The sequence below is a fragment of the Mya arenaria genome, chromosome 6 (genome assembly GCF_026914265.1).
Source record: "Mya arenaria isolate MELC-2E11 chromosome 6, ASM2691426v1".
Lineage (NCBI taxonomy): Eukaryota > Metazoa > Mollusca > Bivalvia > Myida > Myidae > Mya > Mya arenaria.
Window position 1 is genome coordinate 77,238,284 of NC_069127.1, and position 72,089 is coordinate 77,310,372.

Genomic DNA, 72,089 nt, shown 5'->3' on the forward strand with positions numbered 1-72,089 from the left:
ATGTCGATCTCGTAAAGGGACTAGATACCAGATAGTCCAAAAATTGGCAAATACAGTATTTCCTCAAAACAGGCTTAGAATTGTCAGTGCGAGCTAGTAGGAGGCCGATAAAACATCATCTGATAGGATTAAAATAATTAACACAACAATCATGTTGCTGTCTCATCTGAGTTTCCCCATTTAAACATAGCTCATAATGGTTTCACGGTTTAAATCATATCTGTTTTTGAGTACAGATAAACATAACGACGCTATTTCAATGTATTTTAAACTCACTAGGATTTAGACAATCCCAGTATTAAAATTTCGTGTTGGAAAAATGCGCAAAAACACCGAAAGGTACGGAATGCCGTTTGGGCCATCGCCTATGAATGTGTTGATCTGAAATGCGACAGTACGATGATGAAAACACGACAGTACGATGATGAAAACACGACAGTACGATAGTACGATGATGAAAACGCGAAATCACGATATTACGATGGTGAAAACTCGAAAGTACGATGGTGAAAACACGATAGTTTATCGCATTATCATCATCGTACTGTCGTATTGTCGCGTTTTCGTTATCGTTCTGTCGCGTTTTCATCATCGTACTGTCGCGTTTTCACCATCATAGTTTCATGATTTCGCGATTTCACCATCGTACTATCGAGTATCGCGCTTCAGATCAACACATTTATAGGCGATGACCCTAACGGCATTCCGTAGAAAGGTGCATGTGTCGTAAGCGATGCGTTACACCATTAGGTGAGATTCATTGCGTTGTACACAACGATATTAATGTTATGAAAGTTTTGACAATTTTTTCCCTTGCAATTGTATCTTTTCAAGAGCTGTCTTTTCTCTAAGGTGAATACAAAACAAGGAACACGTCAGGTTCCGGTGACCCGACCGAGCGTACAGTTTAGAGGCCGACCCTATTTATTGATTAGACTTAAAGCCAAGGGGTACATTAATCTGACAGTCGTTTAATAGTTACTTAATACAAGAAGTGTCAAATGAAAAGCTAATGCATAGAGGAAGCAAGGACGCATAAATGGATGCTTTCTACTTGTAATCTACTAAAACATACATATCCATCTACCTACACTATTTTTCCGTACATGGCACAGGATATTATAAAAATATTTCGACCGTATTTATTGGATAATTGATATTTTTTACAGTATCTAAGTTTGCATACCCAAAATGTAATTCGATGCTATTAAAACAGTCTGTAAATCCGCAAAAGGTAGATAACCACGTACAGCGACTATTATGGAGGAGTAAAGAGTTACAGTCAATAGCTTGCTTGGGTATATATTGTCTAGTCTTGTGGTCAAACAAAAACACGAACGTTAAGAAGCATTTTATTACGTAAATAAAACCGGAATGATCTTCACAAGTTGTTGAATTATGAAACAATAAATGAATAAATAAATAAATAAATGAGTGATTGACTAAATACATGTTTAGTAAAGCGAGAGTGATGCATTATGGTCAAAATCATTGAACAGATCTGTCCGTCATTAAAATCACAACCGTAACATCACGAACACTATGTGCAATGACCTGAAATACTAGTACATGTACACTGAACCATTTGCTGGAACATACCCTTTTAAGTCATCCAACGGACGATACTTTATTTTACACATGATTTAGTCAAGCACCACAAGGTACTAACCCGTCTTAAATTATAAAATGGCATTAAAGGGTTTTCATTAAGTGCACCATCATGAAACCAGCCAGCAAAAATATGTAGTTGAACCATTGTTTCCAGAGATAAAAAACGCAAAATATGTTTTTTTTAAAAGTCAAACAATACAAAAAAAACATCAAAAATTATAAATATATATTTTGATGATGTATTTTTTTATTTTGAAACATCAATAAAAAATTGTATAAATATTTAACATTTTGTTTTCTCGTGCAAGTGAGCTGAACATACTCGGCACGTTTCTCCGATTATAAATAATGAAGGCAAGTTCTGATTTAATCACCAGTTCTTAAATGTGCCCATGACACTGGATCAACGGACTTACATCGGCTTTATCTTTATTTTTATATGTATATCTTAATACCAATCATAAATCCACACGAATAACATATCGCAAAATACATCGATAATGTCCATATCCAATTTCAGAAGTATCATTGCGCGATGTTAAAATGACGCCATGAAACAAAACAGTGCGTCATTCAAGCGACATTTATAATGAAATGTGTCTTTTAAGTTATGTAAATGATAAAAGGGTTATCAGTCATGCGCTTTGATCCGTTATGTCGTATTCGACTCTCGTGGATCAAAGCGCAGAACTGATAACCCTATTATTAACGCTCTTTTAATAAGATTTTTGGACGGCTTATTAACACCGTGCAAGACACGACGGACGAACGGACGGACGGACGGACGGACCCCGCTGTTGATTCATAACCCAAATCTAAGGATATTTCACAACTGAACAGGCAAATGTGTGATGTGAACATCTGGCATTTAATCACACCACGACACTCTAAATGTAAATCAGTCATCGTTTAGCGCAAATCTTCACTCATCACAGCCAGATTCTGGTTTCCCGGACGAGCGAGACAAGAGTGCCCTGTACGGCATCTGTTTTGTGTTGCTGGGTGACCGCTCCTGACTAGAATATCCCTCGTCCGTGTGCTCTGGGGATCGTTCGGAGATTTTGAACAATTTGGGTTGTGAATTACTATTTATCTTAGATGATCTCGCGCTTTCTCTATCATTGTCCGGCAACGTTAGACTTATCGCCTCTTCTTGCAACCCTTGCGTAGGGAATTTCGGTAAAAACACATCAACATAAACCTTTTTCTTCTTCGCACCTTCGTTCACATCATAAAATGTCTTTCCGGACTCCACGAACACCGCGCCTTCGTTAGTTTTCGGATTTTTCGGTATTCTCCGTTCAGTTGCCGGAGAAAGTTCCGGTGACGTGGGAGGCGCTTTCCTTCCAATGACGTCATTTTTGACATCATACTTGTGTCTACGGCAGTGATCGGTTAATGTACAATCTTCCTTGCATTTATCACAGAAATATGAACGGTCACTATGAACAGCCGGTGGTTCTATTCGACTGAACAGGTTTTCGGGAATTTTAATAGAACACTTATCACTGTCACTGTTGTGCCCAGGCTTCCCGCGTTGAGCCTGTCTCCCCACCAACCAAGCGTCCTTGTGACTTTTCACATGCGCAACAAAGTTAGTTTTCGTATCACCTCGATTTTTACAAATTCCTGCTATGATTTCTCGTTCCCCTTTTGTCAAATTCGCTTTATCGCGTATGAACATTCTTCCCGGATTTAGATGAATGCCGTCCGCGCACCAAGCCTTGTTTGCTTTATTCATCTTGCCTTTATGATTCACCGCGATCTTCTGATAGAAGGTAGGCATGGTCGAATCTTCGAATTCCTCGGTTGACCAATCGTAGAAGCCAGCCATACTGACCTGCGTCCGTGGGGTCGCTGTCATGGCGACGCGGGACTGGGCGGAGTGGATCCTTGGAGCCGGCGAGAACGCTTGGCGGCTGACGAACGAGGTCGCCGGGCGCCGGGTGATTAAAGGGGAGTAACTGTAACGACAAAATGCAGAGTTATTAATTAAGTGAAGTGAAAATTCATTGCCCAGCGTGTTGTAACAAAAACGTACGAACATATCTGGCATGATTTTACACAGACATTGTATTGCAACATATATTTCACTACAGCTTATAGCTCATTGTAGACAATTTCAATATTTTTTCTCTCTCTTTTCACACCATTATTGGATGTTCTATAATATAACCTTCATTTTCCTTAATAAGTATAAAACTGATGGTCTGTTTTTAATAAACTCATCTATGTCTATGAATTAACCATTTTTATGACAAAATTAATAAAGTGCATAGTGCAGTTTATCAATGAAAAAGTATCTGATCTTTAATCTCTAAGATTTTTATATATCACATTTAGATACGTTTTTCAATTTATTGCTTTTAACGAAGATTTAAGATTAAGACGTGGCTTTAGAATTTGATACAATAGTTTGAAGATGAAACGAACCACCCCGCGTGATTATTCATCATAGAGATTATAAGAAATCTTCTTAGATTTCAAAAATAATTTTAAGATTTCATTGTTTTGAAAATTCGTACCAATGGATTGTTATTACGAGACATTGAAGATTACCTTAATCTTGAACCAATTCTAAAGGCCATAATGTTATGACAAAATAATAAGTTGGTCAAATTTCATTTAGTGGATAGTTTTCGCTTTAATTACTGTTTGATGTGAAACAGGTATTTTTTAAAATGTGTACAATGCCAGTCTATACCCATACATAAAGTGTGTTTTACAATCTAGCAAACATGCAGAGAAATGAAATAATGCCGAAACAGAGAACGATTTCAGCCATTTTTTTAAAACTTAAACTCAATAACTCGATATGTTTTCCCTGAAAATATCCAGCTTGGATCAATATTGTTTATGTGAATGTCTTTTTAATAAACATAATATTTAAAAGAAAAAAGTACTTTAAAATATTCACAGTATCATTCCCAATGGATTTCGTGCTTTATTTTATTAAAGTATGTACCATTATGTGTATGAATAACATATTCTTAAAGGGGAAGAAGTTGAATTTGGTTGCTTCATATGGATAAATAAATTAATTTGAAATCCCCTTGAATATAAGATTGCCGAGAGCATGGTGTTACTTTAAAGAGACACGCCTTTCTGCATGCATACTGAGTACCTTGGTTATACATACATTTACACTCGTGTCTTATCCCATTTACTATTCATAGTTGGCTAAAAATCACTTGATATTATTTTTCTGTTTAATAAAATATAGCTATATAATTATACAATATAGGAAATTATGACTTCTAGTTCATACGTTATTAAATATAATAAGACAATATATTTAAGACAATATGATATTTTGTAAAAAATAGTATCAAGTAAAATACGTCTTACACTGAAAGCTGTGCTACGTATCAACAAGAAAGCTGAAGTAGCTAAACAAGCAGTCAAACAAGTAGTCAAACAAGTAGTCAAACAAGTAGTCAAACAAGTAGTCAGACAAGTAGTCAGACAAGTAGTCAGACAAGTAGTCAGAAAGTAGTCAGACAAGTAGTCAAACAAGTAGTCAAACAAGTAGTCAAACAAGTAGTCAAACAAGTAGTCAAACAAGTAGTCAAACAAGTAGCTAAACAAGTAGTCAAACAAGTAGTCAAACAAGTAGTCAAACAAGTAGTCAAACATATCCATTGCAGTGTCATACCCCTTAAGTTACGTCGCACTTTCAAATATTAAAGTAATTTGTGTTAGTTTCTTTAAATATTCTGTAACGATTTCAGTTGAAATTGACTTATTAGCATTGTATCAGTATTGCTAGTTTTACAAAACTATGTACCCTTAGGAAGGCATGTTAGCAGAAGCCCTAGGTGAACTTCAGCAAAAGTTGAGAAACATAAATATATAACTCTAAAACATAAAACACGAGAGTCGGTCATTACTCTGTAAAATAGCATGTGAATATAAAAGAGGAACACTAGCATCCCAGGGTATCTTTATTTCTGGGTAAAATTAACAGTAACCAGCCCTTATAGCCACCACTCGTGTGTGGTCGGGCATGGTACGAGCTGTATCTTTCAAACTTTCCGTCAAATACCATAAACATGAGTACATATGACCGGACATGGTATGGTAACTGTTGTACAACATCGTTAACCTACTTCCCCTGTATGTTCACTCACCCACCCACCCGCTCTCTTTTTATACCCCTGTGTTCTCTCTAAATCACACCCTTCACCCTCATCCGACAGAAACTTTTGTAATTATTGTTTTCGTTCTCCTTCGTCCATTTCACCTACCTCGCATCCATTTAACTCATTCTTACTTCCCTGTCTGCCAGCTACCTCGCATCCATTTAACTCGTTCTTACTTCCCTGTCTGTCAGCTACTTCACATCCATTTAACTCATTCTTTCTTCCCTGTCTGCCAGCTACCTCGCATTCATTTAACTCATTCTTACTTCCCTGTCCGCCAGTTACCTCGCATCAATTTAACTGATTCTTACTTCCCTGGCTGCCAGCTACCTCGCATCCATTTTACTCATTCTTACTTCCCTGTCTGCCAGTTACCTCGCATTTATTTAGATTAAGCATACATACTTCCCTGTCTGCCAGCTGCCTCGCATCCATTTTATTTACGCATACATACTTCCCTGTCTGCTAGCTACCTCGCATCCATTTTTTTACGCATACATACTTCCCTGGCTGCCAGCTACCTCGCATCCATTCAATTTACGCATACATACTTCCCTGTCTGCCAGCTACCTCGCATCCATTTAATTTACGCATACATACTTCCCTGGCTGCCAGCTGCCTCGCATCCATTTTATTTACGCATACATACTTCCCTGGCTGCCAGCTGCCTCGCATTCATTTAATTTACGCATACATAATTCCATGTCTGCCAGCTACCTCGCATCCATTTAATTTACGCATACATACTTCCCTGGCTGCCAGCTACCTCGCATCTATTTAAAATACGCATACATACTTCCCTGTCTGCCAGCTACCTCGCATTCATTTAATTTACGCTTACATAATTCCATGTCTGCCAGCTACCTCGCATTCATTTAATTTACGCATACATAATTCCATGTCTGCCAGCTACCTCGCATCCATTTAGATTACGCATACATACTTCCCTGTCTGCCAGCTACCTCGCATCCATTTAATTTACGCATACATACTTCCCTGTGTGTCTTTCTAGTCATATGAACACTAAACTGTCTCCTGACTCTCAAGAAAACTAAAGAACTAAAATGGCAAAAAGGTCTGACGATTTCATTGATGGTAATAAAGTGTAAACACTGCTGGCGTACGTTATAAGATGATATTGATGGTAATAAAGTGTAAACACTGCTGGCGTACGTTATAAGATGATATTGATGGTAATAAAGTGTAAACACTGCTGGCGTACGTTATAAGATGATATTGATGGTAATAAAGTGTAAACACTGTTGGCGTACGTTATAAGATGATATTGATGGTAATAAAGTGTAAACACTGCTGGCGTACGTTATAAGATGATATTGATGGTAATAAAGTGTAAACACTGCTGGCGTACGTTATAAGATGATATTGATGGTAATAAAGTGTAAACACTGCTGGCGTACGTTATAAGATGAATGATGCCAAATTGTATTTATATACCTTTTATGTATCGTAATATTCCATCATAAATATTATTTCCATGATATATAAATTATGTTGGCTTGTATAAACACAGTTAACACTTTTGAAATCCTTTTAATATTTGTTTTGTCTCTTACTTCCAACGGACCTTAACCACTTCTTAACAACCAGTTGCAAGTTGAAAGTTAGTTCCCAAATACGCACTAGAAAACCCTTCAACTGACGAAACTTGCTACAATTCGGTATAGGTTTCACACTACTTCTTCCTAAATCATATCGTATTATGTATGTATTAAAAGACGAAGCGTAACAATGCGCATTAAATGATCATTTCAATTGTTTGCCACTTCTTTACATTGACACCCATTGTCATGAAGATAAGTCAGACAAGAGGAACTCTGGTAATCCTATCCTCGCCTTATTGTCTCACGACACGAGCGTAATTAAGTATTGTATTTCTACAAAACAGTTGAAGGGTTCAATGTTGATCAATTCCAGGTTTGGGCTCAGGTCAGAGGTTTGACAAATACTGTCGTGCCAATGGATTGTAAATACAAATGTTTACCGTATAGTAATTACATTGGCGTTTCGAAGATATCCCAGGTTCGTAAAACATCTTATTATAAATGACCCAGGATGTGAGAGGTCCAGAGTATTCCAGTAGGTAGGACGTTTGATTACTGGCATGCAGATCTTTGATACCAGTTAATGCAGATTTTGTTATGAGGTGGAACAAATAAACAAAATGTTTGTGCCAAGTATGATTGGCACGTGGATCAGATGTGTGAGATAATTAAGTACTGAGTGTTCGACCATAACACCAATGTTAGTTAGCTAGAAGTCAATTTCATTGAAGTTTTCATTTAGGAGTTTTATACCCTTCAAGACGCTCTCCTATAAGTGCGTTCAATGCACCTTCCATTGCCCTAACAATCATCCGGAGTAAGTAGTCAGTAAGATCGTGTGTTTAAAGTGTTTTGTTTTTATTTATTTTAAAACAATTGAGTTCTGCAATTAAACATTGAACTCCAATAGAATAAAACACCATGGTCAAGTGAAATTCGACGTATTTTAGAATAAAAATGCTTATTTTACGCCGAAAAATGCTCCACAACCTCCCTAGACATTTACACATACTACTTGGCAAAGACATCATATCATTGGGTCTTATTTCCTGAAAATAAAGGCATTTTTTGTCTTGAACTTATTTAGATAATACATACATAATGTTTGAAACGTCAAAAGATCATATACACATGATGATGATGATGATGATGATGATGATGACGGAAAGCCACCAATAAGCAATGAGAAAAGTTATATCTACTATCTGTGTATTATAAACAATGCGTCCATTAGTAACAAAGACAACCAAAGTTTCCGAGCACAAAATTTAAAGGATCAATTATTACCTTTATGGCCAAATAAAATTATACCCCCGAAACATCAATTCCGTCAATTGCATAACACACCTTTGAATATTTTTTTTTCTTTTATTACTATATTATTTTCGTTTATTTACATATTTTTAAGACTTTGTAAAGCGTTCAAACGGGTACTTACTTAGCATGAATATTAATCCAATAATTCCTATCTTAGTAACTCTAGCTATCCATTGATAATGGCTTGATTGTCCATACCGAGTCCGATACCTTAAATGCCCTCTGCTCCATTTAAGAAAACTATGCTAATAAGAAAATGGAACATTATCATTTAATTTAGGGCTAATGTCGCTCGTATAGATAGATATCAGACATTGTTGATAGATAGATATCCAAAGTTTGATCGAATATTGATTACGCTCTGTTAAAACAAACAAATATTTCTTCTCTTGAGGTTATAAGCCTATGATTGGAAGAGACTTTGTCAACAGAAGCCAGCAGGATATATGCATATATACATTTTTAATGACCTACCCGATCTATAATGGAATGACTTCTCACACCCGCCCCGTATTAAGACGTTGAACGTATAGAATAATTATGTGTATTTTGAGTTAATCACTTTTGTGTTTTCCAATCCCTGGGAATTTGTTCATATAGTTCACAATTGTGGAACTAACGATAATTTGGTATAGAATTATACATCAATACACATGAGACTTTTTAAATCACATTTAACACTTCTTTTTATTTATTTTATTAATATGGTCACTTACTTCTGATAAATGTATCTCTTGGTCCAACATACCTTAAGCGTTACTTTGAATCCGATTTCAAGAATAGCCATAGAAAGGACACGAATCATCAAAACTACCACCGTGATTGAATTTTCAAATTTCAACTATTAACACAACTCTAACAAACATATCTTTTGAGACATGCAGAACAAAGGAACACGTAACACGATGAAATTGAAATCTATTAAATTGAAAGCGATTTTCCCTTTGTAGTTTTCGTGTATATTTGTCTTTTTCGTTTGGTCGAATTTATATCATGTGTTCAGTGCATTTGAATTTATCACTGATAAAATACATCTAAATGAGTATTAAGGAAACACATTAGGTGGCATTGTTAAGAGCTTGAGAACCAATATTAATATGTCTCTACGAGCTCCGAGTCTATTAGCCTTTAGATTTATGACGATTTACATATGTAATTAAACATTTCATTCCTATAACTTCTTTATCATGGATTCGCTCTCTGCATCTGTAAATTGCCACAGACTTACCTACTTAATGCAATCATTAAAACGAAAAAGACATTAGGGTCACTTGAAGAAGCTAGATAATGAATCGTAAAAGCTTGTAAATGTATTGAAATGTTCAATAAAAACCGGGTTGCATTCGATTTTCGATGGATTTATTAATACAGATTGATAGCTGTATAGAACATTATGCAAATATAAATGCATTTTGAACGACAGAAGGAGTTTCGGCCTTTATTATTACCATTGTCATATTGTCGCTTATTAAGCACGCACTAGATTACATTAACTGTCTTATGTAGAATGAAAAATATGTACGAAAATGGCCATCTATAGATCTCCATGACAAGGCCACACTTAATGAATATTTTGTTTGGCGTTACTCGCCGCCCACGTAGTGTTTCTGTTAGTCATATTGTTTTCGTTTTTCATTATCAAGGTAGGAAATTAAGAGGTTAAGGAGTAAAACAATAAACAACATCTGTACAGTGTTTACATACATTTTACATCATCATAATCATCATCATCATCATCATCATCATCATCATCATCATCATCATCAACACCACCACCACCACCACCACCACCACCAGATTAATACTACAGTCGTCATTAAAGACACGATCAACACAATAAACGGCAACAAAATATTCGCGTTAAATTAAAACTCCAGTACCACATTCTGTAGATTTATCTTTAAAAACAAATCACTTCAAGTTTTGACATTATGATGAGCTTATGGTCAATGTCTCAGCAATCTAGTACTCTGAGTGTGTTTGTACATTCTGTTTGAGCGGGATATAAGATATCTTTGAATTTAGGTGAATAGTTTAAAAGTCCAAATTTTGAGATTATCTTAGATCAATACAGTAATTTTACAATAATCACAAAGTGGATCACATGTCAAAGACAAACTTTAATAAGAAATTATAATGAATAGGACGTGAGACGACAATGAGGGTGACATCTTTCTCAGTGAGTTATACCACGTGACGAATTGCCTCATACAGGCTACGTCAGAAGGCAACATTTTGCTTTGAATGAAGACTTAAAACAAAGATAACTTCATTATTTCTTCGCCATTTTAAATTAACCATAGCGCAGTCTACGCCTCTTACAGATCCCCGCCATCAGTATTTTACCAGAGTTTGATTGAGAGTTTAGTTTCCTAAAACACTTCGACAAAACTTTTCACAATACGGCCGTCTGACGGAGCACTGTCAAAACATTATTTTGGAAACAGGTTTGTTGAAGTGTTTGATGAAACTAATCACCTTTTAAAACTCCGATAATAAAAGAAAGGCGGGGCTCTTTAAGCGGCATAGACTGCCCTTTGTTTTAATTAAAATGGAGTAGTAAATGAAAAGTTATCTTTGGATGATAATATGAAAGGGTATGCTACAAACAATGAGCTAAATAATTACGAAAATAATGACGAAGATCAAGAAGAAGAAGAAAACCCAAATAAATTTAAACAAACCGCTTATGTATCCTATAACTGTCGACCATCAACTACCTCACAACGTATATAATTCCATCGCAATAAATGATTACATGAAATGATAAAAGGAACTACTTGTTAATACCTCAATTGTTGCGCGCGACATGCACGGTAGTGATTAGCGGACATATCAGCAGGCTGCGTAGTAAGCATGGTAATAATGGAATCAAACATGCAGGGCGTTGACTGCCTGTCAACATGGGCCTGACGCGAACAGGGAAAATGTCCATAACACATCGAGCAGCCAATTGTATAAAAGTTGGAAATGTTGTCCACAGGTTATTTTAGGCTAGTTTGCTCATTTAAATGAATTGATTGGTTAATATTAATTTTGGGATACATTTTGACCAACCCATAAATATTATAAACTTTACCAGTTTTATGGAGATGTATACCCAATCCCGAATAAAAGTGCATTCGTCTGCTGGTTTAGGGGTATGGTGATACTAAATCACTCATAGTGTTGATGTGTGCTTGGCTTCATTTTGTATCATAAAGGGCAATGACTCTCTGTTTAGCTCTTACTTGGCAGTACACGAGTATGTGTTCATGCTGGGTAGCGAGTGGTAATTTAAAGATGTTCTACCATGTTCATCGCCATGTAATTCATTATTAAAACATTTACAGACATTAATACGGTTCATTTTTATTCCTTACAGAAAACAAACTCGTGAAAGTCATTCTTTTCTAGTCGTGGCCCAGACTCAGATATCAATATCCGAAACAATTAATTACGCCGGCCGCTGCCAGCGCCGTCCCGTCCGTTCCGGTAAAGCGGGAAAACACCACGGTCTCATAAATGTTGTATGGAAGTTCCGCTGTGTTGTTTTCAGTTGGTCGTATAATATCATGACAAACAATAGTGTCAAAATTGCCTTATGAAAATTTTATTAAGATGAATTGTTTTTGACGTACGCTTGGGTGTACGGGTATGTTTTGTTGGTAATACATACAAATATAAACAATGTAGATAGACTACCAATTACGAATTTAAATTAGTTTATTGAACTTCTATATTGTACACGTTCCCTTAGGTATAAGAGCTGTCTAGTTTCTCTTCACGATAAAGATAATATAATCTATTGACATATCATGGTTTGACTTAAATAAATAATCGTGTGGTAAATCGGAAAAGCATTGTGTATGATATGGTAAGCGTCCCTTTTCCCAACATTAACTTCACGGGACATGAGAAGCAAACGGATTGTACTTCAGTTGCACTTGGAATGTGTTATCATTATTATTATTATTATTGCACTGTAACGCCGTATGTTGGCATCATCATCATCATCATCATCATCATCATCATCATCACCACCACCACCACCACCACCACCACCACCATGAATTATCATCATCATTACTACCACCACCACTATCATCATCATCATCATCATCATCATCATCATCATCATCATCATCATCATCATCATCATCATCATCATCATCATCACCACCACCACCACCACCACCACCACCACCACCACTACCACATCATCATCATCATCACCACCACCACCACCACCACCACCACAACCACCACCACCACAACCACCATCAACAACAACAACAACAACAACAACAACACCATCACCATCATCTTCATCATCATCGAACGCCTTCTGAGAATAAAACACGGCATTCGAATTTCATGTTTCTTTGATGAGGCGATGAACTTTTTAGGCGATATCTTTAACAAAACGGACATTCTTACGATGTTTATATTGAAACTTCCATTCAAGACATGATACACACTGTCAATATGACCATGTTTGACTCATACACGAACATCTTAAATTAACTAGTTCCTATCTTGTAACCAAATATTTAGACACAATGAAATGCCGTTGGATATTTGGTATGGTTAAGACATAGTATTTCAAAGATAAACAGTTATCATTAGTGTGAAGCTAGAATTAAGGTGAGTTAGGTCAATGGTCACAATGATTTTTAAACTGAGTAATTTTGGAGTCGCAGTCCTTGCTCACACAGGTCAGAAAGAATGTGAGAATGTTATCCGGGCCGATTAGCTCCGTTGGTATACAGACTGCTTTGCACGCAAAGTGTCCAGGGTTCGATCTTCGATCTCATGGCGCTATACTTTTCTGATTCCTTGGGATTAAAGTAACAGAAAGTAGTGCAAGTAATAGTAAAGTATAACGTGCACATGTCTGGACAAAGGCAACATATCTATCACCACGATGAGTATTAGGATTTTTTTTTAAAAATAATGTACTGAAAATATTGAAATGGCAATAAATACCGTCATGCAGATGGAAAACGAAGATAATCACCCAATACTCGGGTATTTTATGACAGAACAGATTTAACTGAATCGATTCAACCAGAAGTTGTTGAAGGCATTGTACGTAAATCAGCAAATTATCATTCTTTAACTAAAACATATCGAGGTATCGCGTGCTGAACTTAGCATATTTGACGTGTTTTTTTTCTTCAATATTTCATTTATGTATTTATTCAGGGTCCACTGTAAGCTCATGACTTGCAGGATTGTTTCTACGTTGACAGTGCATTATTTATATTTATGCCATCAATACCATATATCATTTCCATCCAGAGTATCTAATACAGTAAGATTTTATTTAGCACTTGATTCGAATTGTTTAGTGCACACACTTAATAAGGCGATATAGTGCTATGTACGTAAATAATCATACTCTCTTCAAACACCTATATTTTGACACTTCAAATGTAATTTATTTCACGAGTGGATGTTTGTTCAATCACTCTTCTTTAATATAGTTTTTGTCTTGTACTCATATGCGGCAGTCAGAGATTGGGACTTTCTTAAAAAAATATGCATGTTATTGTATGTACTTATGCTGCAATCTTTTCAACGATCTTATCATACAGTCGCTTTCTCAAACCAATATATCTGTTTAGTAACACCATCTATTTCGACAGTAATAATTGTTTCTTTTACAGTTCAAAAATAGTTTATTTGATATTCCAAGCAAACGTTCAAGATTAGAGTCGAACCCCATTGGCTCGAACTCGCTTGGCTCGATCTACTCGTTGGCTCGAATTAGATGTAAAGAACCCATTTATTTCTACTGAATGTAAGCATTCCCGCTTTGCTCGAATTTCACGAGGCTCGCGGTATTTTCGCCGGTCCCTGGTAGTTCGACCCAACGGGATTTGACTGTATTTGCAATACTGCCTTAATATTTATTTGCAACACAAACAAAAAATCTTGATCTTACGGAACGTGTTCGTACCCACGTTATTAAGATGGCCCCAGGCCCCCATATCAGGAAAATACTCAAGTGAAACCTCAATCTCATTCTCAACATTTTTCCACATGACAGTATGACATTATTTGAAATTACTAATGTGTTACTATTTTTAAAAGCACATCCTCTTGTGCATAATGTTGATTAACATCATCGCCTATTATTCTAAATACAAAAGGTACTTGAGTAAAACTAAAAAATAATTAACTGGACGCAAGTACAATATTTTCCTCTCAAATTATTATTCTATAAAAAAATGACCAAATATTTTAATCAACATAATATTTTAGTGTATTTTATTTTAAAAAAGGGTAAAACATTTACAATTTTGAATCATATGATGCTGTGATTTAATAAAATGAGTTGAAACTGAGATTGAGATTTGAGTTTTTTGTGATATTGGAGCTAGATATGCAATAATACCAACAATAGCTTTCATCATGTTGCTGCCATCTATGGTTGTAGTAGCAAAAATAATAAAGTCATATGATGCACGAAAGATAAACTATGGTTAACACTTTTATAAAACATAATAATTATCTTCTCGCACTGTCAACGACAATCAACATATTGAGAATAGCAAGTTAAATAGACGGTAAGGTGTATACGCGATGCCGTGCACAATATTCACGATAAACAATTTTGTTCATATCTTGCAATTGTGAAAATTGTGATTTTTGAACCGTTCGGTCAAATACAGCACATTGTTGAACTGTTTTCATAAGTATAATAGCTCTCACCTTATCTGCATGGTGTGTTCTCGGTTGGGGAAGGGGCGTGGCCCGGAGGAGTGGCACCGCCCTACCAGACATACGTCCATCACGCCGGAAGTGAAGAAGGGTTGCACTGATGCTTGGATGAGACTAGTAGACGACAATCAGAGTTGCGCAGACACTGGCTTCCGGTTGAGAGTGATATCAGAGTTGCACAAATGCTTGTTTCCAACTGAGACTCCGGCGACTGCAAGTCGGGGAGGCGTTCGCATTGACGGCTCCGTCTGCTAGATAGTCAGTTGTAACGAGCTGAACAAAGACTCATTGACACGTGCAATGGTAGAATGTCAAAACGTTTTTTTTTCTGGTATCCGTGATGTCAATCCCAATTGGACGTCAAATGTGTCGCGAACTCCCGGACCGGAAGAATGGACAGGCGTCAAAAATACTTTTTCTGTAATTAGATGAAGGAAGTCATTTATTTTCTATTTTTGTGTAGCAATTCCAAACCTATGTGACATTCCTCGTTCTAAAACTATCGTCCAGAACGTTATAGCTTATTGCAACCATACGAAAAAATTGAGCAGTTTTAATACAAAAACATGTATGAATCCAATCAAACATTTCAATCTCAATTGGCGTTTGCAGTTCAAACATGCGTTTTAAGTATGTCTTAATCAGTTAATGTGTTTCGTTCGAATGATGTCCACAATTATTGTGATTGTGTTTTTGAAAGGCAGATAACGAATCTCCCTCCTCTCGACTGGAACTTATTAGCAGCAGCAGACAGAATACCGTCAATAAAAAAACTTCGCGATCATGAATGCAGTTCTAGGTTTGATGGGTTCGCCTCCATAAAAGTTAATGACAGGGAAAACATAAAAGGAACAAAATGTCACTTCCCCTTATCTTTTTGTGTTTAACGACTTAAGTTATCGTTCTCTCTTTCAAATATTTTACTTCTGGTAAAGATTTATTGAATAAACAATTGCCTTTTGCTATAAATGTTCGTTTTTTTCAGACTTTAAGTATCTAGTTCTTCAATAAATTTGTTTAATTCAAGAACGGCATGAAAATGGTAAACACTGAAAAACGCTTTGTAGCAAGAGAGACCATTAGTCAGACGAGCAATCTGGCCCCTGATATGACCTCAACATATTAGGATACAAGGAAACAAATTGTAGATACATTATTGGAGAGAGAGAGAGAGAGAGAGAGAGAGAGAGAGAGAGAGAGAGGGAGAGAGAGAGAGAGAGAGAGAGAGAGAGAGAGAGAGAGAGAGAGAGAGAGAGAGAGGGTGAGAGAGAGAGAGAGAGAGAGAGAGAGAGAGAGAGAGAGAGAGAGAGAGAGAGAGGGAGGGAGGGAGGGAGAGGGAGAGAGATAGAGAGAGAGAGAGAGAGAGAGAGAGAGAGAGAGAGAGAGAGAGAGAGAGAGGATTACTTGAAACACCTGCAAGTCTCACTTTCCCAAACAAGCTTTAGTTTCTTATTTATAAGCTAAGCTTTCTATAATAGTTTGGTTGAAGCTGTGTTGTTTTCCCAATTAGCTACTTCTTTGTATTTAAATTAAGTATAAGCATGTCACTGGACCTTATGAAATAATACACTTATACCTGTTGAGCATAAGCTAACCTCTTGAATGAGAGGTGCAAACCTATACAACCCTGTCAGACCGAGTAGGACCCACAACCTCCTGAGTGAGAGGCGGACACCTATACCACCCCGTCAGATGGAGTAGAAACCACACCCTCCTGAGTAAGAGGCAGACACCAATACCACCCCACCAGACGGAGTAGAAACCACACCCTCCTGAGTGAGAGGCGGACACCTATACCATCCAGTAATACGGGGTAGAAACCACACCCTCCTGAGTGAGAGGCGGACACCTATACCATCCCGTCATACGGGGTAGAAACCACACTCTCCTGAGTGAGAGAAGGACACCTATACCAACCCGTCAGGCGGAGTAGAAACCACACCCTCCTGAGTAAGAGGCAGACACCAATACCACCCCACCAGACGGAGTAGAAACCACACCCTCCTGAGTGAGAGGCAGACACCAATACCACCCCACCAGACGGAGTAGAAACCACACCCTCCTGAGTGAGAGGCGGACATCTATACCACCCCGTCAGACGGAGTAGAAACCACACCCTCCTGAGTGAGAGGCGGACACCAATACCACCTCACCAAACGGAGTAGAAACCACACCCTCCTGAGTGAGAGGCGGACACTATACCACCCCGTCAGACGGAGTAGAAACCACAACCACCTAAGTGAGAGGCGGACACCTATACCACCCCGTCAGACCGAGTAGAAACCACACCCTCCTGAGTGAGAGGCGGACACATATACCATCCCACCAGACGGAGTAGAAACCACACACTCCTGAGTGAGAGGCGGACACATATACCACCCCGTTAAACGGAGTAGAAACCACACCCTCCTGAGTGAGAGGCGGACACCTATACCATCCAGTAATACGGGGTAGAAACCACACCCTCCTGAGTGAGAGGCGGACACCTATACCATCCCGTCATACGGGGTAGAAACCACACCCTCCTGAGTGAGAGGCGGACACCTATACCACCCCGTCAGACGGAGTAGAAACCACACCCTCCTGAGTGAGAGGCGGACACCAATACCACCCCACCAGACGGAGTAGAAACCACACCCTCCTGAGTGAGAGGCGGACACCTATACCACCCCGTCAGACGGAGTAGAAACCACAACCACCTAAGTGAGAGGCGGACACCTATACCACCCCGTCAGACCGAGTAGAAACCACACCCTCCTGAGTGAGAGGCGGACACATATACCATCCCACCAGACGGAGTAGAAACCACACCCTCCTGAGTGAGAGGCGGACACATATACCACCCCGTTAAACGGAGTAGAAACCACACCCTCCTGAGTGAGAGGCGGACACCTATACCATCCAGTAATACGGGGTAGAAACCACACCCTCCTGAGTGAGAGGCGGACACCTATACCATCCCGTCATACGGGGTAGAAACCACACCCTCCTGAGTGAGAGGCGGACACCAATACCACCCCACCAGACGGAGTAGAAACCACACCCTCCTGAGTGAGAGGCGGACACCTATACCACCCCGTCAGACGGAGTAGAAACCACACCCTCCTGAGTGAGAGGCGGACACCTATACCATCCAGTAATACGGGGTAGAAACCACACCCTCCTGAGTGAGAGGCGGACACCTATACCATCCCGTCAGACGGAATAGAAACCACAGCCTCCTGAGTGAGAGGCGGACACCTATACCATTCCGTCAAACGGAGTAGAAACCACACCCTCCTGAGTGAGAGGCGGACACCTATACCATCCCGTCAGACGGAGTAGAAACCACACCCTCCTGGGTGAGAGGCGGTCACCTATACCATCCCGTCAGACGGAGTAGAAACCACACCCTCCTGGGTGAGAGGTGGACACCTATACCATCCCGTCAGACGGAGTAGAAACCACACCCTCCTGGGTGAGAGGCGGACACCTATACCATCCCGTTAAACGGAGTAGAAACCACACCCTCCTGAGTGAAAGGCGGACACCTATACCAACCCGTCAGACGGAGTAGAAACCACACCCTCCTGAGTGAGAGGCGGATACCCACCCCACCAGACGGAGAAGAAACCACACCCTCCTGAGTGAGAGGCAGACATCTATACCACCCCACTAGACGGAGTAGAAACCACAACATCCTGAGTGAGAGGCTGATACCTATACCACCCCACCAGACGGAGTAGGAACCACACCCTCCTGAGTGAGAGGCGGACACATATACCATCCCGTCAGACCGAGTAAAACCACAACCTCCTGAGTGAGAGGCGGACACCTATACCACCCCGTCAGACCGAGTAGAAACCACAACCTCCTGAGTGAGAGGCGGACACCTATACCACCCCAGAAACTACAACCTCCTGAGTGAGAGGCGGACACCTTTACCACCCCGTCAGACCGAGTACAAACCACACCCTCCTGAGTGAGAGGCGGATACCTATACCGGCCCGTCATACCGAGTACAAACCACAACCTCCTGAGTGAGAGGCGGATACATATACTACTAAACGTCTTTCACCACCAATGAAAGGCAACGGTTTTAAAGAAGAAACGAGCCTCGGTGTGGGTAAAAAAGTATGTATATATACAGGAACCCCAAGTACATATTTTAACAGACTTTGTAATGGACCAAAAAACTCAAGCTGATGGTACATACGAAATGATAAAGCTATAAGGGTTCTGTTTCAAATCAGATACTAGTGTTTCTACTAATTGAAAAATATCAATACGAAGCTTCAGGCCAAATTTCAAAGACATTTGCCAACTGGTTGAAACAATATAATTATAAAAAATAGTAACGAGACTCAATAAAAAATATCCCCAAACAAGCTGTAGAAGAGAGGATTAAAACGATCGAATATTGAATATAAAAAACGCCATAATTTACCTGCGAATCGCTTAATTAATTTCTCGGATGCATAGAATGAAAAAAGGCGCACAATATTCCAGCGGATCCTTAAGAATCCTAATTACCACGGAACATCATCACATTACCGGTGCCTAACAAGACCGGTATATCGACCAGAAATCACACACAGACGTTGAAAGTGAAACGATAAGCGCACGTCCATCGTTTACTAGAATTCGTTTCCACTAAATCATCCCATACAAAACACGATAGCCCTATACAAATAAATCATTTTGTTTTATGAAGCAATCAACAGATGAGAATCGATCATTAATATTCCGAAGTATCGATCTTGTTTTAACATCGTTCTCCAGTTTTCTTAAAGGAACATATCGCGTAATAAATACAAAAAAGTCAATATGTTTAAAAGTGTTGACAGGTTGTGTGCTTTGGGACATATTAAGTTTTTACCGACAGCATGTATCGACATACATCACACATATGACAAAATAACAACAACAACAACATCAACAACAACAATATCAACAAAGCAACATAAGCAGATAGTGGCGATACCGGCACTACATGCACTAATATATGCTCACAGACACGGAACCGAGGCTATATGAGACCAGCAAGAGCTAAAAAGAACAGAACAGTTCACAACCAGGGGCGGATCAAATTTGACTTTAGAGGGGGCCTAACTTAGGGGCATAACCTTTTGTATGACCCACCATAAACTTTTTTGCATTAAAATGTTTTCGGTGGGGGGATAAATGTTAACAATTTCCAGTCCGAAGTGCATTTTGGGCATATTGTATTACTTTATTTCCCCTACATTACAATATAAAATAAACTTGGACGATTTGAGGGATGCCCCCCTCCCCTTCACGCACACGCACACGCACACGCACACGCACACGCGCACACACACACACTGTGCCAAACGTGGAATTCATTTGATATATTTTGTTTTTAAACACGTACGTTGCCTCCAAACAAACTATATTTATGAACGTTTTTGAACAATTAAATATGTGTACAAAGTTTGAACAGTTTAGCGCCCCATCATTTAATGTTCCTTCTTAATCTCAATATTTACTAGTGTTCCTTTAAGAAGGCTCGTAATTAGTTTATTATTGTTGATTCACAATAAACAAAGGATGGGGATAAACCAGACATCTCACATCGCCATTGTTTGTCACGACGATAGGCATCAAAAGACTACACTGACATTTCAACTCTTAGGCCGAACTTAACAATCTTGAGTATGTTAAGTTGGTTGTAGGTACGCTTAAATGCCATATACGGCAGATGTATTTCTAATATATCTTCATTACCTTTCGTTAATTATTCGAAACAAGCCTATGAAACAACTACAAAAAGATATCGAGTCTTATTTAAATGACTGAATAATTTTATTTAAATACTTGAAGAGTAAGTTTCTAAACCTAAAGCTGCACTCCTACAGATAAAACGTTTTGACAATTTTTTATTGTTTTGTCTTGGAACGAGCCATTTTTTTTATGAAAATCCATAGAAACCAGTTGAAGACTGCTGACAAAAAATTAGATCGCAGATTTTTATATTTAAGTTAAGTTTTATGCATTTTTCTTAAGCCATAAAACACGTATTTTCGAACGGAAATAAGAAAATCTGCGATCTGATCTTTTGCAATCTTATATCACTGGTTTGCAGATATTCACGCAAAAATTTGCTCCTTACAAGAGAAAAAAAAGTTGTAAAAATGGTAAATCTGTGAGACGGCAGCTTTAATGTTAAAATTAATTAATGAACAATATAAACAATACTCGATGATCAATAACCAGCACCATCACAACATTAAATCCACGAATGCCATTCAAACTTAAAACTATTTTACTCCCAATGTAGTTCGAAGAAGGAAGTAAACATGTATACCATATAAGTTATAAAAAAAATCATATTAATTTAAGGTTTGCCTTTAAGGCGTATGTTTTTCTATCAAGAAATCTAATAAATTACCCGCACTCATTATGATAAGATGTTTTTGTGGTTAGATCATATTTAGTACAATTCTATTTAATTACCGATCGAAACGCGAGATTCGATTTCATATTTAGCGGCTGATAAATGAATGGTAATTAGATCGTTTCCCGTCCCCTGGGTGGTAAGACAAGAGGTATTATGTTTGCTTTTTTATTCTAATAATTAATGTTATAAATATTAACCGATTATCTTGTATCTTCATTTGAAATAAATAAAAAATGACTTACATTAACAGTAATACTCGCTCGAGTAGCTAACTCCTCCACAGACTTAGAGCACATTAATATATTTGAAACATTTCGAAAAGAAACCTAAAACTTCTATTAAAAATGTAATCTATGTTACCCAACTAGCAATAAAACTATTGCAGTCAGCATTTTAACACGACCTATCTATTGTTCAAACACTCAACTCGTATACCGCCAGGTTCATATGCCATAAATAATGGGGCCTTAAAAGCTTTAGAACATCAGGCGCCGCAAAGGAAATAAAAAGGTCCCCCTAAGCCCCGGTCTTACTGTTTTCTTTGCCTTTCTTTCGCCTTTTTGACTTATTTGTCAAATGTTCAAACTTCAGCGTGTGTGATTTCTATCAGTTTGAGCTTTAAATATTACAAGAGCCCGTTCAAGTTACGAGTTCTGCCTTTAAACTAGTTTTAGGCCTCAGACAAGGAACTATTAATAATTGAATATATATTGTTTTGAACTTTTAACAATTCTACATTGCATCCATCGCAAACATGTCTTTGATTGCTGAATGTTTTGATTGGTAAGCAGCGTTCAAATGATTCAAAGAATAACATTTTTAGATCATTGCAAACATAAGAAGCGCATAGAAAAGAACTGTATATGTAGGTATTTGCAAACTTATGTTACTGTTACGCCATTCAATTACAATTATATGATTTTTTTGCAACTTAAATGACTTACACATGATTCAAATACATGCTAACATAACCAGCGTATTATTATTTAAATATGAAATAATCAAATAGATGTATTCTGTAGATCTTTACCAATCTTGAGAATCTTTCCATAATCTGATTTACGATGGCTTCAAAAGTATTTTTTCTCAGGTCGAGCTTATTTGACCATGATGCTTTTTAATATAATAAACAAAAGAAAATTCGAACCTTTTCATCCTTATCCTTATCATAAGCGTGATACCACGCTAGACATTAACTTAATACTTACATGCACTTCGATCTCATACGTATACAGTAAAGCATCCCAATCTAAATCCACGATGGTCGGCGTAAGAGTTTCATTTCAAATGAAGTAGCACCACACAATCATTATGTATTTGTATGGTATGTTACTCATACCCAATAATTGTTCATCAAAGTTTACCCCCCAAAACTTGACGTTTGTACCTTCGAACCTTTCGTTAATTCCACATTGATCGACATTCGATCTGTATCGAACTTTTATTATTTCAATGTTAACGTTTCATATAATATTCTTTTCATAAGTTCAACAATAGTATCGTTATCATCAAAAGCACCACATGTTCTGATTGACTCACTTTGAAGGGTTATAATGATGCTTGAAAGAAAATGAATTTAGATTGCAAAGTTTTTTTTATATGGATATTGTTATAATACTGTTATGAAATATTTTGAGCGAAGGGATATTATAGAAAAATTAAAGCAAACAAACATTCCATCTTTGATAAGAGCTTGCAATGACAGGGTCGAGGACTTATATAATGCACCTCCTGACACGGGTGACAGGTACTCGATTTGGGGATAAATTTCATGCTGCTTATATTAATAAATTCCGTATGCATATCAAGTCAGATTTTGATGCACACGAAAATCACGGCATATTGTGTTTGTAACTAAGCTACCCCGAGCAGTTCTTGTCGTTTCATTTGCAGAAAAATCGAGACCTTGGTCTTATGTTGTCGTCGTCGGCTTAATGTAAAATCTTAAACATAGATATGTAACAATTCAATCTACTCATATGTGAAGCAACGGCCAATACTCTGTCGTGTTACGACTCTTGTTGAGACCCCCTCGTTACGACCCTTGCTATGACCCCCTTATTGTGACCCCCTTGTTATGATCCTTGCTAGGACCCATTGTCATGACCCCCTTGTTATGACTCCCTTGTCACGACCCATTGTTGTGACCCCCTTGCCATGACCCCCTTGTTATGACACGTTGTTATGACCCCCTTGTCTTACCACCTTATTGTGACCCCCTAATAATGATCATTGCTCTTACCCCTTGTCATGACCCCCTTGTTATGACCCCCTTGTTATGACCCCCTTGTCATGACCCTCTTGTTGTGACCCCCTTGTAATGATCCTTATTATGACCCCCTTGTCATGACCCCCTTGTTATGGCCCGTTGTTATGACCCCCTTCATATGACGCTTGTTGTGACACCATTGTCATGACCCGCTTGTTGTGAACCCCTTGTTATGGCCCGTTGTTATGAACCCCTTCATATGACCCTTGTTGTGACACCCTTGTCATGACCCGCTTGTTGTGAACCCCTTGTTATGGTCCTTGCTATGACCCCTTGTCATGGCCCCCCTGTTATGGCCCCTTCTTATGATCCCCTTGATGTGACCCCTTGTTATAATCCTTGGTCGAATGAGTAAAACGGACGAGCGATGGCTCGTGGTGTTTTAATTTAGCTAATTTAGCTCCGAAGCCTGCATTTCTCTCCATGTTCTGCATCATATTTAAAACCCGCAGAATAAACATGGTCCTTGTTAAGAAGCGCCTTGACTTAATAATTGCATCAAGAGAAATAAAGAAATAAGATTGACTATGTTACACATCCGTCTTTTATAGCTAACGAAACAACCAAAGTACAATACATGACTGAAAAGGTGTTTACCTGATAATGGTTCACTGTATAATCCATTCTTTTCCGTGAATGGAATTTCAAAATGTATTTTAACTTCACGTGCAGCATCGGCCTCACAGCGTTATCAATTTCACACTAGACATATGCAATTGTGCATTAAACTGTTATGCAAACCACACATTACAAGCGAAAGCTTCACGCAGACAGACGATTATCAAATGTTGCGACGACAGACAATGTAAATGGAGCTGTGTTTGTGCTTTAAAGGGTGGTTTCCACATAACTTTGTGCGTTTATACCATACAATGGGTCGAATGTTTATAACTTTGTTAAAGTTTACGATGTTAACATCTTTGTTGTTAACTTTCATATCTTAACTGTTCTGCAGAAAGTGGAATGGTTACACATGCGATCTGCAGTACTTCTTATAAGATTTGAGACAACTGTTTCAGCTGTACTTGTTTTGTTCAAATGTATGAGCGCATCGAAACATATTTCAACTTTTAAAGTTATCAAAGTTGTTAACATTTCAATTAGTTCAAATATTCGGCCCATTATGCATACACTTTAACACGTGCATACACGTGCACTAGTGGGTGCGGAAGGCCAAAAATTAAACGTCAAACGTTCATGTTTTATTTAGAATTGAGAAACAACCTTTTCAGGAGTGACACATACATCGATCGATGTAATAAGGCGTTTACCAAAACTTACAAAAGAAGGTTTTATCAGAGATTGGATAAAAAAGCATTTGCAGTTTTTCGGAAAAGTCTGTCGACAATATAAATACCTATTTATGTCAAAATGCCCGAGACTACAGAATCAATAATGTCCTGTAGTCTCTTGATGATATATTTTCAAATAAGAAAGGTATTTAACAATATAATGAAAGTAGTGGACTGAATTCATTTCCTGGTTACAAAAATGCAAATATATTTCTTAAAATAGCTGAAATCCTTTTAAAGCCACACAACATTGTTGATTTGGAAGTCTTGAATATTGATACACTAAACATTCCAATTTCCGAAAAAAATACAAATACGTTTAGTTTGAAAATCCGTTATTGAGAATCTTGTTATTACATTTACCCATATTGCAACGGATGTATGTATTAAACTTGCTCAATATTGAACCTCGCATCTTCTGGTCTTTAAAACCATTTTCACAGACAACAGAGATGATCCGATACATTATCTTAGTTGATTTCGATAAAAACCGTTTGTCTTCTTAAAATCGACATAAAAACTATGAGTATACTGTTCCAACTATCATAATGTCTTTATATAGAATCTCAATATGTATTTTTTTATTTGAACTATTTTATTATCAGCAAAACAAAGATCTAAAAAGTATACCTTTAAAGTTCACATAATTTAAAACGGAACCTTAAAATACTTGAAGTTACCGATATATCAAAGCTTGAACGGTTTATAACACCGGCAGATGTTTGATTTCAAGTATTTGAACAGAAAAAAGTGACATTTTACGACCCGTAATTGATTTGAAAAATACAGCCTTAGTGTTAATCTCATTTCGAGTGAGTTTATCTTCAAAGAACAAATTTGTTAAAATCATAATTTACATATACAAACATAGCCTTTCGGCGCTATATGCGCGTCCGATCTAAAAATAGTTGCAACATGTAAACTATTGAAAATGATACTTTTTTATGTTGTATCGAAAAGTTTTCTTAAAATATATATCAGATTGGGACGCATTGACTATTTTATGCATGACAAGATTTAGCGTCACTCAGCAGGGGCGGATCCAGGATTTGACGTTAGCCTGAGGGAGTGTAACTTATGGGACGTTACCTTTTGACTTGCGCCCCTCCCTTAGAACCGAAATTTATTTGGTTTAAAACGTTGGCAGGTGGGGGAGGGGGGGGGGATTTTCGGCGTATTTTTTCTCCTATATTGAAATAAAAAGTTAACTTGGACGATTTGAGGGGGTGCTAGTGCTCAGTGAATCCTAACGTAGGGCCAAGTAGATCAAGCAGCTACATTAACCGTTTTGCCTTTCTGGTGCATATAAATGGGGTCTAACACTGACAAAAAGGGAACGACAAAGGCTTTAAAAGGTATCATGTAATACCTAATGCAGTTTAAATATAACCTTATGAGCGTATACACGTACTAAGTCCATTACAGTAATTGTATACTATTCGGTTAATATACAAAAGTAACTATGATATCGATGCGGTACATTTTTCAGTCTTTAGTCTTAAAGTGTTGAGCAAAACTAAATACACATGAATTATTAAGATACAACCATGTTTTAATTCAGCGCTATATAGTTGTAGTTCGCCTGCATTATCATCTTTACTGATAACGATTTGAAATATTCTGTTTAAATATCTACACGAGCTTAGTTTGTTGACTTGTTAACTTTATCTAAGTAATAAAAGTTCAGGACAGGTATTGTTTACTTTCTATGTTATTTACGGATTGCAAGTATGAATATTCGTTTTACAAAGTTTGTAATTGACATCTATTGTTAAGCCAGTATATAAACATCATTATAAAAATATACACTCTATTTCATATAGGCCTACTATACATAGGTACTATGCAGTAAGCTGTTTCAGATGAAGCCTATCCGAACATACTCGTCATTATAACTATATTGTTTTAGGTCATAATGAACTTTGAGAACGTCCCTCTAGATATTGACAAGATGGCGGCCTCCATTGGAAATTTGGCCGGAAAGGTTGCTCTAGTTACAGGTAAGATTTAACACTTTATAGATAAAGCAGCTATTTAAGACCTATGCGATAGTTTATATGACATTTCTACATAAGGATACAGTTGTTTATATAACATGACAAAGTATCAAACTATTTACCATGTCTTATTCTTTAATTGGCTTATTGTCAGTCGATGACATTTGATTAAACTATATAAACTTATTTGTATTGGACTCGAAGATGTTAACGTTGAATGCCTATGCGTTAAGGTATTGTTTTTTTTTCTGAATAAGAAATACGAAAGGCGAATGTGTCCATTTCTTAAAGCACTTTTACCTAAAGTAACATTCAATCAATTATGGAATAGTGACTTTCTAGTTGGAGTGTTTTCCCTTGAATAGCGGGACGATGTCAAAATGATCGGTACTAACTTGACATTGCTGCCTTGAGATAATATATAATAGTGAATTAAACTATTATTAATTATATATTATAAATTTTCTACAACATGTGTTTTTTTCATAATCATTATGATTAAAAATTAAAGTGTCAATCCACCTTATACATGTTATATAGTATTGTTTAAGGGGCTAGTTCCGGTATCGGAGCGGCCACAGCCCAGCTGTTCTCACGACTAGGGGCGTCTGTCGCCATCACCGGAAGGAACAAGGACAACCTCCAGGTGGTCGGCAGTAAGTGTAACAAGGTATGTGATCGACTTACTTTTTCATAGCACTGTTTCAGTTACGTAAGAAGCTTCATGTATAATATATAGGAAACGAGTATAATTTTTTGTCGTGTCGTCATACAGCCAATAGACCTATATTTCAATACATTTTGAGTTTGGTTTTTACCTGGCTTCCCTTTGACATAAAATGAAAAATAAGCCATGCTATTTGTTTTATTGATGGTTCATAAGGAGAGATTTTATACAGACAACGCCTGCTACATCGGAATACGCGTGCTTATTAAGTAACCTCCCCTACATTACATTGATACATGTGAATATTTGACAAGAAGTTAAAACGTGCCTTTTACACAAGGTTTGATGCTTAAACTATCTGGTTTATGTGTTTGTCGTGTGTGTTTCTTTTTTGGGGCCATCGTTTTTGTGCAATTAATTATGTGTTTATTTTAATTGTTTAAAATATCAAGTCGGCAGACCGTGCGCAGCGAGGCAACGACTGATCGTTTACGAAGACCAAAATTAAATTTAATTAAATTAAATTAAATTAACTTCATTAGTGTTTAGTGCGAAACGCCGTGCGAATGCCTTTCTTATAGCAAGTGCGCACGCACAAACTTCTAATTAACTCACTTAATAAAATCAATTAATGACTAAAAGTTATTTTGACTATAAAATTAAAATTCGCCGCTTTTGTAATTTGCTTTATGGATGTTTTATTGTCAGAGCTTTTCTAAATGATTAAATGTGAATCTGTCCGGTGATCCGATTGGCGCAGGCATGAGCATGAACACTAAACACGGGTATGTTACGTCGCTGGGGTAATCTCTTTGCAGTATTATATAGCACAAACAGACATTCACATTTTTATGTGGAAAAATCCGAATGTCAACGCCATAAACCATATTACGAGGAAAAAGATAATTCCAGTAAAGTCTACAGTATGTGTGATGTCGTGATTGGATGTGACTCAGAACATCGACAAACACAGATACTTGTCACATGTCGTTAGGTCAAAGCCAATTTTCTAACGGTGTTTTACTTTCTTCTAATGAAATATACGCAATAAGAATCATGTTTATTTTCTAATCAGTTTCTTCTTTTAGAACATAGTGATTAACATATAGTCGGTGAAAAAATATTACATTTAGAGGAGTAGTTTGATCATAAAACTAGGCGAAACGGAATATATTTTTTACCTAAGTCAATCTTTTAAAAGACAAAACACATATATAACACTATACAATTTAAAGATAAGACCAGTCCACCATGCTTAATAAATACTCCAAGAGATAATATGATATACGCAAAAACAAATTACGCATGAACTGGTGAGAACATATTAAGAAACTGAACATCTTTATGGACAATGCTTATGCACCGTATATTAATCTTATACGTTGATAGCATTCATGCTATAAAACTGGATGGATTTCCTAAAGCGATGATAGGAAGTTTGCTATACTATTTTAGCTGTTGTAGTCTGTTTATATCATATTATAGAGCTGTTTGGGTCAGGCATTCAGTATTTGTTGATATTATTATGAATAAGTCTTAAAACTGCACATTCCAAATGTTGTAGAAGACTTTAACTATTTATCAATATTTTTAGCCATTTATCATCCCCGGGGACCTCGTGAATGAAGAAGACACAAAGCGAGTTCTTAACGAGACGGTGAAACATTTTGGAGGCCTACATATACTGGTAAGGACGTCGTTTTTAAGATTTTACTCGGACTCATATTTGGTTATTGTAGGTTTTCATTTGTTATGGCCTTTTTCAACTCAAATGTGTTGGCTTCCCATCAACAGGTAGTACAATTTCGCCCGATTTTGTTTCTTAAGTATTAATCAGTTCTGTCAGCGTATTTGTATGTGCAATTTTCATTTTATTGAAAACAAATGAAACAACAACACGAATTGATTTTTAAAAGTTAAATTTAAAGTAAAACAACACTAAATCATTGGCGTACGTTCTGCAGCGCTCCGCACGACAAATCAAGATGACAACGACCAACGCGAAGGAACTCTAGTAAAATGACATAATTGATTTGCACCATGATTTTGTTAGGATTTGTATGCGTTGATGGTTGTGTCAGTTAGCTGAAAATATATTCTTCTTTCAGTTTTATCGATGTTTATTCAAGATATATGAACTTGGTTTACACTACTTCATATTCAGGTCAATTGCGCTGGAATAATAGAGTTGGGAAGCATTGAAAATACATCCTTGGCACAGTATGATAGCATGTTCAACATCAATGTCAGGTAGGGGCACTATATATCAATAAGTATATGTTTGGTGCAAGTTTACTATTATTTATTTTATGAAAACATATTGAACAATAAATATGTCATAATTAATATCGAAGCGCTTGAGTGGGTAGCTTATATGTTTACCATGTTACAACAGATAGTGGTAACTGTCTTAACACAATTACATCAATTCTTATTCAGGACCATGTAATTGCAGAATCGTAAAACAAACATAACTTTGCATTGCATATTTATTTTGAAAACTTGCATTACAAAGGAGAAGTTTGTCATTGTTTATCATAACGGTAACTCATTGTGATAACTAAGTATCTCGTGACCACTTAACTACCACATTGTACAACAATCTCCTATGCCATTTCTCCTTTACAATACTGTTATGTTTGTGTTTGAAACTGTTCTGCAGGTCAATCTATCACCTAACAATGCTGGCGGTGCCACACCTTGTCAAATCAAAGGGTAATATAGTCAACGTCTCCAGCGTCAACGGGATGCGTTCCGTAAGAGAAACAATTTAGTTGTACCCTTATACTAATTTCGTGTGTGAAAGCTGACAGCTGATAGGGTCACGGTCGAGTCCGTTTCCTTGGTAGAATCCAGTACGGGTGTCCTTTTGGAGAGGCCGTGAGAAGTTGACCCTGGTAGGGATCGAACCCACAGCATCCTGGGTGTGAAGCGGACACCTATATCATTAGACCACTCTCACCCTCGGATGCATTGATGTTATTGTTGCGTGAAACTTACAGTTGTTTGGGAAGAACGCTACGATTAGCCATAGCTGCTGGGTCGCAACTTCTAATCCTTTAAGGGCCACGGCCCCCTTCCACGTCCTTGTATTATAGTTCACGCAAAACACACCCTGTGTGCTAATTTCAGTTTTAAGCCATTACTTCAATTATGAGTGCTCCTTTTATAATGCTCCGGTAGCTTTATTTGTATAGAAATTCAATGTAAGAAAGAACCTATATGGGTACGTGCTCGTATAGAACAATAAGTAATTACTATCTTGTTAAAATGTTTCTATGATTGATAAACATTTGAAGTTATTGTAAAATAATGCAATAATTAAAGTTATGCACGCAAACTTGTCGTGACATTTCATATTTCTCCAGAAAAAATACACAACTAGAACATATGGCTTTATGCTCGGCTTGCGACAATACCCCACGATTTAAACGGAAGTAAATAAGACAAATTAGTCTGGCGGGCGTTCACCGGAACGTAAATAGTGTAAATAGATTGGACGTTCCTATTTGTTTTCCAACTATGCTATTTCCGCTTCGCAATTAATTACAGCGAGAAAAATTGTTCGGAAATCATGCGTATTGAAAAATCTCGGGGACTTTAAGGAGCTGTTATTTTGGACCTGGAGGGTCTTAATTTGGCATGAAGTGGTTTCAAATTTTCTTGATGATCCGCTGTGAACGTAATGAGATATTACGAAGTATTTTGTCCGGAATTACTCGCGGCTGTCGCAGAATTAGGAGGAAGACGCTGTTGATGATTGTCGACTGATGATTTTCTTCCTTAGTTGTTACAGAATCCTGTTGAAGTTAATGGTGGCCTAATGAGTTTTGATGTGACCGCACACACTTGACATTTGTTTTAATAATATTCGTTTTTCCCAGATTTCTGATAAGATTTTCTAAAAATAGCGAGAGAGTATCAAGCAGGCTTGGAATAATGCTACCGAAATTTGTATTTCCCTGATCTAAAATGTCTCTAAGTTAGATCAATTCAGCTCTATGAATTGAGCGACATATTTTATATACACGTTTCGGAAAGTTTCTTATGTAACAACTAGGTTTTTGTTTGGTAGATGCCTATCAATATCGATTTAACGTTACTATGATGAATGATTTCTTTCAAATGCGTGACATTGTTGAAGAAGACTTTTGACTTAGCAATATGTGAGCAGTAAATCGTGAAGTAAGATAACCATAAATAAGAAAAATCTCAAAATGTTGTGAATTATTTTATGTTCATATCAATATATTACATATGAACAGTAAGGCTGCAATATGTCTTAAGGATATGTCAAAAGATAAACATGCAAATGAATAGTAGAACACCATTACCGCGTAAATGTTGGAAAAGACTACACTTGAATGTTACTGTGTTTAAATTGAGAATTATAAATAGAGAATCCGCTTGCCTTCTTGATATGACATGCAAGTTCATTGCAATATTCAGAAGGACTTGGCCAAACTTTCAGATGGAATGAAGAAGAACAAATAAAAACGTAGTTGGCATTTTATAGATTAGTTGTTTGGCAATTAGATCCAGAATATTGTGTTTTGAATTGTTGATGTCCCAATGAGCATCACCACAATAAACAAATGCATCAACAAATGACAAAGAAACGACGATAAGTTGATTTTTATTTGGCTTGCAACACAACATTTTTTTCGATGACAAATAATTGTAATTTTGTATGCCAAAACACTTCCGTCAGCTGAATATATTTTATTATATATTATTAAATGAAGTTAAGTCGTATTGAAGATATTGAAGTTAAAGGTTTTTGCGAAAGAAAGTGTGCTCAGGTTATTGTTCAGATACATATTTGAAAGGGTATCACACTGTTTTCTTTTCAGTTTCCAAATGTGCTTGCATACTGCATGTCAAAAAGTGCCGTTGACCAGTTTACAAGATGTGTAGCGTTAGGTTAGTATGGTTATAAATACTCCAGTACACAGTTTACAAGATGTGTAGCGTTAGGTCAGTATGGTTATAAATACTCCAGTACACAGTTTACAAGATGTGTAGCGTTAGGTCAGTATGGTTATAAATACTCCAGTACACAGTTTACAAGATGTGTAGCGTTAGGTCAGTATGGTTATAAATACTCCAGTACACAGTTTACAAGATGTGTAGCGTTAGGTCAGTATGGTTATAAATACTCCAGTAAACAGTTTACAAGATATGTAGCGTTAGGTCAGTATGATTATCAATACTACAGTAAACAGTTTACAAGATGTGTAGCGTTAGGTCAGAATGATTATCAATACTCCAGTAAACAGCTTACAAGATGTGAGGCGTTAGGTCAGCATGGTTATCAATACTCCAGTAAACAGTTAACAAGATGTGCGGCGTTAGGTCAGTATGATTATCAATACTCCAGTATTTAAAACAGCTTACAAGATGTGTAGCGTTAGGTCAGTATGGTTATCATTACTACAGTAAACAGTTTACAAGATATGTAGCGTTAGGTCAGTATGATTATCAATACTCAAGTAAACAGTTTACAAGATGTGTAGCGTTAGGTCAGTATAATTATCAATACCCCAGTAAACAGTTTACAAGATGTGTAGCTTTAGGTCATTATGGTTATCAATACCCCAGTAAACAGTTTACAAGATATGTAGCGTTAGGTCAGTATGATTATCAATACTCCAGTAAACAGTTTATAAGATGTGTAGCGTTAGGTCAGTATGGTTATAAATACTACAGTAAACAGCTTACAAGATGTGTAGCGTTAGGTCAGTATGGTTATGAATACTCCAGTTAACAGTTTACAAGATGTGTAGCGTTAGGTCAGTATGGTTATCAATACTCCAGTTCACAGTTTACAAGATGTGTAGCGTTAGGTCAGTATGATTATCAATACTCCAGTACACAGCTTACAAGATGTGTAGCGTTAGGTCAGTATGATTATCAATACTCCAGTACACAGTTTAAAAGATGTGTAGCGTTAGGTCAGTATGATTATCAATACTCCAGTACACAGCTTACAAGATGTTTAGCGTTAGGTCAGTATGGTTATCAATACTCCAGTACACAGTTTACAAGATGTGTAGCGTTAGGTCAGTATGATTATCAATACTCCAGTACACAGTTTACAAGATGTGTAGCGTTAGGTCAGTATGATTATCAATACTCCAGTAAACAGTTTACAAGATGTGTAGCGTTAGGTCAGTATGATTATCAATACTCCAGTAAACAGTTTACAAGATGTGTAGCGTTAGGTCAGTATGGTTATCAATACTCCAGTAAACAGTTTACAAGATGTGTAGCGTTAGGTCAGTATGATTATCAATACTCCAGTACACAGTTTACAAGATGTGTAGCGTTAGGTCAGTATGATTATCAATACTCCAGTACACAATTTACAAGATGTGTAGCGTTAGGTCAGTATGATTATCAATACTCCAGTACACAGTTTATAAGATGTGAAGCGTTAGGTCAGTATGATTATCAATACTCAAGTACACAGTTTAAAAGATGTGTAGCGTAAGGTCAGTATGATTATCAATACTCCAGTACACAGCTAACAAGATGTGTAGCGTTAAGTCAGTATGATTATCAATACTCCAGTAAACAGTTTACAAGATGTGTAGAATACTCCAGTAAACAGTTTACAAGATGTGTAGCGTTAAGTCAGTATGATTATCAATACTCCAGTTAACAGTTTACAAGATGTGTAGCGTTAGGTCAGTATGATTATCAATACTCCAGTAAACAGTTTACAAGATGTGTAGCGTTAGGTCAGTATGGTTATCAATACTCCAGTAAACAGTTTACAAGATGTGTAGCGTTAGGTCAGTATGATTATCAATACTCCAGTAAACAGTTTACAAGATGTGTAGCGTTAGGTCAGTATGGTTATCAATACTCCAGTAAACAGTTTACAAGATGTGTAGCGTTAGGTCAGTATGGTTATCAATACTCCAGTAAACAGTTTACAAGATGTGTAGCGTTAGGTCAGTATGATTATCAATACTCCAGTACACAGTGTACAAGATGTGTGGCGTTAGGTCAGTATGATTATCAATACTCCAGTACACAGTTTACAAGATGTGCGGCGTTAGGTCAGTATGATTATCAATACTCCAGTACACAGTTTACAAGATGTGTAGCGTTAGGTCAGTATGGTTATCAATACTCTGGACAGTAAACAGTTTACAAGATGTGTAGCGTTAGGTCAGTATGATTATCAATACTCCAGTACACAGTTTACAAGATGTGTGGCGTTATGTCAGTATGATTATCAATACTCCAGTACACAGTTTACAAGATGCGTAGCGTTAGGTCAGTATGATTATCAATACTCCAGTACACAGTTTACAAGATGTGTAGCGTTAGGTCAGTATGGTTATCAATACTACAGTAAACAGTTTACAAGATATGTAGCGTTAGGTCAGTATGATTATCAATACTACAGCAAACAGTTTACAAGATGTGTGGCGTTAGGTCAGAATGATTATCAATACTCCAGTAAACAGCTTACAAGATGTGTGGCGTTAGATCAGTATGATTATCAGTAATCCAGTAAACAGCTGATAAGATGTGAGGCGTTAGGTCAGCATGGTTATTAATACTCCAGTAAACAGTTAACAAGATGTGCGGCGTTAGGTCAGTATGATTATCAATACTCCAGTATTTAAAACAGCCTACACGATGTGTAGCGTTAGGTCAGTATGGTTATCAATACTACAGTAAACAGTTTACAAGATATGTAGCGTTAGGTCAGTATGATTATCAATACTCAAGTAAAAAGTTTACAAGATGTGTGGCGTTAGGTCAGTATAATTATCAATACCCCAGTAAACACTTTACAAGATGTGTGGCGTTAGGTCAGTATGATTATCAATACTCAAGTAAACAGTTTACAAGATGTGTGGCGTTAGGTCAGTATGATTATCAATACTCCAGTAAACAGTTTACAAGATGTGTAGCGTTAGGTCAGTATGATTATCTATACCCCAGTAAACAGCTATTTATTCATCTTTGTCTTATTTGTAAGAAAACTGTAAAGATAGTACCAAAGACACGAATTGTTGTCATTGTTGTTAAATTTGTGTGATTAGTAAGTGCTCTTACATGTTACATCTTTAAAATGCAAAATTTACATCTTAATATGTGTTATTTGGAAGTACATTCAACTATACCCTTTTGTTCAGACCTTTTCAGGCTGTAACCCCAACATGTACTGATAAAGATACTTTAATCTGTATTAAAACTTTTTTTACTGTATTATTTTCAGAACTCGCCCCGAAACAAGTGAGAGTGAATTGTGTAAAGTAAGTTTAACTACGTCTACAATATAGTTCTTTATTCCATGGCCATTTGGTGTCATTTAATGTGACTACGTCCGCAATATTGGTCTCCATTCCATTTCAAAAAGGTGTTAATGTGACTTCGTCCACAGCGTAGCTCTTTATTCCATTCACATTTGGTGCCATGTAATGTGACTAGGTCCATAATGTAGTTCTATATTGACATAGCTATTTGGTGTCATGTAATGTGACTACGTCCACAATGTAGTTCTATATTGACATAGCTATTTGGTGTCATGTAATGTGACTACGTCCACAATGTAGTTCTATATTGACATAGCTATTTGGTGTCATGTAATGTGACTACGTCCACAATGTAGTTCTATATTGACATAGCTATTTGGTGTCATGTAATGTGACTACGTCCACAATGTAGTTCTATATTGACATAGCTATTTGGTGTCATTTAATGTGACTACGTCCACAATGTAGTTCTATATTGACATAGCTATTTGGTGTCATTTAATGTGACTACGTCCACAATGTAGTTCTATATTGACATAGCTATTTGGTGTCATGTAATGTGACTACGTCCACAATGTAGTTCTATATTGACATAGCTATTTGGTGTCATGTAATGTGACTACGTCCATAATGTAGTTCTATATTGACATAGCTATTTGGTGTCATGTAATGTGACTACGTCCACAATGTAGTTCTATATTGACATAGCTATTTGGTGTCATGTAATGTGACTACGTCCACAATGTAGTTCTATATTGACATAGCTATTTGGTGTCATGTAATGTGACTACGTCCACAATGTAGTTCTATATTGACATAGCTATTTGGTGTCATTTAATGTGACTACGTCCACAATGTAGTTCTATATTGACATAGCTATTTGGTGTCATGTAATGTGACTACGTCCACAATGTAGTTCTATATTGACATAGCTATTTGGTGCCATGTAATGTGACTACGTCCACAATGTAGTTCTATATTGACATAGCTATTTGGTGTCATGTAATGTGACTACGTCCACAATGTAGTTCTATATTGACATAGCTATTTGGTGTCATGTAATGTGACTACGTCCACAATGTAGTTCTATATTGACATAGCTATTTGGTGTCATGTAATGTGACTACGTCCACAATGTAGTTCTATATTGACATAGCTATTTGGTGTCATGTAATGTGACTACGTCCACAATGTAGTTCTATATTGACATAGCTATTTGGTGTCATTTAATGTGACTACGTCCATAATGTAGTTCTATATTGACATAGCTATTTGGTGTCATTTAATGTGACTACGTCCACAATGTAGTTCTATATTGACATAGCTATTTGGTGTCATGTAATGTGACTACGTCCACAATGTAGCTCTATATTGACATAGCTATTTGGTGTCATGTAATGTGACTACGTCCACAATGTAGCTCTATATTGACATAGCTATTTGGTGTCATGTAATGTGACTACGTCCACAATGTAGTTCTATATTGACATAGCTATTTGGTGTCATGTAATGTGACTACGTCCACAATGTAGTTCTATATTGACATAGCTATTTGGTGTCATGTAATGTGACTACGTCCACAATGTAGTTCTATATTGACATAACTATTTGGTGCCATTTAATATGACTACGTCCACAATGTAGTTCTATATTGACATAGCTATTTGGTGCCATTTAATATGACTACGTCCACAATGTAGTTCTATATTGACATAGCTATTTGGTGTCATGTAATGTGACTACGTCCACAATGTAGTTCTATATTGACATAGCTATTTGGTGTCATGTAATGTGACTACGTCCACAATGTAGCTCTATATTGACATAGCTATTTGGTGTCATTTAATGTGACTACATCCACAATGTAGTTCTATATTGACATAGCTATTTGGTGCCATTTAATGTGACTACGTCCACAATGTAGTTCTATATTCTACGATCATTTGTTATTCTTTAACATTGTTTTGTGATTCTATTGTTTGTTAACAGTGCTACATCTACCAACTTACCATTTCATGTCTCACTAAACAGAGATTGCTGTTGTAATACACTGTATTCATTATTGTCACTAAATACGGCTATAAAAGAGTCGATTAATCGATGGTGGCAAAAACAAGTGGGATATGCAACATACAAAGTATCATATCAATTGCGGCGACTTTTAAAGTGTTACATAATATTTTTCGTATGTTTTTTTTAGCCCCGGTGTAACAATCACAGAGCTGCAGAAGAGAGGAGGACTGGACGAGGAAGCATACACGAAGGTAATGAGTTCACACAATTATGATATGATAGTTTGAATTCCTCAAATATTCAAGAATTTCCAAATATCCAGTGGGTTTTTTACCTCCCGGTGACGATGTTCTATTTTCTGATACGGTTACCTTTAATGTATGGTAAGATGTTCGTTTAAATGTCAAAATCATACCGGTATGTATTATAAGCAGACTGAGATAAATAACAATAAACACTTTCTCGTGTTGAAAGAGAATCGCTTTAAGTTACTCATTAAGTCATGTTATTGCTGCTCGAAGTACAGCAGACTTTTTCGGGAAAAATCAACACAATTTATAAAAGCAATGCAAGGATATCTCGTAAACCACATATGTCTTTTACAGACAATAGGAACACTTGTTTAAAACAATGCTGAAAACCCCTCGACATAATATCTTAAAACAGAACTGGGAAAACCATAGACGATATATTATAAATTTGTGTTTGGATTGTACATCTGGGCTGCTTCAATACAGATCGTAAGGCTTAAGATCGTAACTCTCCAGGCGTAACTCTGCAGGCGTAACTCCGTGTTTGGCGTAAGCTGAGTTCATTAAACTGTTAAACATAAGAAATAAACAAGAACTTATAAAACTATCCTTATTTGTCAAACAAGCTCTGAGTATTAGAAGATCAACTTTAAATATTGATTTATAACTTTAATAGTTTTGTTCATCCCCACCTGATTTGAATATACGTAGAATGTATAACCTATGTTATACCATGTGTTTGTTTATTTATTATTCATTTATGGTTAAGAAGATGATGTACTTTGTATAAGTCTTAATAAAATATCTGTTCTGTTCTGTTCTGCGTTTCAATAAAACTATCATAAAGACATTTATCGCATAGATTCTGTCCGTAACTTTACGGTTGAACCCGAGCACTCTTAAGCAGCGAACGGTTTACGACGAAGATATCTCATTGTATCGGTGCCCTGACCTTAAAACAGCCATTCCCCTCTAAATTTATATGTGATTGGCTTTCTTCGTATTCAGCCGTGATATATAGCATGTCGGGAACAACAATCTAGAGAAACTAACGATGTCTGCGCGAAGACAACATTGTGATTTCTTCTGCCCAAAGGAATATTATCAATGATGTCTAATCAAGAAACGTTTTTGTTTACCAGAAAGATTACATTTGTTCTGGTCCGGTGTGTGGATTCAGCGGTTTAAATGTTGTAAATAACTCCACTCTCATATGATACATCTTTGAACTTTCAAACTATATTTGCAATTCTGTCTTATCGGCCTTAGATAGAAAGATAGATAGATTCTTTAATTCCTCCAAAACTGAAGAGCCAAACTTATATACAATTATAAACAACATTATAGGCAGTAAATACACATTGATGAATACATATCATATCATTCAACATGTTTAACAAACCGAGATAGTATATTATCATACAATTAATGCACTGACGACACAAATATCATTCTAAGCACTGTGGGAGTTTCAAACAGAACAAAGATGTTAAACCAGACTATATCAAACAGATTTACATAATTTACAGACAACAACAACAGCAAACAAGTCCATTAAGTTTTGCGCAACATTTTAAGTACAGCGATCGTAATGTGATAATTAACTAAGCAGCCATTATCATTTTCTGTACTGATAGCAAACACGTGAGCATATTGGTCAGAACAAGTCATTGTCATAATCGCCTTATAAGTCTCGAGACCACAATGGTCAAGGTCAAGGTCAATGGTCATATACGTAGTTTTTTTTCAGTGATACAATTTCATATTTTCCAATAAATAACGAGAGGATTTCAGTGCATTTTCGTAAAAAATGACTAGTAAATGTATTTCTGAGGAGGATCGAGGGGTTTTGGAATACAGTGAGGAAGAGGGTGACGAGGAATTGGTTTTTGATTACAGTGTATCTACCGAGAACAGGTATGAACAAAGGCAAGATGGCGGACGCGGGGGGTTTGAAAAGGTAAACAGAAAAAGGAAGAAGAAAAGTAGTGGATCTGTAGATGCATTTGTTAGTATGACATTGGATGACAAGCTGGTGTGTATTTATGAACAAATTAACCGGAATTATGACAAAATAAGTGGTATTGAAGCCAAACAGGCAGCTTGCAGTGCCGACATGCAAATAGTAAACAAAAGTTACCGGGAGCTGGATTTGCGAATAAAACGTATGGAGGAACTTTGTAAAACACAGATCTGGAGTTCAAAGGTATTGGCATACAAATCAATTGACGCGGAAGCACGAAGTATGAGGAATAACTTAGTGGTGTATGGGTTGACAGAAAGGCTCCGTGGTGACTGTAAACATCTGGTGCGTAATTTCATGGAAAATGAGCTAGAAATCGACATGGATGACATGTACATAGAGCGAGCACACAGGATGGGTATAGGAATGCGGACAGGGGCGAACACGCACAGAAGGGACCCGAAAAGACCCGTGGTGGTGAGATTCAGAGACTATGTAGACACAGAAATAGTTATGGCGAAAGTCTACAAACTGAAAGGAACGCCCTTTGGGATAGACAGGCAGTACCCTAGAGAAATTTCGAAGGCCAGGTCAGAATTGTACAGATCGGATGAAGCAAGGGAGGCTAGAGATGGGAGGAGAAAGGTCCAACTTAGATACCCTGCAAAACTTTTTGTTGATGATAAAGTTGTGCGTGACATGTTCCCTGACTGGTTAAGAATACTTAGTACGGACAGAATAAAGGAAATTGGCAATGATTATGATTCGTTATTCACAGCAGAAAGTAAGGATAACAGGGCGTACTCGACGGAGACAGTAATAGATGAAAGAAATACAGATTCGGAGCAGGAAGGGGCAAACGGGGACGAGGAACGCGAGGTATTTGATAACATTGTACATGCTGAACGTCAGCAAAATGTAAACATTGGGTCACGTGATCAAATTAGTACAGGTAAAAACCAAAACGAAAACAATGACCTACCTGTAGTTCCCGACCAGGAACTTGCTTTGGATGATAAAGCAACACAGGCTACTAATAAGTTCACTACTCCGTTAAAAAAAGACACCAAGAAAGCACAAAAACAATCCATTCAGAAGGGAGCAAACACAAATGTACAACACGTGGTGTTAGGCAATGTCCGAGGTAAAGGTAAACAGAGTGTGACAGCGGCTAAAAATAGACCAGTGGGAAATTCTGCTTCAGGTGAAGAACGGGAACGAGGCTCTTCGCTGGGATCCCAGGGAACGACGGGTGGTGGAACAAGTAGACAGAACAGCGGGGCACGAACGACCAATGAAAACCAAGAACAGCGAAAGAAGTAGGACAGCGATGGGGTCATTAATGGGGTTAATTTTTGTTTATTAAATGTGCAAGGACTCGTAGGAAAAAGTTACAACAAGTTAGACTTGTCGGAAATAAAGCAGTTGTTTAATAAAAATGATATATTGTTATTTACAGAAACTTGGCTGAATGATTATTCTAAATATAATGTTAAGAATTTCGTTCCGTATATGTTAAATAGACAAAATAAAAGTAAAGGTGCAAAACGTGACAGTGGTGGAATTATAGTTTATATACATGACAGACTGTCAAGGCATGTAGAATTAGTGAAAAGTACAGATAACTGTTCAATCTGGCTGAAATTAAACGGAGCTTTATTTAATTTAGAAAGTGACATTTTACTGTGTTTGTTGTATAATGTACCACAAGGGAGTAGTAGAGAGATGTATTTAGAGCAAAATATTTTCAACTTATTAATGAATGATATGCTTTATTTACAAAATATTTATGGTGAGGAATGTGAGTATCTATTATGTGGAGATTTTAATGCACGTGTAGGGGAGAGGCCAAACTATGTAGAAAATGAATCTAAACATTTGTATGACATTTTACCCGATGATTATATTCCTGATGAATGCATACCCAGGAAAAGTTATGATAAAATTGTAAATGAATATGGTAAACATTTGTTGGAATTTTGTAAATCTACTGGTTTGCGGATTGTTAATGGTAGACGTGGAAAAGATAATGCTGTGGGTAAATTTACATGTGTTAATAGTCAGGGCTGTAGTGTAGTTGATTATGTTTTATGTAAAAACAGTTTTATTAAAAACATTTCATCTTTTGAGGTTATGGAACCTAATATTATATCTGATCACTGTGTTGTTAACTTTAGGTTACACCAAACTATACAATGTGCTGAAAATATTGATAATGATACTGACTCATTTACAATTCCCTTTATGTATAGATGGAATAATGATAAGAAAGATTTATTTATTGAAGCATTGCTATGTGAAGAAACTGTTGAGGAATTAGATAGATTATGTAATAATATAAACATGTCAACTTGTCAGGCAGATTTAGATGAAAATTTACAACAATTTTCAAATGTAGTGGATGGTGTTTGTAAACCATTGTTTAAAAAGAATATCCCAAACAGATACAATAAGCTGGATTTTAAAGATAATAAAGATAGTGAATATTTTGACGATGAATGTTATAGATATAAACAACAGTATTATAGATGTTTAAATGTATACAGAAACTATCCATGTGACCAAACAAGAATTGATATGGTACATGCTAGAAGGGACTATAAAAATACTATCAGGAAAAAGAAATTTTTATATGATAAAATAAAACCAAAATGTTAGAAACAGCTAGACTCAAAAATGCAAAGATGTATTGGAGATTGCTTAAGGGCTCTGTGGTAAAGAAACCACGTTCATTGACATCAGATGAATTTTTAGATTACTTTAAGTCAATAAATGATCCAGATTCACAATATTTTCAACCAGATGAAGACATTTTATATTTCAATGAAAGGTACTTGAATGGTGAAATAGATGTTATGTTTAATGAATTGAATGTTCCAATACAAGTAGATGAAATAAAAAAAGCATGTAGAAAACTAAATAATGGAAAGGCTGCTGGACCTGATTATTTTCTGAATGAATTTTTCAAATATGGTTCAATGAATGAACAATTTACAAATGTTATATGTAATTTATTCAATAAATTGTTTGATATGAGTTATTTCCCAGAAAAGTGGTCTGAGGGATATATTATACCCCTTCACAAAAAGGGTGATGTCAACAATACTAGTAATTATAGAGGGATAACATTGTTAAGTACCTTTGGAAAATTGTTTACAAAAGTTTTAAATGAGAGATTAAATGAGTGGGCTGAAAAATACCATGTATACATAGAAGCACAAGCTGGATTCAGAAAGAATATGGGCACAGTTGATAATATATTTGTCCTACACGGTATTATTTCACGATTGTGGAGCAATAACAAAAAAATATATACAGCGTTTATTGACTTTACTAAAGCATTTGATTATGTTGTGAGAGACATCATGTGGTTTAAACTTATAAAGCTTGGAATAAGAGGCAAAATGTTAGATATAGTAAGATCTATGTATACAAGTGTTAAATCACGTGTTAAGTGTGATAATGTTATCAGTGAGGATTTTGATAGTTTTCTTGGTGTACGTCAAGGGGAATCGTTATCTCCTTTCTTATTTTCCATGTATTTAAATGATATTGAAGAATACTTGATTACAAATGATTTTAGTGGCGTTGATATGGGTGTTCTTAAGTTGTTCTTGTTATTGTATGCTGATGATATTGTTATTTTTTCCGAGTCAGAGGTAGGACTACAGAAAGGGTTAGTATTATTAGAAGCTTATTGTGATAGATGGAAGTTAAGTGTAAATTCTGTGAAAACAAAAGTTTTGATTTTTAAAAAAGGAGGAAGACTGAGAAGAAATTTAAGATTTTTATATAATGGTCAGGAGTTGGAAATAGTGAATAAATTTACTTATCTGGGTATTGTTTTTACACCTGGAGGGTCATTTTCTACCACGTTTGATACTTTATCAGGACAGGCTCTTAAAGCGATTTTTAAACTAAAAAGTTGTTTAACTAAATATCCTACTCTGTCAATTAAGCACAGATTAGACCTGTTTGATAAACTCATTTTTCCAATATTAAGCTATGGTTCGGAAGTATGGGGACTACAAAATAGTATACAATTAGAAAGAGTACACCTGAGTTTTTGTAAGGATTTATTATGTGTTAGAACACAGACTCAAAACAATTTTGTATATGGGGAACTTGGTAGAACAACATTGTTAGCTAAACGTTGTACAAGTGTAATACGATATTGGATGAAAATTATCCAAATGGAGACTATTAGATACGTTAGGATAGTGTATGATCAAATGTATTGTGATTTATATGATACTCCAAATTTTAAATCATGGGCTTTTTTGGTGAGGCATTTACTCCAAACCTTAGGCTTTAATCATGTTTGGATGTACCAAGGTGTTGGAGATGTTAACTTATTTATGTCTACAGTCAAACAACGAATAACTGATATATTTATACAAACGTGGATATCCGAGTTAAATAATTCTACTAGAGCTAGATCATACATATTGTTTGCAGATTTTAAACTTCAATCTTATTTGTCAAATGTTAATATAGTAAAATATAGGTCTGCTTTAACGAGAATAAGAGTATCTGCACATAAATTAGAAATAGAAACCGGTAGATGGCACAAACCAGTAGCAATACCACACTGTGATAGAAAATGTCTTGCATGTAATTTACTTGAAGACGAATTTCATTTTATTCTTGAATGTCAACTGTATAAAGAACTAAGAAAGCAATACCTAAAAACATATTATTATACTGCACCGAATATACCTAAATTTATTAAATTATTTAAATCGCAAAATGTAACTGTAAACAGAAACCTTGCCATTTATGTGTATAAGGCAATGGAACTAAGAGAAAGATATTTATTGTATTACGGGTAATTTTATTTGTTAACATTAATTACTTCACGCTTAAATGTAAGTTTATTGATGATATATCATTTGGTCGCATGATTTGATATATTTATAATGTTGATCAGTTGCTTATATGAATGTATTGGACCTTGACTATGTTTAGAAACATGTTTCGTAATCATATTATGTATACGCATGGGCATTTTTGTCTAGATGTATTTGGAAATAAACTAAAACTATATTATCAGTTAACAATTGACAGGATTTACATATCCGAACATATTGGCGTGAAATAAACCGAGTATTTACTTTCTTACGTATAATAGAAAACACCAGACCCCCATCCACCATTTCTTCTGATACGGAATTAAATTGACAATTGAAAAAGAAAAAAAAAGAATACTGTAAACGAGTAATTGTCAATGTCTTAGTGTTGTCAGCGTCGGCGCCGTTGTGCAAAAACTTAACCTTGCCAATGCCGATAATTTTAGCTTGAATAAATGTAAAGTTATGCCCTTTGATAGTTTGAAGCTCTAGAAAAACCAACTTAGCCATAATGATAGCCCGTTATTGACTAGAATGGACAGATGAGCCTTAGCGTTCGCTCTTTAGCGCACTAGTTTAGTTTTTCGTACAATCTTTTGCAACATGTTTTGGTGTGTTAAGGGATTTTGCACATTTACGGAGAAACAGCCTATCAGTTTTGTTATTTTGATATGTTTTTATGTCAGAATATTCCTGCCTATATAAGCGACCATCCCGTCTGGCTTCTTTTTGATATGTTTGCAAATAAAACAGATATTCAAGAAGTAGTGACAAGTCCTCTTCCTAGCTACAAGTATCTTTCCTAGAAGCAATTACGAAAGAGCCACAACACATTGCTGTTAACGTTGTTGGAATAGTGTTGAACTTTTTGGCGTATGAAAACTTATCATATTATTGAAGAGTTTCTGCGTCTGAATGCAATTTCTGAGGTGAATTCCGTAAAATTTGTGTTTCGTAAAATTTGCAAAGGTCTTTAAAAACTTGAACATGTATGAAAGGAGATATGGTATTATTATCATTGCTTAAGATAAATCTTAAGAAGACATAAACATTGATGTTTTAAATTATGAGTTTCGGTACTTTAAAACCCATTGTTTCACTGTGATTTTTCTTTCATGCGTAGCGCTGGGAGATTTGGAGAATATTCAGCATTGAAATTGTTTTGTCGCAAAATAGAATACGTCCAATACCATTCTTTAATGTTTTCTCTAATTTAAAAAACCTGGTCTTGATAATTTTATGACGATTTTGGTTCTTTTATTTCAGTTCCTTGAACGTTCGAAAGAGACGCACGCGCTGGGTCGGCCAGGGCAGCCGGAGGAAGTGGCGTCCGTGATCGCCTTCCTCGCCTCTGATGCCGCGTCCTTCATCACCGGGGCAACCGTCCCTGTGGACGGCGGTCGACACGCCATGTGTCCCAGATAGTAGATTTTGGGTGCAGTAAATGGGTGGTGATCATCAAACATTTGACATGAGAAGGGGTCGGGTGGAATGCATTTATTATCCTTGATTTGAGTCTGTGAGTCGGGAGTGGATTTAAATGTGGGGGAATGAATTTGTTACATATATGTTTTATATATTTAAAGCTGCCGCAAATCTTTATTTTATGATATCAATTATTGATGAAAGTGTTTCGTTAAATCGTTAACACCGATGTAATTAATATACAGTACTCTATATGTTATTACTTTCGTTTGGAATTGTACGGAATGCTAATGATTTTAATACTTATAAATAATTTGTTATCATGTTGTTCCTGCAAGGTAACTAAGGCATGGTCACGTGAAACATAGTGACTAACATATACATGACATGGAGAGTGCGCAATCTTCAAGGCTTAAGTTGCTCCATGTGATTTTAGACTCGATTTAGTTGTTTGATTTAAAGCAATAAATGATTCCACTATCATGATACAGTTATTGGTACTTTGTTGCTCGTCTGGTTTTGATCTATCATAGCCTTGGTAACATTGTCATCGTCTGCATTGTCGTAGACATAAATCGAGAACCATTCAAGATATTCACATGGAACTTGGTACATACATGTTTGCAAGGATGTTTGGCATAACTTTAAAACTGCTGACAATACATGAAACCTAGTATACATGTTTTCACGTTTTTACAATTTGCAAGTTCTTTTACTTCTGCTAATCTAATTTTATTTTAGTTATTGATTTTGGTCGCTGGCATCTGGACATTTAAGACTGAACTCTTTGGAGAGAAAAACTCTACCAAATACATTTTGCTGAAATGTTAACTTCATATATTCAAAACAGTGCGCCAACTTCATTCACACTCTATCGGTTGACTTGTTCGCTTCTGCCTGTTGCTTGCAAAACACAAGTGGAACAGACTGAATATAAAATGGCAACAAAGATCCGATAGTTGCCGTTGTCGTTAAACTCCAGCCGTTTATTGCTTACCAGCCTATTGGCGTATGTTGGTGCAAGTCGGAGGCGCTCAAGAGTTTTTTTACACTACTGGCGGGTATTCGGAATGTTACCCGGCATACTCCGGCGTGCGCCTGTCCAGGAAATGAAGTCATACCAGCGTGTTTGCAGACCATTTATCGTTGAAGCCCCGCTTTAACCTTTCGGCGTTTATTTAGACTAACGGTAGTGAAAGGGACATTAATTGACCGTTCCAATCCGTGTTTTTGCTATTCTCTAGGCTAGTCGATTGCACCCATTTGTTGAAGTATAACAAAACAAAACATCACCGTGCTCTTTTTTCCGTAAACTAGGTCAATATTTTCCAGAATTTACATTCCGTAAGTGGTAGAATTAAATCGGTTTTAAACTGAAATCAATCTTGCATTAGGCGATATTCAGGCGTTTATAAATGACAGGCAGCAAACTACAGGGAAAAACAACGAATAACACCGATCGTGTTTAAAACCCGTTCATTTATATCTACAACGAGCGACACACGATTTCTCAAGACATTAAAAACGTTCTACAATTTAATATATCATTTAATATTGGGGTAAAAGACTAAATAAATCCATGTCCAGGAGTTCACAGGAAATGAGGTACTATTAAAAAGAAACGTCCGTGTAAGATTAATGTTTGAATTTCGATTTCCTCTAATATATGGTAACCATATATGGATAAAAATTCGTAGAACAGCAGCTCTATTTTAAAATCGTAAGAAACCGCACAATTGTGTTCACGAGGCTTCATTTTCCCCTTGGAAAATTAAAACACCAGTTGTGGGTGATGAAGGGGATTTCATTTTACGTCGACCACCTTGTTTACATATATCCAGCGGATCGGAAAATAGAAGCCATTTTGATACGTTAGAATGAAGTTCTCCAATATGGAAACATGGGTTGAACGCGTGACCAGTCCTGAGCAAATGGTGTTGCGTCAGTCATGTTGAAGGAGTGATGTTCACTACCAACACATACTTTCAAAGGCTGGTTTGTAATATCTAGCAAGATGCGTATGTCGAGCTGCGAGTATGATATTCCAAAATATTCTTACAAAATGACATTTAGGGTTTGTGAATGTCCTTTCTGATGTATATTTGTACCAACTAGTGCTAGCGTTTTAAGGATTGCGACGAAACAGAGAATATCGATGCTGTATCGATACGTGCCATTGTCGATACGTATGAATATAGAAGCACGGCGTATCGCGATACAAGTTGCTCGAAAGCCGTAAAGAAATGGCTCTCTACCACCTCGTAAACTTTAAATATATCCGCTATTGCTTGTAAAGCAACGTGTTGTATGAAGCATAGGGAGTCACAGTCATAAGTGACGTACTCTAAAAAGTCACGCAGACAACATTTAAGCGACAATTAATGCAGCAAGTTTTCTACTTATGTTGAAATATATCTGAATAAATCTGATGAACGGCGTCAGATATCAGTGAAATTAAGAAACAATTATAAATAAGACATGATTTTAAGGCCGCCAGGAAGAAAGTAAAACTGGCGCGTACTTATTCACCTTCAGCTTTTATTATTCGTTTATATCTGCTTGATAGGAAAAAAGTAATGTTTTAGTTCATGTTGAAATATGTCCATACTATGAACACCATTATGAACATTATATACGCATGACATCCGTCAGTGTTACGAATATTCGTGCTCATCAAATGCTATATCTCCGTGGAATCAAAACATGGGCTGCATGAAGATCGACTGCTACTAGTATTTAAATGTATTAATGATGGAACATCAATTACCAGCGACGGGTCAAGACGTAATTACAGTATCTTAAATATCAAAACATCTACACTCTTTTAAAAAAAAAACTCAACACACCAAACTTACCATGCTAATCGTTTAATCACAGATGATGTCACAACAATAGGTAGAGGGCTCGAGAGGCCTCGACCATGATGTTGAACATTTTATTTATATTGTGGCAACAACTTTGTAAATTGTGGCCACAGCTTAGTAAATTGTGGCCCCAACTTACTTATTTGAGGCCAAAAGTTAGTAAATTGTCACACAACTTAGTACCTTGAGACAATAACTTAGTAAATTGTGTCCACAAATTGGTAACTTGTGGCCACAACTTACTTAATTTTGGCCTCAAATTTACCAATATTGTTCAAATACTGTCCCTATGGGTTCTTGTTTTTTACACAAATATAGTAAAGTCTTAGAAAATATTCTTTACTGAAACCACAAGGTGTCTACCCTTGATGTTTGATATGTAACCTCATGCACTGGTTCTTTTCCAACATTGTTCAAATTATGTCCATTGAGTGAAACTGGCCCTACTCCTGGGGTTCCCTGATTTTTTATAATACTATTTCTTTCATAGTAAAATCTGGGAAACGACAAGGCCCTGCCCCAGACCCTTGGTATATGGTATGGTACATCCTGTAGTACTTGTAACTACCTAGAACCAGTAACTTCCTTTGCAACATTTGACTTCTTTAGCAATAACTTTCTTTATTAACCAGCAATCTCCGTAACAACCAATGGCTTCCATAGCAATCAATATCTTTATCATCAACTACTTACTCACTATGCAACCAATGATTTCTTTAAGGATAAATGACTTCCTTCGCAACCATGTTCTTCCTGAGCAAGCAACAATTCATTTACAAACTCCCTTATTAGTTCTTTAACAACCAATGAATACATAAGCAACCCCTGTTCAGCTACTACTTACATCCATCGCAACCAATGACTTACATTTTAGCAACCAATGAACTCCATGGCAACCATTGACTTACTTAGAGACCAATACATTCCTTAGTAACCAACGACTTCCTAAGCGGCAACTTACATCCATAGCAACCATGACTCTCCAAGCAACTTATGAATTCCCTAGTTACAAATAACAACCTTAGCAATTACATTCATTCATAACAATCACCTTAGCACGTAGCTTCCTTAGCATTCCAAAGACTTCCTTAGCAACCATGACATCCTTACAAACCCCTTCTTTTATAGCAATCAATGATTTAGTTTAGAAACTTCATTGCTAATGTTAACTTTCGAGGATCTACGTTTTATTACATTTTTTATTCAACAAACTTGACTGTCAATATAATAAAGGCATGGCCGCAGTCAGTACTCTCAGTGCTTTAATATATGAATGTGTTTTGGGATATGTAAAACAAATGCGCTACCAATAACATACATAATTTATACTGTTTATTGTTTGGAAATATACTACTATGTGTACTTAAAAGACACCAGACGAGTATATCAATTGGTATTAGTCTGATTTTACCGCATTAGGAAAAAAAGGTATGAGAATTGTATCCCCCCTTTGCGAGACTTGAACCATTTTCTATGCAGCTAGTTAAAATTTAAGAACATTATCAATTAAGAAACTCAATATAAAATAAGTTCCAATATAGAAATCAAAATAGTTATTTGCCACGAACGGAGTGTACTACCTTCATGGCAGGTATCGACAGTTTTAGCGATTTGCGTTAAATAAGCATCCAGATTTGTTTCAAGAGGAGAAAATAGAAATAAACATCATAAAAGTTGACTTTAGAGTGAAACCTGTCTCTGCCCCTCGATATAATAAATAGAACTAGGCAAATAACACGTATCGGGAAATAACATGCAACTTATTCCCACTGAAAAACAAATTGATCGCTAATACGGTGTGATGAAAACAGTAAATTGCTGCGCCACTCATGTTTCTTTTTTTCTTTTTGCACTTTGAACACAAATCGAAAAACTGTATTAATGATGAATTTGTTGTTTTGATTTCCCTGAGTAAATTTGGGACCATGGAAAAGAAAAAAAGCTGATCATTTTTTTTTATCTGTTATAAGGAAATTACTGAGCCCTCACAAATCCATGGGTGTGTGTCTTGTTTCTGAATATTTACGAATATAGAGCTCGAATACCGAGTTGTGATTCGAAATTAGTCTTGGGTACTAAGCCCTCACACGCCCATTGACCTCACTGCTCGATATTCATAGCTAGCTCGATATTTGCATTATCAAATGGACAATATAACTCAACCTGACGAATACGATCGCTTCCTTTGGTTCGATATTGAGTTTCGACCATCGAGTTAACTTCAGGCACTTGTTTAATTTACGGTGTTTCATTTTATTGCATGTAACAACGTCTAGCCTATGCAAATATGATGTGGAAATGTTCCGTCGATGCAAACATGGTGTGGTTCGTGTTTTTTTTTAATATAATGGGAGTTTGTCCATCTCTGCAAACTTTGTATGAGGGTGCCCAGCGAGGTATTTTGTCCGTTTATGAAAACTGGGCTTGGGAAATCCAAGGGAGGCTTAAATCCCTCTTTGCAATCTTGGTTTGGATTGTTTAAGGGGGATTTGTCAGTCTATTTAAACTAAGTGAAGGGGTATACATGGGTGATTTTGGCTGTCTATGCATTGTCAATGTGTGGTGTTTGGGGTTTTTAACCCCATATTCTTACATGTTTTGGAATGTTCATGTCTGTCTATGCTTACTGAGGGTAGGAGGGAGTCCATGGGTGATTTTGTCTCTCTAAGCAAAAAGAGTGTTGATGTTTTCAGGAGGGATTGTATCACCGTATGAACGAGTTTTGTAGAAAAGTGCAGGGAGGTTTCCTCCGTCAATGCAAACTTGATGTAAGGGTTTCCAGGGATAATTTCTTGTTTCACTCGAGGCCATTCATCCCTCACATCACGCCTGCAACCGATGTTGCAGATTTCTAAGGGGAAATGAAGCATCGTGCATGAATGTACACAACTGTGCGGTTTCTTAAGAATCTAAAATAGTGTGGCTGTTCTACAAATTCTAATCCTTAAATGAATACTAATGTTCAACTTTGAGGAAATTTGAATGCTAATCTAAAATGGACGTTTCTTTTTTCATAGTACCTAACGTTACGTGTATGATCCTTCAAAACGCTTCCATTTCAATTAAACTCCTGATCACGGATCTTTACAAGTCTGTTACCCCAATTTTAAATAATATTTTAATGAAGAACTTTTTTGTTGTCCTGAGAAATCGTGTGTCTCTCGTCGTTGATATCATTTTAAACTGATTTTAAACACGGTCAGTGTTATTTGTTTTCCCCTGTAGTCTGCTACGTTGTTTTGTTATACTTCATTCAACGGGAGCAATCGACGTAGCCACGATAATAGGATACCCTTAACAAAACACATGGGTTTGACTGCCGTCAACGGCCAGCTTGACAGATCCGGGCATGACATTGTAATATTGTTTGCTTGTAGAAAGTTGGTCAATGTTCATGTATGTGCATATTTTCTCTTTCTCTGTGACCAAAAGTGTCATCATATCCGTAATTTGTAATAACTATAAGGTACATGTATTTCGTGGTTTTATTTATTCGTTAAGGTTAGCTATTGAAAGGGCTAATCTGTTTTATTTAAGCTTAACAAGCCTCTTTCAGAACGGTAAGACCTAATTAACGATCAATGGTTTGCAACCACATTGGTATGAGTTTCATTTCCTACACCGGTGGACGCCAGAGTATGCCGCGTTACATTCTGAATACCGGCCAACGAAGTGATGTAGGCAATTGGCTCAAGACCACAGTTATCTGCCCCCCGTTGACCAAGATCCGGATGTAAATACAGAAAAAAGAGTGCTTGTGTTCAAGTATCAATATTTTATGAAAGTTGAATGAAAGAGAAGAAGCAGGTGGCCTTTTTGCATAGAGCTTAACATAATTTGACACTGTATTAAAAACTGATAGTTTTCAGTGTAAAAATTGGAAATATCATTGCCTGTGGAACTATGTTAATTGGTTTTTTGTAGCCTTATTCCGTCTTGACCTCAGGGTCATTTATTACTACTCAATTTTGTGAGAAAACGCAATGGTCAACCCTATGTTTTCTTGTTATTAAAGCCAGGTTAGTGTCTATATGAAACATATAGTAAAAATGACTGTGGTCTCACGCCAATTTGAGCGCATCCAGCTTGCTCTTGCTTCTAAAATTGGCTAAAGACCACAGTTATCTGCCCCCCCCCCACCTGTTGACCAAGATCCGGATGTTAATACAGAAAAAAGAGTGCTTGCGTTCAAGTATCAATATTTTATTAAAATTGAATGAAAAAGAAGCAAAAAATGTTCTTTTTGCAGAGAACTTGACTGAAATTGACACTCTTTTGCAGAAATTGATAGTTTTCAGTGTAAATATTGGAAAAAGCATAGCTTGTGGAAGTCTGAAAATTAGTTGTTTGTAGCCGATTGACTCCTTGGCGGAAGGGTTATGTATTTGAACTCAATTTTGACAGTCAGGTCAATGGTCAACATAGTGTTTTCTTGTGATTATATTTTGTGTCTTGAATTGTTCTAGAGATGCCATGTCCTTGTTTTTCAATTGGGATGTGTATAAAGTCCAAAGCCAGGTTAGTGTCTATATGAAACATATAGTAAAAATAACTGTGGCCTCACGCCAGTTAACCCGGTTTAGAATAATAGGCTAGTGTGGAGCTATAACGTTAACAATCGAAATGGTGTCGCCATTTTGTATTCTGTCTTATTCACTTGTGTTTTGCATGTAACCGGCCTACTCGAACAAACCAAACGTTGTTTTATGAACGAAGTAAGGGCACTGTTTCAAATAATGTTGTTTAACCTTTAATAATTGATATATTCGGGATTTGCTATAAAGGGGCCAGTCTCTGTGTCATGTATATGTTAGTCACTATGTAAGAAATTATTTATAAGTAATAAAATCATTTAGAAATTCCGTACAGTTCCAATCCAAAGTACAAACATGTAAAGTACTGTATATTACACCAGTGTTAACGATTTAAAGAAACATTTTCATCAATACTTTATATTATGCAAGAAAGATTTTCGGCATCTTAAAATACATAAAACATAAATGTGACAAATGTATCCCCCATATCAAATTTCTCTCACGACCATCAGTCTCAAATTTAGTATAATACAGTCGAACCTCGTTATGCCGACTTTTTCGGGACCTAGTGAAAAAAGTCGAGATGACGAAAAGTCGACTCATCCGAATTACAAAAAATATCACCAATCCCAACACGTTTGAGTTGGATTGTACGATGTTTACATCCGTAAACACTAATGTCGTGAAAACAGCAAACATATTATTGAAAAATAAAGTGAAACAAAAGATTGTGTCAAATTTAATTCTTATACGTTTACGGTTCACACAAAAAACATATAAAACCACAATTGCATACATTTGTACATTGTAAGATTTTATACCAGTCCTTCTCTGAATTGGTCGACCAGAGCAGTGGTACTAACATTTGACATTTTGAAGTTATTCTTTCTGTTCCCATTCGGGATTGATATCTAAACAATAAAATGTTCATGTTTTATACAATACCAAAGAGCTTAAGCAATAAATGTCTCTTTAATTAAATACATAAACAAACAATTTTAATTATTCGCACTTAACCAATTGCATTTTTGTATCCTCCAATTATGACAGTTTGTTATATTGACACGCACGAATCTACAGTTCGACATAAAGAACATAGGAAATGTGTGAAATTCGACCACTGGGACTGAAAAACGAGGTCGACATAGCGAAAAAGTCGAGATAAAAAAATCGACACAAACAGATTTATTTTATATAGAATAAGAAGGAATAAATTCGGGACCGGAAAAAAGTCGACATAACCGGAAAGTCGACTTATCCGACGTCGACATAGCGAGGTTCGACTGTAAATGCACGCCACCTCTTCTGATGCAAACTGTGTGAGGGTCAACATCAATTTCCTCCGCCCAAAATCTACTCTTTGGGACACATGGCTTGTCGACCGCCGTCCACAGAGACGGTTTCCCCGGTGATGAAGGACGCGGCATCAGAGGCGAGGAAGGCGATCACGGACGCCACTTCCTCCGGCTGTCCCGGCCGACCCAGCGCGTGCGTCTCTTTCGAACGTTCAAGGAACTGAAATGCAAGAACAAAATTATTATGAATTTATCAAGACCAGGTTTTTAAATTTGAGAAAACAATAAAGGAGGAAATTGGACGTATTCTTTTCTGCGAAGTATAAATTTAAATGTAGCAACTTCTCCCCATCTCCCAGCACCACGCATTAAGGAAAAGTCACAATGAAACAATGGGTTTAAAATTACCGGAACTGATTATTTTAAAACATCAATCTTTTTAAGGTTAAATCTTTAGCAATGATAATAATATCTCCTTTCATACTTTGTAGGTTTTTAAGACCTTTGCAAAGTTTACGAAAGTCGAATTTTATAGATTTCAGCTCAGAAATTGCTTTCAAACGCAGTAGCTCTACAAAAATATGACTAGTTTAATATCCTACAAATATTAAATATTCGAAATATTCGAAATATTCTACACTTTTGCAACAACAACAATGTATTGTGGCTCTTGGTGATTGCTTCTAAGAAAGTTACTAGAAGCCAGGAAGTGGACTTAAGTCACTACTTCTTGAATATCTGTTTCATTTGCAAACAAATCACCAAGAAGCCAGACGACATTCAATCCTTCGTAAAATATGTTCAACCTGTTAACACACCAAAACATGTTTCAACAGATTGTACCAAAAACTTAACAAGATCGCTAAAGAGCGAACATCAACGCTCATATGTTCTTTCTAGTCAATATTGGGGGGGGGGATCGGTCTCTTGTATTTCTTTCATTAGTAAGAAGGTATGTTGTACTCTGTTCTGGCCCATAAGGCATATAATACAAAATCGCAAACATAGTTTGAAAGCACACAGATGTACCTTTATAAAGTCTCTTGAACCCTAGTATTTAGATTCATGCACTACTATAGTCTGCTTCTTTGCTAGAAGTTTGTTCAAGTGGTCAAAATGAAACATTAAGGGCTGTCCAAGACATATAACAGAAGCATATGATAACCAAATATGAGAGTGGAACTATTTACAACATTTAAGCCGCTGTTTCCAAACATCGGATTAGAACAAATCGGATTGTTCTGGTAAACAAAAACGTTTCTTGATTAGACATCATTAATAATATTCCTTTGGGCAGAAGAAATCCCAATGTTGTCTATGCGCAGACATCGTTAGTTTCCTTAGATTGTTGTTCACGACATGCTATATATCACGACTGAATATACGAAGAAAGCCAATCACATATAACATTAGAGGGAAATGGCTAACTTGTAAGGTCAGGGCACCGTTTCAATAAGATATCTTCGTCGTAAACCGTTCGCTTTTTCTTAGAAGTGCTCGGGTTCAACCGTAAAGTTACGGGCAGAATCTATGCGTTAAGTGTCCTTACAATGTTTGAATTTGCAACGAAGTTTACGCCAAACACGAAGTTACGACTAAAAATCTTGATTGAAGCGGGCCCTAATTTATAATGCATTGTCTATGGTTTTCCCAGTACTGTTTTAAAATATTATGTTTAGGGGTTTACAGCATTGTTCTAAACAAGTCTTCCTTTTGCCAGTACATGTCAAAAACAAAATTATAAATTTTGTTGAAAAGGTTTTTTGTTCGAATTAATTCTGCTGTACTTCAAGTAGCAATGATAGGACTTTTCGAGTAACTTTCAACACGAGAAAGTGTTCTTGCTATGTACTTCTGTGAGTCGGCTATGGCATAATGACGTAATTTGGACATTTAAATAACCATCTTACCATATATGAAAGATGAACCGTATCAGAAAATAAAACATCGTCACCGGGAGTAAAATTTCCACTGGTTATTTTGAACTCCTAAAACAATCGTATGCTTATTTTTTGAATTCATTACCTTCTTGTATGCTTCCTCATCTAGGCCCCCTCTCTTCTGCAGCTCAGTGAGTATTACGCCGGGGGGCTGCGGGAAAACGTGTGAATTAATTATTATGTACCGTTTTAAAAGTCGTTGCAATTGATATGATACTCTGTATGTTGCATATCGCACTTGTGTTTGCCACCATTGAATAATTGACTCTTTTATAGCCATATTAAGTGACAAGGATAGATACATTGAATAACAAAAGTAATCTCTGTTGGATTGGGCTGTTCATTCACTGAAATAAAAGATGTTGCATTGCCAACGCCCTTAGAATCACTAAACAATGTAAGATTACACCAAATGACCATGATATACAGAACTACAATGTGGACGTAGTCACATTTAATAACAGCAAATGAACATGATATAAAAAAAACTGCAATGTGGACGTAGTCACTTTTAATGGCACCAAATCATCATGATATAAAGAATTGCAACGTTAACGTAGACATGTTGAATGACGCAGAATGACAATGATATAAAAACCTGCAATATAAACGTAGTCACATTAAATAACACCAAATGACCATGCTATAAATAAACTGCAATGTGAACGTAGTCACATTAAATGGCACCAAATTAGCATTATATAAAACTGCAATGTGGACGAAGTTTTATTAAATGACACCATATGACCATGACATATTCAACTACAATGTGGACGTAGTCACATGTCACCTTAGATGACATCACATGATCTTGATATAAAGAACTACAATGTGGACGAAGTTTCATTAAATGACACCATATGACCATGATATAAATACCTTAAATGGGGACGTAGTCACTTTAATTGATACCAAATGGCCATTAAATAAAGAATACAATGTGAACGTAGTCACATTAGATGACATTAAATGGCCATTGGAAAAAGAACACAACAGTGGGCGTAGTTAAATTAAATGACTCCAAAAGACTACTAAGGACGTTATAATACTAACTTTACACAGTTCACTCTTACTTGTTTAGGGGCGAGTTATGAAAAAAAGCAAGTTACTATAATACCAAGAAAACTACAGGGACAATCTCAATAACCTAGCCTAACGACGAATTTGTAAGAGGCACAAGTTTAAATCTTATAGTTATTGAACGAGCAACACACTACCCCACAAATCAACGACCACAAGTTTCATATGGTTTACATTAAACCATGTGTGTAAATAAATGTCAGGGTAATACCCTGAACAAGTCTGAATAACAGGTTTATATTTGAATGTACCTGCTGTGAACAAAAAAGTTGCACTTGAATATCACACTTAGATAAAACGAATATTTACAATTTGAGAGCACTTACAACTCACAAAATAAAATAAACAACAATAAAACAGCATGTCTTGATAGTATCTACTATCGAAAAAGACCAAGATGAATAAAAAGCTGTAATCTGATGTAGTAATAATCATACAGTCCTAACGCTACACATCTTGTAATTAGTTTACTGGAGTATTGATAATCATACTGACCTTACGGCACACATCTTGTAAACTGTTTACTGGAGTATTGATAACCATACTGACATAACGCTACACATCTTGTAAACTGTTAACTGGAGTATTGATAATCAAACTTACCCAACGGCACACATCTTGTAAACTGTTTACAGGAGTATTGATAAACAACTCACCCAACGGCACACATCTTGTAAACTGTTTACTGGAGTATTGATAATCAAACTCACCTTACGGCACACATCTTGTAAACTGTTTACAGGAGTATTGATAATCAAATCACCTTACGGCACACATCTTGTAAACTGTTTACAGGAGTATTGATAATCAAACTCACCTAACGCCACACATCTTGTAAACTGATTACAGGAGTATTGATAAACACACTGACCCAATTTCTACACATCTTGTAAGCTGTTTACTGGAGTATTGATAATCATACTGACCTTACGGCACACATCTTGTAAACTGTTTACTGGAGTATTGATAACCATTCTGACCTTATGTTACACATCTTGTAAACTGTTTACTGGAGTATTGCTAATCAACTCACCCGACGGCACACATCTTGTAAACTGTTTACTGGAATTTTGATAATCAAACTCACCTTACGGCACACATCTTGTAAACTGTTTACAGGAGTATTGATAATCAAATCACATTACGGCACACATCTTGTAAACTGTTTACAGGAGTATTGATAATCAAACTCACCTAACGCCACACATCTTGTTAACTGATTACAGGAGTATTGATAAACGTACTGACCCAATTTCTGCACATCTTGTAAGCTGTTTACTGGAGTATTGATAAACATACTGACCTAACGCTACACATCTTGTAAACTGTTTACTGGAGTATTGATAATCAAACTTACCCAACGGCACACATCTTGTAAACTGTTTACAGGAGTATTGATAATCATACTGACCTAACGTTACACATATTTTGAACTGTGTACTGGACTTTTGATAATCATACTGACCTAACGTTACACATCTTTTGAACTGTGTACTGGAGTATTGATAATCATATTCACCTAACGCCACACATCTTGTAACGCTACACATCTTGTAAACTGTTTACTGGAGTATTGATAATCATATTCACCTAACGCCACACATCTTGTAAGCTGTTTACTGGAGTATTGATAATCATACTGACATAACGCTACACATCTTGTAAACTGTTTACTGGAGCATTGATAATCATACTGACCTAACGCCACACATTGTGTAAACTATTTACTGAAGTATTGATAATCATACTGACCTAACACTACACATCTTGTAAACTGTTTACTGGAGTATTATTAACCATACTGACCTAACACTTCACATCTTGTAAGCTGTTTACCGGAGTATTGATTACTACACATCTTGTAAACTGATTACAGGGTTATTGATAACTATACACACCTATACACACGCTACAAATCTTATAACCTATTTACCGTGGTATTGATAATCATACTCACCTTACGCCATACATCTTGTTAATTGTTTACCGGAGTATTGATAATCATACTCACCTTACACTAGTGTTCGAAAATCGGACTCCATTTGCTATCGATAATCGAATCGAATCGGACCAAGCATTTCGATTTAGTATCGGACAAAAATCGAAAGTTCATAATATCAGTAGGGAATACATTATTTATACATAGTATCACGAGCATTTAAGTGGTTAAACCTGGATTCAGTACTTGTGACGCTATAGACATGCTTTTTGCAACAGAAAGTAAATTTCCATAACCATTTTCTGTCTTTTAACAACTAAACGAAGAAAAACATTACAACACAACACATACTTAATAATTGCACATTAACTGCAAAATGATGCACACTGGAACATGTAAGTTATATTAATATTTTATCCATGTAAATGCATATTAAATTTTAGTGAACTGAAGTGAAGTGTTAAATTTAACATTTCATTAGAACATCTTAATTTCATAAAACTTTCAAAAACAAAATAATTTAGTTAATTAAAAGCAAAATGCATCGAGCTTGGATCCCCGTTATTCCCACGAAAGACCGGACCCACTACATCATCGAGATAGGTTATTGAAGAATGTTTTATGAAATATACACAATTAAGATTAATTTGGGGAGAGGTTGTAAGTTTTTAAGCAAAAGTGTTGACATTCACCGCATTTGTGTAAGAGAGTGACTTCCCTTGTTTAAATGAACTCAACGAAAATTTACCTGAAAGAAAATTTACATTTCGACTTTTACCACAAAACAAAAAAAAAACGTAGATACCGGGAGTAACATGAGCGACATCTATTTTGAACAACCACTATCGATTGTCGCCGACATAGCATTGTCAGCGACGATTTATCGATTGTACTCGATAATCGTTTCATTACTTCCTAACACCATACATCAACTGTTTACCAAAGAATTGATAATCATACTGACAAAACGCTATACATCTTGTAAACTGTTAACTGGAGTATTATTAACCATACTGACCTAAAGCTACACATCTTGTAAACTTGTACTGGGGTATTGATAATCATATTCACCTAACGGTACACATCTTGTAAACTGTTTACTGGAGTATTGATAATCATATTCACCTAACGGTACACATCTTGTAAACTGTTTACTGGAGTATTGATAATCATACTGACCTAACAATGCACATCTTGTAAACTGTTTACTGAAGTATTGATAATCATACTGACCTAACAATACATATCTTGTAAACTGTTTACTGGAGTATTGATAATCGTACTCACCTAACGGTACACATCTTGAAAACTGATTACTGGAGTATTGATAATCATATTCACCTAACGCTACACATTTGTAAACTGTTTACTGGAGTATTGATAATCATACTGACCTAACAATACACATCTTGTAAACTGTTAACTGGAGTATTGATAATCATATTCACCTAACGGTACACATCTTGAAAACTGATTACTGGAGTATTGATAATCATATTCACCTAACGCTACACATATGTAAACTGTTTCCTGGAGTATTAATAATCATACTCACCTAACGCTACACATCTTGTAAACTGTTTACTGCAGTATTGATAATCATACTGACCTAACGCTACACATCTTGTAATCTGTGTAATGGAGTATTGCTAAACGTACTGACCTAACGCTACACATCTTGTAAACTGTTTACTGGAGTATTTATAATCATACTGACCTAACGCTACATATCTTGTAGTGTACTGGAGTATTGATAAACGTACTGACCTAACGCTACACATCTTGTAAACTGTTTACTGGAGTATTGATAAACGTACTGACCTAACGCTTTACATCTTGTTAACTGTGTACTGGAGTATTTACCAGACTCACCCAACACTACACATCTTGTAAAATGGTCAACTGCACTTTTTGACATGCAGTATGCAAGGACATTTGGAAACTGAAGAGAAAACATAACCTTTCAAATATGTATCTAAACAATAACCTGAGGACACTTTATTTCGCAACAACCTTTAACTTCAATATCTGCATTTCGACTCAATGTTTTATATTCAACAATATTTTATAAAAAAAAGTTGTTTGGCTTACTTTTTGGCATGCACAATTTCAATCATATGTCATCGAACAAAATTGTATTTCAAAAGCCCAATAAAACTAAACGACATTTCGTTGTCATGTGAGCTGCTTATTTTGATACAAAAAAAAACAGACTCTGAGAACCCCTGTTGATTAAACAATTCGCCTAAGAAATGCAAACCATATTTTGATTTGTTCTTCTTTATTCCACCAGAAACTGTAGCTATGACCTTTGGAATGTTGCAATGACCTTACGTTTCTTATCAAGTAGGCATGTGGATGTTTTTAATTCTCAATTCTAATTCTCAATTGAAATGCAGTAATAGTATTCCAGTGTAGTTTTTCCACATCACTTACGCGGTTATGGTGTTCTACGTTTGTTATTTCCTTTTCGCAATAAATTACAGCGAGGATAATTGTTTTGAAATCATACATATTGAAAATATCTCGGAGACTGTATTGGGCTGTCATTTGGGCCTAGAGGGGTCTCAATTTGGCATGAAGTGGTTTCAAATTTTCTTGATGATCCGCTGTGAACGTATTGAGATATTACGAAGTATTTTGTCAGGAATCACTCGCGGCTGTTACAGAATTAGTAGGAAGACGCTGTTGTTGACGTCGACTGATGATTTTCTTCATTAGTTGTTATAGAATCCTGTTGAAGTTAATGACAATGTAATGAGTTTTGATGTCAATGTTAATAGCCGTTCCTCGTAAATACGCTGACACTTGACATTTGTATTAATAATATTCGTTTTTCTCAGATTTCTGATCAGATTTTCGAAATATTGCAAGAAAGTATATCAAACAGGCGTGAAAAAAATTCTACCGGAATTCGTATTTCCCTGATTTAAATAACTTATGTTTGTTGACATTGCCGGAGAAGACATTTGAATCGGTAATATGTGAGCTGTGAAATAATAATAATCATAATATCAAATCAATTTGAATAAGGTTATGTCTTCTTATGAATATCTGGATTGTTAACCGTCAGACTGTCGTATTTTGGTAGGATAAGTCAAGAAGATAAACCTCACAGTTAATGGTAACTGCGTAAGTGCATGGAAAAGACTACGCTGGAATGCAACTGTATTAAAATTGAGAATAAAACATAGAGAATCAACATGCCTATTTGATATAACATGTTAGTTTTTTGCAATATTACAAAAGTCATGGCTACAGTTTCTGATGGAATAAAAAAGAACAAATAAAAATATAGTTTACATTGTATGAGCTAGTTGTTTAACAAACAGAGCCAGAATCTGGTATTGTGTTTGACTTTTTGGTGTCTTATTGAGCAGGTTCCAAAATGATGTTTAGTTGATGTTTTTTGGCTTTCGACTAATACATTTTTTCGATGACAAATACTTGTAATGTTGTATGCCAAAAAGTTCCGCCAGCTGAAAATATTGCACTGTTTTTTTTTCAGTTTCAAAATGTACTTGCATACTGCATTTCAAAGTTACAATATGTGTAGCGCTTGGTCAGTATCAATACTCAAGTAACAGCTTACAAAATGTGTGGCGTAAGGTCAGTATGATTATCAATACTCCATTAAACAGCTTACAGAATGCGTAGCGTTAGGTGAGTATGATTATCAATAGTCCAGTTAACAGCTTACAAGATGTGTGCCTTTTGGTCAGTATGATTATCAATACTCCAGTAAACAGCTTACAAGATGTGTGCCGTTTGGTCAGTACGATTATCAATACTCCAGTAAACAGCTAACAAGATGCGTAGCGTTTGGTCAGTATGATTATCAATACTCCAGTAAACAGCTTACAAGATGCGTAGCGTTTGGTCAGTATGATTATCAATACTCCAGTAACAGCTTACAAGATGGGTAGCGTTTGGTCAGTATGATTATAAATACTCCAGTAAACAGCTTACAAGATGCGTAGCGTTTGATCAGTATGATTATCAATACTCCAGTAAACAGCTTACAAGATGCGTAGCGTTAGGTCAGTATGATTATCAATACTCCAGTAAACAGCTTACAAGACGCGTAGCGTTTGGTCAGTATGATTATCAATACTCCAGTAAACAGCTTACAAGATGCGTAGCGTTTGGTCAGTATGATTATCAATACTCCAGTAACAGCTTACAAGAAGCGAAGCGTTAGGTGAGTATGATTATCAATACTCAAGTTAACAGCTTACAAGATGTGTGGCGTTAGGTCAGTATGATTATCAATACTCCATTAAACAGTTTACAAGATGTGTAGCGTTAGGTGAGTATGATAATAAATACTCCAGTAAACAGTTTACAAGATGTGTAGCGTTAGGTGAGTATGATTATCAATATTCCAGTAAACACTTTACAAGATGTGTAGCGTTAGGTGAGTATGATTATAAATACTCCAGTAAACAGTTTACAAGATGTGTAGCGTTAGGTGAATATGATTATCAATACTCCAGTAAACAGCTTACAAGATGCGTAGCGTTTAGTCAGTATAATTATAAATACTCCAGTAAACAGTTTACAAGATGCGTAGCGTTAGGTCAGTATGATTATCAATACTCCAGTAAACAGTTTACAAGATGTGTGGCGTTAGGTCAGCATGATTATCAACACTCCGGTAAACAGTTAACAAGATGTGTGGCGTTAGGTCAGTATGATTATCAATACTCCGGTAAACAGTTTACAAGATGTGTGGCGTTAGGTCAGTATGATTATAAATACTCCAGTAACAGATTACAATATGTGTAGCGTTAGGTGAGTATGATTATCAATACTCCAGTAAACAGTTTACAAGATGTGTAGCGTTAGGTGAGTATGATTATCAGTACTCCAGTACACAGTTTACAAGATGTGTAGCGTTAGGTGAGTATGATTATCAATACTCCAGTAAACAGTTTACAAGATGTGTGGCGTTAGGTCAGTTTGATTATAAACACTCCGGTAAACAGTTTACAAGATGTGTGGCGTTAGGTCAGTATGATTATCAACACTCCGGTAAACAGTTTACAAGATGTGTGGCGTTAGGTCAGTATGATTATCAATACTCCAGTAACAGCTTGCAAGAAGCGAAGCGTTAGGTGAGTATGATTATCAACACTCCGGTAACAGCTTACAAGAAGCGAAGCGTTTGGTCAGTATGATTATCAATACCCCAGTTAACAGCTTACAAGATGCGTGGCGTTTGGTCAGTATGATTATCAATACTCCAGTAAACAGCTTACAAGATGCGTAGCTGTGGTTCAGTATGATTATCAGTACTCCATTAAACAGTTTACAAGATGTGTGGCGTTAGGTCATAATGATTATCAATACTCCAGTAACAGCTTGCAAGAAGCGTAGCGTTAGGTCAGTATGATTATCAATACTCCAGTAACAGCTTGCAAGAAGCGAAGCGTTAGGTGAGTATGATTATCAACACTCCGGTAACAGCTTACAAGAAGCGAAGCGTTTGGTCAGTATGATTATCAATACCCCAGTTAACAGCTTACAAGATGCGTGGCGTTTGGTCAGTATGATTATCAATACTCCAGTAAACAGCTTACAAGATGCGTAGCTGTGGTTCAGTATGGTTATCAGTACTCCATTAAACAGTTTACAAGATGTGTGGCGTTAGGTCATAATGATTATCAATACTCCAGTAACAGCTTGCAAGAAGCGTAGCGTTAGGTCAGTATGATTATCAATACTCCAGTAACAGCTTGCAAGAAGCGTAGCGTTAGGTCAGTATGATTATCAACACTCCGGTAACAGCTTACAAGAAGCGTATGGATCGTCGTTAAATCCTCGGCTATGCTATAGAGATTGTCCATATAGTTTTTATGGTATAATCGTAACTTTTTTTTCTTTTTTTTTCAAACATCGCCCCAAAACACGTGAGCGTGAATTGTGTGAAGTAAGTATTTTTACGTCCCCAGTAATCTTTAGGTGCCATTTAATCTAACTATTCCTGCTGTGTAGACACTGTAGTTCTTTTTTCAATGACCGTTTAATGACATCTTATGTGACTACGTTCACACTGTAGTTCTTTATTCCAGGGTCATTTGCTTAAATCTAACATTATATGGTGATTCTAGAGGCGTTGACCATTTTAGTAAATGGACAATCTCAATCAAACAGAGATTACTTTTATACACCACTGTGTTTATCAGTGTTACTAAATACGGCTTTACAAGGGTCAATCTGACAACGGTGGCAAAAACAAGTGCGATATGCAACATTCAAAGTATCATATCAATTTCGGTGACGTTTAAATTGTTACATACTAACACATTCACACGTTTTTCCTTTTCCCCGTCGTTACCATTACTGAGCTGCAGAAGAGAGGAGGACTGAACGAGGAAGCATACAATAAGGTGATGAATAAAAAGGATTAGAATATGATAGGGTTGTTTTACTCCCGGTGACGAACTTCTATTTTCTGATACCGTTGCCTTTAATATATGGTTAGATGGTCGTTTAAATGTCAAAATCACAACATTATGTATAAGCATACTCAAAGAGTTATATAACACGAAACACGTCCTCGTGTTAAAAGACAATCGCTGTAAGTTACTTAAAAAGTCATGTTAATGCTGCTCGAAGTACAGCCGACTTGCTTAGAAACAAAAAACCTTGTTCAACAACATCTATTAAAAGGCAATGCAAAAGGTTATCTCGAAAACCACATTTTTCATTTACTGACAATATGAACACTCGTTATAACAATGATAAAAACCCAAAGAAATAATAATTTTAAACAGTATTTGGAAAACCATAGACTTTGAACTGTGCATCTGGGCCCGGTTCCATAAAGACCGTAAGACTTAAGATCGTAACTTTCTAGTCGTAACTTCGTGTTTTGTGTAAACTTCGTTGCGATAAAGATATCGTAAGGACGTTTATCGCATAGATTCTGCCCGTAACTTTACGGTTAAACTCGAGCACTCTTCAGCAGCGAATGTTTTACGACGAAGATATCTTATTGAAACGGTGCCCTGACCTTACAAATTAGCCATTCTCCTCAAATTTTATATGTGATTGACTTTTTTCGTATTTTCAGTCGTGATATATAACATGTCGGGAACAACAATCTAGGGAAACTAACGATGTCTGTGCGAAGACAACATTGTGATTTCTTCTGCCCAAAGGAATATTATTAATGATGTGTAATCAAGAAACGTTTTTGTTTTCCAGAAAAATCCCATTTGTTCTTGTCAGATGTGTGGATTCAGCGGCTAAATGTTGTGAATAGTTCCACTCTGATATGTGTGCATCGAATGCGTCTGAGATCTGTCATGGACTTCCTCTTATTTTGCTCCTTTGTGAATACGTAAGCACAATTTATAGCAAGTAAGCAGATTATAGCAATGAATTAAGCTAGATACAAGAGTACAAGAAACTTAATATAGAGAATAGTAGGTAAGTGCCATGGTAGAGGAAGTTTATCTGGCAATGCGGAGGAATTTATCGGGTGAACCGATAAACACAGCCAGCATCGTCATTATGGAGTGATGAGACTTTATGAGCGAGTGACTGGTGAGGTCGGTTGTTGGCGGACTATTGTTAAGATACTGAAGCATTATTTGTGCCTTTTCTATGACATTTCAGAATAGAAAAAGGTCCGTTGTCGCGCACCTATGACCAGCTGACTGTACATAAACATCACGTTTTCTACTATCTTAATAAACTAAAATTAACACGGCACTTTGTTATTTGACCGATTTGTATGCAAGTGAAAGGATAAAAAAAGTACATCTATATTTTCGATTTTCTGCAATCTACTTCATTGACCGATTTATATGCAAGTGACAGGATAAAAAATGTACATCTATATTTTCGATTATCTGCAATCTACTTCATTGACCGATTTATATGCAAGTGACAGGATAAAAAAGTACATCTATATTTTCGATTTTCTGCAATCTACTTCATTGACCGATTTATATGCAAGTGATAGGATAAAAAATGTACATCTATATTTTCGATTATCTGCAATCTACTTCATTGACCGATTTGTATGCAAGTGAAAGGATAAAAAAGTACATCTATATTTTCGATTTTCTGCAATCTACTTCATTGACCGATTTGTATGCAAGTGAAAGGATAAAAAAAGTACATCTATATTTTCGATTTTCTGCAATCTACTTCATTGACCGATTTATATGCAAGTGAAAGGATAAAAAAAGTACATCTATATTTTCGATTTTCTGCAATCTACTTCATTGACCGATTTATATGCAAGTGACAGGATAAAAAAGTACAACTATATTTTCGATTATCTGCAATCTGCTTCATCGGCCTTTACCGAATACAACATACTTTGTAACGAATACTAGAAACACCAGAATTCCCTGCCAACCCCCCTTCTACTGATACGGAATTAATATGACGTGGTAATTTGCTTAGATAAGAATTCTGTAAACGAGTTAATGTCATAGGTTTCGTGTCGTTGGCGTCGGCGCCGTTGTGCAAAAGCTCAACCTTGCCAAGGCCGATAACTCTGAATTTAGTAATTGTCAAGTTATGCCCTTTGATAGTTTCAAGCCCTGGAAAAACTTCATGATGATATTCCGCCATTGACTAGAAAGAACAGATGAGCATAAGCGTTCGCTCATTGGCGCTCTGGTTCAGTTTTGTTACAATTTGTTGTAACATGTGTTGGTGTGTTAAGGAGTTGAGGACATTTTTACTGAGGAATATCGTATTAATTTTGTTTAAACTTAGTTTGAATTCAAGCAAAAAGTCTTTGACAAATGTTAATAATTATGTTGTTTGCCAGAATATGTCAGCCTGTTAAAGTGACAATATCGTCTAGCTTTTTGGTAATGTTTTTGCCAATGACAAATATATTCAAAAAGTAGTGTCTTAAGTTCACTCGGCAAACCTCGTTTCCGCAAAACACCCTACGCTCGGGTTGGGATGAACCTATCCTACACTCTCGGCCATGGAAGATACTTATAATCATTGCTAAAGAATAAACTTTTTATGATAATTTTGCATTTCTTGCATCTTCATTTCCTTGAGCACTTCGAAAGAGACGCACGCGTTGGGTCGGCCGGGGCAGCCATAGGAAGTGGCGTCCGTGATCGCCTTCCTTGCCTCTGATAGTGAAACTTGGCTGGAGGAAATGAGTGGTGATCATTAGACAATGGACATGAGAAGGTGCGGGTGGAATGCATTTATTATCTTAGATTGGAGACTGAGGGTCGGGGTGGATTTAAACGTGGGGGATGAATACCATACACATATGTTATAAATATTTCAAGCAGCAGCAAATTCTTATTGTATAATATCAAGTACTGATGAAAGTGCTCATTTAAATCGTTCTCACCGACGTATATATATGTATGGAATTTCTAAATGATTGTAATACTTATAAATAATTTGTTATCATATTGTTTCTGCAAGGTAACTAAGGCATGGTCACGTGAAAAATAGTGACTAACAAATACATGACATGGAGAGTGCGCAATCTTCAAGGTTGATCATATGTTGTTGCTCACATTGATATTCTTGTCAAGTACAACATGAGTTAAGACTCGATTTAGTCGTTTGGTTTAAAGCAAAAAGTGCAGTTCTTGTCAGATTGTTATTTTTCATAGCCTTGGTAACATTTCCATCGTCTGCGTTGTAGAGATAACTCGAGACCCATTCAAAATAATCACATTGAACTTAGTAAATACATGTATGTAAGGCTGTTTCAAACTGCTTACGATACATGAAACTTGGTATACATGTTTACACAATTTACTATGGTAATGAACATAATTACTTCTTGCAAGTTCTATTACTTCTGCTAATTAAATGTTTGTTTTAGTTATGGAATTGGTCGCTGTCACTCGTTTACGGTGCCTTTGTTGTGTAACTTTTTCCTATTGATCGCACGCCAACTTGAACATCTTGGACTGGCCTATTTATAGCAAAACCCTATTAAATATAGCAATGCTTTAATGTTAAACTACAATGTTCAAAACTGTGCGCTTACTTCATTCCTAAAAAATCGTTTGGTTTGTTTGCGTAGGCCGGTTACATGAATTAGACAGAATACAAAATGGCGACACCATTTCGATTGTTATCGTTATCGTTCCACACTTGCCTAATCGTACCAATGTGTTTGCATATCATTGCTCGTTTATCGTTTGAACCCCAGACGTTGTGAAAACCATTTTAACCTGATGGCGTTAATTAAGGTTAACCGTTCTGAAAGGGGCTTGCTTAGTTTAAATAAACTTTGAACTTGAACTTGAACTTGTTTAAATAAAACAGATTAGCCCTTTCAATAGCTCAATTAAACGAATAAATAGAACAACGCAAAAACATCTACCTTATAGTTGTTACAAATTACAGATATGATGACACATTTGGTCACAGAGGAAGGGAAACCATGCAGATCAATGGACATTGACCAACTATATATAAGGTAAACAATGCTATAAGGTCATGCACCGTTCTGTCATACTGGCCGGTGACGTAAGTTATCGGAACATTAATTGACAGTTCCGGCAAAGTTCAACCCGATTGTTTTGTTTAGGGTAAGCTTTTATCGTGGTTAGGTCAATTACTCCCGTTGATTGACGTATAACAAAACATCCCCGTGCCCTTGTATCCGTTAACAAGGCCAACCCTTGTTTAGAATTTTCATTCCGCTCTTAGTGGCAGAACTAAATCGATTTTAAACTGAAATCAATCTTGCATTAAGCGATATTTCAGGCGTTTTTAAATGAAACCGAGCAGACGGCAGGGGAAATGAAACCGAGCAGACGGCAGGGGAAAAAATCAACACCGAACGTGTTTTAAACCCGTTTAATGATATCAACGACGAGAGACACACGATTTCTCAGGACAACACAAACGTTCTAAGTTGGAATATCATTTAATATTGTGGTAAGATCGTGCAGACCCCCCCCCCCCCCCAACCCCCGCAGAAAACATCAACACCATGTTTCTTGTTAGCTTAGAGTGACAAAATGCCCCGTGGACTCTCTCATACCAAGAAAGCATAGACGGACAAGATCCCCTTTGGAACCATCGGCGTCAGATATATAAAACATTGAAGACGGAAAAACAGTATATAAAATTTCAAAACTAAAAAAACACACACAATCTTTTTAAGAGACTCAACACACCAAATAACCATAGTAATCGTTTGATCACAGATGATGTCACAACAATAGGTAGTGGGCTCGACCATTATGGTGAACACTTGATGTCACAACAATAGGTAGAGGGCTCAACCATTATGGTGAACACTTGATGTCACACCAATAGGTAGAGGGCTCAACCATTATGGTGAACACTTGATGTCACAACAATAGGTAGAGGGCTCAACCATTATGGTGAACACTTGATGTCACAACAATAGGTAGAGGGCTCAACCATTATGGTGAACACTAGATGTCACAACAATAGGTAGAGGGCTCGATCATTATGGTGAACACTTGATGTCACAACAATAGGTAGAGGGCTCGATCATGATGGTGAATACTTGATGTCACAACAATAGGTAGAGGGCTCAACCATTATGGTGAATACTTGATGTCACAACAATATGTAGAGGGCTCAACCATTATGGTGAACACTTGATGTCACAACAATAGGTAGAGGGCTCGATCATGATGGTGAATACTTGATGTCACAACAATATGTAGAGGGCTCAACCATTATGGTGAACA

The 72,089-nt window shown here is 36.4% G+C and overlaps 3 protein-coding genes across 7 annotated transcripts in view; 1 reads left to right on the top strand and 2 right to left on the bottom strand.

The window, feature by feature from the left end:
• Window positions 1–1,336: 1,336 nt before the first annotated feature.
• On the bottom strand, window positions 1,337–41,522 carry LOC128238959 (uncharacterized). 5 transcript variants are annotated; one of them, XM_052955314.1, is made up of 3 exons: window positions 41,454–41,522; window positions 15,332–15,758; window positions 1,337–3,575 (listed from the first exon to the last, which is right to left on the bottom strand). In XM_052955314.1, exons 2-3 carry the CDS (start codon window positions 15,409–15,411, stop codon window positions 2,534–2,536), a joined length of 1,122 nt encoding a protein of 373 aa, XP_052811274.1. In that variant the 5' UTR covers window positions 15,412–15,758; window positions 41,454–41,522; the 3' UTR covers window positions 1,337–2,533. The 5 variants fall into 5 exon arrangements, with proteins under 5 accessions (XP_052811274.1, XP_052811272.1, XP_052811273.1 ...); XM_052955312.1 differs by lacking the exon at window positions 41,454–41,522 and adding an exon at window positions 24,607–24,722; XM_052955313.1 differs by lacking the exon at window positions 41,454–41,522 and adding an exon at window positions 19,767–19,958.
• On the top strand, window positions 27,211–47,232 carry LOC128238960 (3-oxoacyl-[acyl-carrier-protein] reductase FabG-like). Its single transcript, XM_052955318.1, has 9 exons — window positions 27,211–27,301; window positions 27,850–27,968; window positions 29,560–29,652; window positions 30,130–30,215; window positions 30,628–30,721; window positions 32,819–32,888; window positions 36,208–36,244; window positions 38,445–38,508; window positions 46,588–47,232. Exons 1-9 carry the CDS (start codon window positions 27,217–27,219, stop codon window positions 46,744–46,746), a joined length of 807 nt encoding a protein of 268 aa, XP_052811278.1. The 5' UTR covers window positions 27,211–27,216; the 3' UTR covers window positions 46,747–47,232.
• Window positions 47,233–55,498: 8,266 nt separating this feature from the next.
• Window positions 55,499–72,089, bottom strand: part of LOC128238062 (uncharacterized oxidoreductase YxbG-like) — a 17,994-nt gene continuing 1,403 nt past the window's right edge. Inside the window, exons 2-4 of the mRNA XM_052953638.1 lie at window positions 66,702–66,767; window positions 57,466–57,531; window positions 55,499–55,660 (exon numbers count right to left, since the gene is read on the bottom strand). Of these exons, the coding sequence (XP_052809598.1) occupies window positions 55,499–55,660; window positions 57,466–57,531; window positions 66,702–66,767 (294 nt within the window). The remainder of the gene's footprint in view (window positions 55,661–57,465; window positions 57,532–66,701; window positions 66,768–72,089) is intronic.

Coding starts and splice junctions, on each gene's coding strand:
- LOC128238959 (XM_052955314.1), bottom strand. CDS start 15,411: ATGGACGTATGTCTGGTAGGGCGGTGCCACTCCTCCGGGCCACGCCCC. Junction 3,576..15,331: donor GAACACACCATGCAGATAAG/GTGAGAGCTATT, acceptor TTGTCGTTACAG/TTACTCCCCTTTAATCACCC.
- LOC128238960 (XM_052955318.1), top strand. CDS start 27,217: ATGAACTTTGAGAACGTCCCTCTAGATATTGACAAGATGGCGGCCTCC. Junction 27,969..29,559: donor TCGGCAGTAAGTGTAACAAG/GTATGTGATCGA, acceptor CAATATTTTTAG/CCATTTATCATCCCCGGGGA. Junction 38,509..46,587: donor ACGAGGAAGCATACACGAAG/GTAATGAGTTCA, acceptor CTTTTATTTCAG/TTCCTTGAACGTTCGAAAGA.